The sequence below is a fragment of the Scophthalmus maximus genome, chromosome 14, assembly GCF_022379125.1.
Source record: "Scophthalmus maximus strain ysfricsl-2021 chromosome 14, ASM2237912v1, whole genome shotgun sequence".
Classification (NCBI taxonomy): Eukaryota; Metazoa; Chordata; class Actinopteri; order Pleuronectiformes; family Scophthalmidae; genus Scophthalmus; species Scophthalmus maximus.
The window spans coordinates 10,495,130-10,556,688 of NC_061528.1; the positions used below are offsets into that span (position 1 = coordinate 10,495,130).

Consider the following 61,559-nt stretch of genomic DNA (forward strand, 5'->3'; position numbering starts at 1 on the left):
GTGTTGTATAACACTAAACGAAATATTCAAAGTTCAATACTATTAATCAGGATGCAAAATAATTGTTTCCAAAGTTTGTTTTAATGTGACTGATGTTAGTCACCGTACCATTTTAAGTCAGTCCACTGTTCTGATGCATATTTTAAAAAATGAATCTAGCAGCACATCAGATTAACGTCATGCCGTCACTTTTATTCACCCTGACTCCACGTGTATAGTTAAAAACAAAAAAAGTATCTGTTTGAAGTATTTATTTTTTTACTGAATATGATCCATACAGTGTAGCTGTTGTTGTTTAACAATGAAAATCTGAAGTGTAGCTTATTTATCAGAGACCTAAAAATACAACCACAGAAACCCAGAATACTGTGTTTTGCTCTAACACCGAGTGAAACAAAAATATAAGATCAACCGATCTTCCAGTTTGCAGCACGTTATTTGCAAATGAACGCAGAACTCAAGAGAAGAGCTAAATGTGTTGGAAAAACCCAATTAAACACAACAACATGCATATTTGACCTTCAGCTGTGATGAATTGAATGACTAAACATTAAAAATATTTCATGTAACATTACGGTAGATGCAAAGGAATGAAATGAAATTTGAAACACAAGGACTCACCAGCAGAAACTTCCAACAAATTTTAAAATAAGCTACTTGTGTAACAAGTTTCCTTTTCTGCCAGAGTATCAAACTGTAAACTAATAGAAATGTACAATAAAAAAAGAACTGAAGTTGTTCAGTTCAAACCTGAAATTAATTTCATAAAATCATCACAAACAATGTGGGTTTCAGGTGGAGGGATTGTCTGCTGAACAATGACTTATCTTATACAGCTGATAGCTTTTCACAGATATAGTTGTGTGCGAGAAAAATACCAACACATGGATGGATTTTCACCAATATTATATATAGCAATATGAATATTAGGTCATGAAAAATATGGACCGAAAAACACATTTTCCAAGATACCTCCCCAAATAATTGAGACAATATATAAAGCTTATGTTGATCAAAAAATGATTCCCCATCATATGATAAGTGACGTCATGAAGAAGTCGCAAAGACGTCAGAAAATTAAATCATGATATATTTTAAAAATGCATCAGTGCAAAGAACAACAGACACAATCCATCTTAAACTCTTTTTGATCATATGGTAGGGATGACATCATCATGACATCACACCGAGAAGTAGTGCATTAACTGTTGCAACAAATAACATTAGAGATTAGAGATGATCTACAGTTTATCTGGATTAACCAATCGGTGATGTCATGATGATGTCATTATGCAAATGCTTCTGATTGGATTACATGCAGTGTGTCCGCAGCGTTCGGTGTCCTGCTCAGAACAAGTCTCGGAAACAATTCCTAACTAACCAATTTTAAGGGCTTGCTTAAAACCAATTTTAAGCAAAAAAAAGTTTGCTTACTATTTCATATGTTTATAATATAGCAATCAATCAAGACTTTTTTTTACAAACTAAAATATCCATATCTGTATTGACCTCACAAATCCAGTATTGGTTGGTGTTTTTAATTTCAGTGCCTTTTTAGAAACTTGGTGCTGTTTATTTCCAGTTATAACCATTATAGGTGAAAACCAGGAAGAGTTTAAATTGACATAATCCATAATCTCCATGGCAAAAACTTGTTCTTTATGAAATACATGGCACTAAGTCTATTGACGCTCTGTACAAAAACTGATAAACTACCTTAACACACACGCAAACCCCTCATTTACCTCCTCTCTCGCATACTTCGTCCACGAGACCGTTTGTCGTTTGAAGTTAGAAACTACGAAACGTCGTCATATCCTTGGGCTCTTTGCTCGGAACGCACCAGTCGTCGGCCTCGTGCATCGTCTTGTAGTGTTTCCACGCTTTCTTGTTGTACACGGGGAGCCGCTCGATGGACTCTGTGGACAGTGCCTGACAGAAAGAATTTCGAGAAAGTTCAAACATTTGCACCCAGTCCGCGTTCCTTTGTGAGACACGGGTCAAAGAAACAAACAAACTCAGAATTACCCGAATATAGATCACAGCATCGGTCCCATAACCCTCCAGAGAGTAGAGCTTCAGGTCCCCTTGAAAGTAGCGCGCGTACAGTCGAGAGATGGGTAGGCCGTAACCGTAACCAGCCTAGACATACACACAACACAGGGTTTATGACTCAACACAACGCAGACACAAGAACCACAATCTAAATCGATCGATCGATGGATCATCCACATCAAGAACACTGACCAGAGGAGCAGCGTGTGACCCGTCGAGGCTGGGCCGAGGAGCGGTGGAGTACGTGTAGGTGAACAGCCTGTCAATCTTCCGCAGCGGCACGCCTCCACCGCGATCGCTCACCTGAAGAAGAACACGTGGCTCATATCCGACAATCTACAGAATAGATTTTCATATCCATACCTGCAGTTCGAACGGGCAAGGAGTGAGAGAGAGAGTGGGAGTGAATCAGAGATGAATCCTGCAGATTTACCTTGACGGTCAGATCCTCAGACCCCAGAGCGACCTGTGCGTGGACAGGAGGATACTCCATCGAATCACCATATAACTCCATGGTGGCCCGCATGGCGTTCTGCAACAAGGACAGCACAGCAGAGAGTTCCAAAATATCACCTTCTTTCATTTGATGTGACCAAAGTACAGGATTAATCTTTTAAAATAAAGAAATCTTTTAAATGAATCTGATGCTCAGTAATAATTTCATGAGGGGAAGCGTCCAAAAAGCAAATCTCACCTTAAAGAGTTCAAACACCATGTGATACAGATGAGATGGAACGTAGACCACGGTGGTGGGATTTCCCTGCTCTTTGACTGTCAGGACAAACCGATCAGAAAGGTTCAATTAATCTTCATCAGACAATGGTTTCATGACACTATTTATATTTATCTATGTGAAATGCAATTTTAATTCAGATAACAGCTAAAACATCAAATGTGACCCATACGCTGATGTGTATGCTTGTAACGTACATAATTAAATGTGCCTGTGTGACTGTATTTAGCTTTTCTGTCTGATATCCAAACAACTCACGGTTGAATTCCTCCAGCTTCAGCTCAGGGGAGTTCATGTAATAGCGGTCACAAAGGTTTCGTGCATTTTCGTAGGCATCTATGAAGAAAGACAAAGTTTGTTTTCAGGGAAGAACAGGAAAGGACACTCATTTTCGATCACATCCCATTGAATCGCCATCACGGTCAGTTGCTCCTCACACATTTGTGATCTTAAAAAGAAGTTCTCACCTTTGATCACCTCACTGACACGACAGTTTGGATCAATACTGCCAATCTGTTTGGGATGTGCCGGGTTCACCCTCACCTTCCCACCGAAGAGGAGCGCTGGGAGGAAAAACGCACAGGCAGCGCAACATGCAAAAGAGTTCCTCTTAATGTTAATTATTCCAAATTAAATTTTGTATTTCAACAAAGCACATGGTAATGTGAGTTTACGTTGTTTATCTTTTGTCTTTCACACTATTTAAAATAAAATATTAGTGGCAATCTGTCTGCTGTAAAACATCAATTTTGAAACATGCTACACTATATATAAATACTACACATAATATAGTTTCACAGTGTAACCACAACCCTGTCCGTCTTGTTTCTGGATGACTTACTTTGCAGGGTCATGTGATTTTCTGTAGATTTTCTACTAAGTCTACACAGAAATGGTTCTGCTGTTGAGGGGCACGTACAACAACCATAGCATATTGATAACAAGGGATATTATTCATGACTAACAGAAGACTTAACATTTCTAAGAGGAAGAGAGAATGTGCTCACTGTGCTGGTTGAGCAGCATCCTGATGGATATCCGGCTCATGTAGAAACGATCCAGGAAGTACTGGACATTCTGGCTGACGACTGGGTCGGTGCCGTACGTCTCTTTGTACTCCACGACTCCCTGAGCCATGGTGGGAATCACATCGTTGTGTCGATTTCTGACTTTTATCACAGCGTCTGTGAAACTAAATGAAGACGCGACAATTACAACAAGGAATAGATGAAATTCCACTGAATAAAACATCATAAATAAAAAAACAAAACTGCCCGTTTTACTTCACTTACTCGTATGTGACTTTCTCATCATCTGCATTTTTGTCTTTGAACTCCAGAATCTCCTGAAGACTTTGCATGTACCTGAGTAGGAAAAACATGTATCACTGTTTATTTGCAGCCAGTGGTATGACTGTAGTTTGAGAGATGACATGGGTAAAAGCCACATACCAGCTCTGGACCAAGCTGACTGATGGAGTCCTCAGCAAGTTGTCCGGCAATAAGTTGATCTCTTTCATGATGTTTGCCAACCGCACCGGCAACTCCTGCCTGAGGAAGGCGAATGACGTTTTCTCACACGCATTTTCTGAACCTGGTGGGTGAAAATCAGAAAATATCAGAATGCTCTTGTATTATTATTGTTATTAATATATATACAATATAGGAGGCAAAGTTGTCACAAATGGTTTGTTATCGATGGTGGTGTGTTTTGTGTCTGTGCTGCCTCTAGAAAAAGGCGATTTGAACCATGAAAATTTTTAAAAATTAAATAAAACAAACATATTCGGTATTTATTTTAAAATTATTTAAAACTTTTTTTTACATTAATGAAAGTATTTTTTGCAGCAATTTAGAAGACATTTTTCTCTGATTATTTCCACACGCAAAAATGTTATAACAATCAATTTTCCAGTAACTGTACCACATCATGATATAAGGTGAGTAATGTGATATACAATTTGTGCACCATGATAAAGAATTGGATCCATTTCCTTCAACCTTTCATGTTAGAATACAAACCTGGCCAAAATGAAAACTGTCCAAGATCCTTCAACGTGACTAAAATGAAACCTCGATTATCCAAATAGCTGCCAATTCATTGTTATGTTGACTAACTAATCAATTAATAAACGCATTTGTTGCAGCTCAACTCTAAAGCAGGATGTCAGGTGAAGTGGATCTTGACCTTGTGTGTGCTTCCATGTTCAAATGGTCCAGTAAGTGTTCGTCACACTTACTGGATTCATTCAGCCCTGTCTTTCACAGGCAAACAATCTTGAATCTTTTTTAAACAAGTCAAAACCATAACACCTGTATTGAAGTTGTAGTTCTAGCTGACTGTACACCAGGGGTCCCCAACCTGGGATTCTGCACCAGACAAGGGGTCAACAGTCATGCTGGCTAACTCCCTTGTCTGATATCTTTGCACTCTCGTTATGAAAGACATGATAGTTTCCTCTAAAGAAAAATATATTATTAATATTTAAAGGCTCATAACTCCATAACTCATGCATATACAACCACTGCCTCACAAAAAGACAACATTGTGTGCAGGGCTGATGTACAGCATATATGGGTGACAGTGACTGTACATGTTGTGTGTGTGTGTGTGTGTGTGTGTGTGTGTGTGTGTGTCTCACCAAAATCCAGAAATTGCTTCATTGAGAGGGGGGAAGGTGAAAATTTTGAGTAATAGTCAATGTCCTTTCCTATGGACACGCTGCTCCTCAGAAACCTCAGAATCCTCATGGCGCCGGCAACTGCGCTCTCGCTCACACGTTGTTGTTGTTGTTGTTGTTGTTGTTGTTGTTGATTATTAGCTTAGCTAATAAAAATGATCTGACAGTTACAGCTGGTAAATCAGTGTCGACATTAGCTCAGTCGGCTAACTCCAGCCGGCCCGCAGGCGCACTCGTTAGGATCGTCCCGTCTTCAGGCGGTTTGGGGAAACGTGTGCATCCATAATCGCCGCTAACGTAAAACGCATTTCGTAAATTGTCCCGCCAAGTCAAACGTGTTGCTCAAACCTTGAAGGCAGGAATGTCAACGTGACTGGACATTTGGGTGCAGACCATAGACGCGCTTCAGTGATGCAGCCAGCTCATCCAGAGCGTCACAACAGTGTCAAGATAGTTCACTGCCTGGTGTGTTTCAGGAAACGAGCTTTATTTACCATGACGTACTTTCGTTGTGTTTGTTGTAATTGTTTAAAAACGTAGAACATTTAGGATATATTTAAATCTTATCCTCAGTATCGTCTTTTTTCATTAGTACAGATTTTTTTTTCCGTGTTGATCTTTTTTTATTAGTCGCGGTAATGGCGCGTTTTAAAATATGTTTGTACCTGTATAAAACAGCATAAAATGCGCTCGAGTTACTTACAGTGAATTATTGTCCTATACTGTGTACTCTTTGTAAAGCTTGGCTAAAGATCCCTGAGTCGTGTTTGTCAGGCGGCAGAAAGCTGTACAAATCCAACGTGAGTTTGGTTCCAGACAGGGCCGTGATTGGACACTGAATCTGTCAATCTTCTGAAAATAGGCGGGGATTGTGCGCCGACAGTCAGAACTCGGGGCAGACAAAACATCAGCTGCGGTCCTAACCAGCGTCATTTCCTGTAGTCGTCCACAGACATGCCTGCGTGAAAGAGCGCCGAGAGCTGTGAGCCACGTTTTTTTGTGAAAGATGTGCTTTTAGTTTTTGGGCCCGTCTCGGTCAAGGTAACGCCAACAAAGGTTCGATTCATTTTAATAACTGCTTACGTCTTCAAAGTCATCGTTGGAGGAAGGTTTCCTCGGTAACTTGAGCGGAACAGGCTCGTAGTTGCGGCCCGCCAAAAGCCGCAAAGGTTCAGCGAGGAAGTGACCATTTTGTACCATATCTGATTTCCTTAACGTTATTTTTTTGGGAAGAGAATGAGTGGCGGGTTTAACTTCGGGCAGCCCTCTTCGGGCTTCTCGTTCGGAGCTCAGAAGCCCGCAGCCCCCGCCACCGCCACGGGCTTCGGAATGACAGGCTCCACACCTGCAGCCCCCGGGGATGGCTTCAGCTTCGGCACCCCCAACCCGGCCAGCACCGCCAACACCGGCGGTTTTAGTTTTGGCACCCCAGCGAAGAGCACTCCAGCCGGTGGAGGATTTCCTTTTGGGACCCCGACCCCCAACACGTTTCTCGGTACGACTCCTCAACCCACATTAGCGGCACCGGCAGGGATGACTTTGGGCTCTACGGCAGCTCCAGCTCCGGGGTCAGGGTTCACACTGGGCGGCGGGATGTCCGCACAGACCACCGCTGCCGCGCCTGCAGGAGGCGGCTTCTCCTTTGGGACTGCTCCTCAGCATCAGCCCCAACTTGCTGCACCAGCAGCAGCAGTCGCACCACCACCGGCGGCAGCAGCAGCGGCGGCCGCGGCAGCAGCGGCAGCAACGACTGCAGCTGGTGGCCTCTCGTTCGGAGGGTTCAGCTTTGGGGCTACTAAGGTCCAGGCGACCACAGCTGCAGCCCCCACTGCCCCAGCAGCAGGAGGAGGCTTCGGCTTTGGCACCAGTGCCCCTTCCAACCTCACCCTGGGCACCCAGCCCCAGCCGGTCTCCGCTGCCGCAGCCCCGACCGGTCAGGGCGGAGGATTTGCCTTTGGGATTAAACCTTCATCAACCCCAGCTCCCCCTGCATCGACCCAGCCAGCCCCTGCTCCCGCCACAGTTCCAGCTCCAGCTCTCGGTCCCTCTCTCTTTGCATTACCCATCACTACAGCTGCTCTTGCTCCAGCCACTGCAACAGGCACAGGATTTACTTTGGGTGCAGCTCCAACTTCGATAGCAAGCATTGCTCCTGCAACAACCACAGCAGCCAGTGGAGGTCTGTCCTTCATGCTCAAACCTCTGGGGGCAGCTACCGCCACCTCCGTCCCTGCGCCTGCCTCTACTGCCACGACTGCAGCTGCCACGGCAGGTGTTGCATCAGGCTTTACACTGGGACTCAAATCTGCATCCATCGCAGGTACCACAGCAACTGCCACAGCCGCGACAATCACTACAACCACAGCTCCACCGGTGATGACCTACGCCCAGCTGGAGGGTCTCATCAACAAGTGGAGTCTGGAGCTCGAGGACCAAGAGCGACACTTCTTGCAGCAGGCCACCCAGGTGAACGCCTGGGACCGCATGCTGGTGGAGAACGGGGAGAAGATCACGTCCCTGCACAAGGAGATGGAGAAGGTGAAGCTGGACCAGAGGAGGCTGAACCAGGAGCTGGATTTCATCCTGTCCCAACAGAAGGAGCTGGAGGACTTACTGTGCCCACTCGAGGAGTCCGTGAAAGAGCAGAGTGGAACCATCTACATGCAGAACGCCGACGAGGAGCGTGAAAGAACGTACAAGCTTGCGGAGAACGTGGATGCACAGCTGAAGAGGATGTCGCAGGACTTGAAGGAGATCATCGAGCACCTCAACACGTCCAGTGGCCCAGCAGACACCAGTGATCCAGTAAGATGAGATATCAGGTTTCGGCCCGACACATTGTGATGCTTTGGCGTGGTTGCATGATGATGATTTAACATCTACCTTCCTTTTTCTTTTCTTAGCTTCAGCAGATCTGTAAAATCCTCAACGCCCACATGGATTCTCTTCAGTGGATCGACCAGAATTCAGTCCTCCTGCAGAGACGAGTGGAGGAAGTGTCCAAACTGTGTGACAACCAGCGCAAGGATCAGGAGAAAACCTTTCGTTTAACGTTTGACTGATCTGAAATAAACATACAGGCCTGTATAGTGACATAGTGATAATTTTTCACTAGTTTTTTCTGTGTCAAAGTGTTTTGCTTTCATGACTGTTAAACTGCTTTCCCCCTCTTGTGGGTTACATAAAGATATTACATATTTTCAAGATATTTTCAATGCAATAGCTTTTATATAGAATAGTGGAAGTGATAATTTCTTCCCGTGTAAATGCTTTGTGTGTTCTTAAAAGAATGATTAAATAAACCTTTGGATTATAGCTTTGTTTGATTGGTTTGTAAAACAGGAATAAAATAGAAACACTACTGTCATTTGTGTGGCACAGAGGGAGACCTTTGTGCACTCAGGTAATGTACCTGCAAGATTTAAATTATAAAACAAGCTATTTGTAAATAATGACTCTGGGTATAGGAAATGTGATGAAAATGTTTCACTATTTTCAGATAATGTACAAACCAATGGGTCGGTTTAAAAAACGAAAGAAATGAATTTAAATGATAATGAGTTTATATCAGGTATATTTATAGTAAGGAACTTCAACAGTAGCAATCAGATTTAAGCATTTTATTATACTTGGCAATTCAACAAATAAGACAAGTATCAATTGAATTAAATCTATACAGATAAATTGCTTTGCACCAGCTTCCCTTTGGATTCCTTATATACAACAACAACATCATACTTCAGTGATAACCTACAGCACAGTGGATGCTACCTGAAAGCCACAGTGGTGAGAAGAGGTGATGAACACATTTGAAAGAGAAACCTCCACTTGCATTTAGAGCCAGTTGTGGCCATTTGTACACTATGAATCACTGACATGATAATGTACCTAGATGTCTTTCCAAAGAGGATTGAAGGACATTTTTTGGAAACTGAAACTAGCTGATAAAAGGCAAACTTAAAAAAAAAGTGTACTTATTTACATTCATATTACACTGAGCTAGCTGTACCTTCCTTGCATAGACATTGAAGACAGTACAACTTCTTTTAAAACAGTAAACTTTGCCCTTTGTTGTTCTACTCCAGGGCCGACATAAGACTACAAAAACTCTTTGGCTGCATAATTCTTTTTTTATCAAAAAATAAATATACAGTGTTTGTGTGTGTGTGTAAGTATTTAAATATATACAAAACTTACAGTACGAAAAAAGCTCATCATCAATACAGTGTAAAAATTCAAAGACGTCAAACCAACTAGGTTAAATCACTGAGCATCATGTTCAAAATGGAAAGAAAAAGTTCAGTGTATTTGTGCCATGACACTATTTAAGAAAAACAGCTTATTCCCATCTGCCAAAATCATTTAAACAGAAACAATGATTCATGAGTAGCTTTCATTGTCGATCCAAGTCGTCATCCACTGCTTTTTATCAAAAGCATCAAGCCTGACTTTTCCATCTTTATACTCAGGAGCTTCCCTCCTGATCCGCACTGCGTGGTAACGCGGGACGCTGCTGTCTTGTTTGGAGCGTTGGAAGAATCCACACTGAGAGGGGGAAGATTTCAAATACACAATGTTTCAAAAATAGTACATTATCCAAAAAAACGGATTCATATAATAAATATTTATGACCATTGTAAACAACAGTGCAGGAATGTTAAGCATGCGATTGCAAATTTCAGTAGGTCATTTCAAGCAGCAAAAGCGAAGTCAGCAAAAAGCACCTGCAAAGCACTGTTACAAAAAGTAGAAAATACTAAGCTTGCTGGTAAGAAAATACGTTATTTTTTTAGGCGAAATTCAGAGACACATATTGTACAAATAAGAGAATATTTGTGATGAATTATACTTTTCTAATTTGGAATATATTCAACATTTGTTCATGTTATAGTTGAGCCTAAACGTGTTTGTGTGATGGCAATGTTCCAAAATAACCAGCTTCCTTTTGTCTTAGTACAATATGCGTCTGATTGAATTTTTTCTGCATGAAATCAGCTGATTTGGCTGGAAAGTGCGTTCGTTAGTGGCGGCAGTAATCACACTCCATGCTGACAGCTTGTTTTTACCCCTGTTCACAGGATAAATCAGGCCTCAGCAGTGAGTTTGTCTTTGTCAGAGGGTTGAACATGGATCTCTGCCTTGTGATATGCAGCATCATATTGGTCTTTTGTTGCTCTCCTGAAGAAACCACACTGAGGGGGGAGTAAGGGTTATGACTGGTTAAGAGCGACAAGGTGAATCAGTGATAATAGTCCTGAGCTAATATGAGTTCTTTCAGCAAAACAACAGATATAATACATTTTGTTCAGGAAACCACTTCATCTGGACTGCACAACAACCAGCTGTTTCTGGCTTGTTTGCTTCTCATCAATAGAACATTCTGACTGATTCCTTTTTAAAACCTGAAATCTAAATTAATTCCAGAACCATTCTTTATATCAGCCTCAGACACATTCCCTGAGTATCTCAGAGATGATTCTCACAGATGTACACACGTGATCTTTTACATAGTTTAATATACGTATAATAGTCACTTCACTAGTAAGTATATGCCTATCTTAGTTCATGTGGTCATTTCAAGTTTTGCCATTTATTTATTTATTTAAAATTCACCACTCCAAATAAAAATTTCTAATGTCTCTCTCTCTCTCTCTCTCTCCCTCCCTCTCTCTCTCTCTCATTCTCTCTCTCTCTCTCTCTCTATCTCTCTCTCTCTCTCTCTTATATATAGACCATATATAATATAACACAGAATATAACCTGTCCAAACAGAGGTCTGATTGATTGATTACTTTTCTATAGTCCTATCGTTCCCTTACTCTTCTAACCAATCTAATTATTTTAAACTAATCTTTACTTGACTTTTCAGGAAATACCCTGTTGAATTTAGACAACTTGAAGATACAGTAGTTGTTGTTGTTTAAGGAATTCAGTGGTATTTAAAAATGATTAATATAAACTGATAAATGCTTTAAACATTTTCACAAGGTTTTAAAAAATAAATAAGAGAAATGTATATATGTGTTTATATATATGTGTGTATATATAAATACATATATATGTGTGTACATATATGTAAATACATACATATATGTATGTTTATGTATAAATATATATACACATATATTTATATATATATTTATACACAAACATACATATATGTATGTGTATTTATGTACACATTTTACAAAGTGACCGGAAGGTGGCAGTAATGCGCCAAGTTGTTTGTCAACTGCTGAACAGTTCAATAGAAGAAGAACACAAACAAATTGACAACATGAAGTCGCCGGTGTGTGGCGGTGTGTCTGAATTCTTTTTAAAAAGTTGTTAGATAATAACCACAAAAAGTAAACTTCACGAGTGTAAACTTCACAAACAGTCGTTTGCATCACACAGTTCAACGACCGACATGACGTCATCTGAAAGCGGTAAGCTAACGTGTGTTCGGATGCTGCACGTTAAATGACTTGACTGTACCACAAGAAGCGCCATATTTCATCAAGTAAACTATAGTAAATGCGGCAAAAAGCAATAAATATGCTGCAAAACGGGATTTTGATGTTTATTCATATTGTATGTAGATTAATAAGGCTAACGAATAAAGTGCACTTGGTTCATTGTGGCCTATTTACTCAACGTGCCATTCCTCCACTCCGAATTCGTAAAAAAAAAAAGTCTGTGGCTTCTTCACTTATTATTTCTGTAATGTTGTGTATGTATATAAAAAAGCACCATGCCAGGAAAATCTATATATGCCTATGTCTTAATATTATTTACTCTGTCCCCTAATGGCTCAACCGTCTCTACTTGTATATGTTATTATATTATTTCAACAGTTCAGTCCTGTTTGTTTTGTTTTTATGTTCAACGATTTCAGTTCTGTTACTTGCTGTGAGTGACTGATGGTTAAATATTCCCTCTGAAAACATCTTTTCAGGAAACTTTTCTTGAATTGTAGACAAACAGCGCAGAGCTTGTCACTGTGTCTTCCGACATAGTTGGTTTAAAAACAAGAAAACAGAGTAAATGCAGACAGATTTCTTCGCACCACGGTTCTCCTTACAGTATCTCGTGACTACAGCCCCTTGTAACCAGCAAAATGAAAAATAGGCAGGGAAAGTGAAACAAAACTCTATTTTCAAGTTACTTTTTAACAGCAAAAGTTTATTTTACTGTTGAAGTTAATGTTCTATCGCTCATTTGAATCCTTTATATCCTATTTTAGCAAACATTAATACGAAGACTCACCTTCCAGAGCAGAAACACCAGCAAAGCCAGAATCATGATGCCGGCGAGAACAGCCACCAGTATGATCCACCAGGGAACTCCGCCATACTGCGCTACGGCACTCTCCGGGGAGACTGCTACAGTCACCTGCGATAACACGTCAACGTGATGCAAACCAAGCGATCGAGTGAGTCAAGATCAAGGTAGAACACAGTTTATAATTAAGTGTAGCTGTTTAGTTGCTTACATCAATGTCGGTAGTTTTCAGGATCATGTTTTCGGTCTGAGAGTGCAGCACGAGCGAGGCCTTCACAACTATATGCAAGGTCGAAACGGAGGCATAATCCTGCGTAAAAAGAGAAGCACCTGCTCAGGGAAAGCTGTCATAGCAAATCACCAAACGCTGATGAGACGCATTAAAATACAACATGTCACCTCAATGAAGGTTGAGTTCCACAGACGAGACCTCAGCTCAATTGTTGTACCGTCCAGGCCCTGCAGGGGGCACTTGAGCACCACACATGCGATCTCCCTCTCACACGTCTAGAAAAGAAAAAGCCGATTACACTTCAAATCTACACCTTCCTAAAAGAACGTGAACACACCCATACACGCACTCACCAACACTTTATTTTTGTCTGACAGAGAAGACCTTTTTCCTCCAGATTTTCTTTCTTTTCTCTCAATTTCTCGTTTTGTCCGGGACACAGCGGACTCCTGAAAGCACATTTATTCTCATCGATACAAGGCAGATTGAAGCAGGGAAGGATGACTGTAATGACTAACCTCTGGCCAATAAAATAAATTAAAAAGTCCTACCTGGATGTGTTTTAGAGAGTTGATCTCCGACTCAGGAGAGCAGCGGATGTCCTCCTGTCCTTTAGCGGTGATCCTCACCAGGTACAAGAGCCATTTCCCATCTTTGTTCAATTTTGGCCACTGGATGTGTAGTGAGGCTTTAATAGAAGGCTTCAAAGACTTCCACAAGTTGTTTATCTGCAGGAATAATTAATACAGTAGCTTTCATATTTTTCATACATACACGTTTCTGTCGACATGCTTTAATAATAATATGCAGACACAGGTGAGAAGGATAAACTTACTCTGAACGTGTAGTTAATCAAGCTTCCGATCTCTTCCTCCTTTTTCATGGCACTTTCTCCTTTCACAACACCTCCAAAGGAAACCTGATTAGGACTGGCCTCCCTGAGGAAAACAAGCAAATATTATTTATCTCACACACTGTCAAGAGGTGCTGTGTATTTTACTGCGACAGTAGTTTCACACAACACGATTTACATCAACCCACTTACCCACTGACTGACAGCGGCAATTCAATCACTACTTGAGCCTTTATTTTAACAGTGGCTATATTTTTTTGCACACTGGTCCTGAAAGAAAAAAAACACAATAGTATAGTGCAAGGCATTGATATGTAGAATGAGCAACTTACACAGCATCTGCACCAGAAGTACTTACGTGTGGAGCTGCAGGTCAATGTCGATCTCTGTCGTGTCGAGACTCATGCCCACAGTGCTCAGGATGATGTAAAATGTAGTCTTTGGAAAAAAGAAAACACCTTTCACATTTGAACGACAAAATGTCAAAGTAAGGATTTGCAGGTGAACATGACAAGTCTGTACCTCCGAGTCTCTCTTAAAAGGATTTCCCAGCTCGCAGTCGGCTTGAGAGCCGTTCTGATTGGCAGTACAGATGATCGGCTGGAAAGGACAAATTGTGAAATATGAGCATCTGGATGGTTAACATTAAACCACAACTTTTTCACTGGGTATGGCAATGGTTTTCTGTTGGCTGATTTGTCTCCACAGCTGTTTTCTTTGAAATTTTGTACAAAAGAGGAAGAGTCCAATGACTTTGGTGACGACCTGACTTTTCATCTAGTGCCACAAATAGGTCACAAATAGTTCATTCATCCAGCCCAGTAGTCGTGGACACGTGAAAACAGAAGACTAAATTATTGTAGCTCAGATGTTGATCCTAACATGCACTGTACTGAGCCACAGCTGTACACATGTTAACATTGTAATAACGGAAATATTATGTAGCATAAATAAAGCTGCTATTAAACCTCATTACTGTCTAGCACCAGCCAACTCTGTCTGTAGCACCGAGTACTGAAAACAGTCAAAGCATTCGTACTTATGTCATCTCATCAGATCATTTGCGATTTGAACACAAACATGTTAAATCTTAGACTATGTCATTAAAGCACAGTTCCGGTACAGCAGCAATATTTGAAGTTTAACTTCTTGATGCTGGTAGTCAGTACATTCTGTCGCCTCACCACTGTTTGATTTGAGCGGACTCCAGAATACGACAGTGTATCTGGGAAAGTCCCCACCAGCTTTGCCTCATAAGCGTCGTCTCCATTCATGTTGTTCACCGTCACCTGCAGAGCCAAGTCCTTCCTCTCGTAGTTCAAATGAAACACAGGGATGTTGTTCCTGCTGCAGATCCGAAAACATGAAAACTCACGTCAGGCTTGTGGTATGTTTTCACACATCACAATTGGCTTAGCAAGTTTTTAACCTGTAATTTAGAAGATCTGACAGCAGAACTTACATGATTAGTAGGTCGTGCATGTTGTTTTGTTTGTAGTATAGTTTGTACTCCATCTTCAGGTTACTGCGACAAACATGATCACTTCCACATCCTTCTTTTACAAAGTTGACCTGTAACAACGGCAGTTGTCATAAACAAATTTTTCTCCACTTCAAACATTTTGACGTCAACTAAATAATTAATGTTGCAGTTTGCATGTTTACCTCAATGGTTTCTTTGCTCAGTTGAGAGGAGTCTAATATTGGCATAAGCTGAGGGAGGCCGTTCCTTGACTTCTGTCGCTTTGTGCCCAAAATTTCTGCAGACACCTCGATAGGAATACTACGCATCTTGTCCTTGATATTGTCCTGTGGAAATCAGAAACCACTGCTGTAGTATGATTTTATTCAATAATAATGGGTTTTTATAACAACTTTGATTGCACAGTATTTTTAAATCAAACTCAATATACTTTTCTGAAGGTCTATCCTTTGCTGAAGGCATTTTTGAAATACAGTTTGTGATGTAATACATTAAGTAGCTGATTATTTCTCAATTAATTGATTCGTAATTTGGCCTGTAAATGTCAGGAAATATTGCAAGATCACATTTTTTCATCTCATTAAATCAGACCAACTGTCCAAAACTGAAAAGAAACCAGAACCAGATCACGTCTGGCATCTTTACTTGAAATATAGCCCAATTAATTTTCTTTAGAGGACCAAATGTTTTAATAAACCCTAATTGCTTGTAAGATGTGATTTTGCAACTCCAAAATATTTTGCGCGCACCTCTTGGTTGAGTCTGATTATACCTTTCAGTACCTTCCTCCAAAAAGCACAGACTAACTCAAGTTGTTCCTCACAGTTCTTCGTCAAGTGGATGATAAACCTGCCAATGCGGTTCACCTCCTTGATCGATATGTTTTACCTTAAGGTTGGCTTTTATCTTGATGCACATTTCCTGGTTTTGGCCCCGCAGGTCTATGGTGCCGTTAAAGTGGTAGTCCGTGTCGGCGCGAGATTTGTTCATGAACGTCACTCTGGAGGGCAGCCCCTGTTTCCTGCGATCTCCGTCTGCCTCCACAGAATAGCTGATGGCTGCAGTGTAGAGGAAAAGCACGTGTAAGAAACAATAGCTGAACAATTGTGTCAGGATAATAAATCTCTTTTTTTTTACTCACTTAGTCTTGGGCTATAAGATGCAGGGTTTGCAATATAGGAGAAACATGCGTCCACGGTGAAGCTATGGATAAGAAATAGATTTTTTTTTTTTTAAATCAATTTTAACAGAGGAAGTTTTGACCGTCTATTTAATTACAAGCAGTGTAAAGTACCTACCAAATGCTGTTACCACAGGCTTTGACTGTGAGGTCAATTTCCTGCGGAGATATTTTGACATCTCTCCTGAGGCTAATGACCGGCCGTGCCCTGAAAGAACGGTTGTTAAATGAAGTTGTGATGGAAATCAGTAGGGTTTCATTTTACTTATAATGGGTTGGGAAATAAGTACCTGTAAATTAGAGCTGTGTCAGACAGAGAGCCCACAGCCAAGTCGGGATAAGAATTACTGTCCAGGTCCATGTTCCCTGCAAGGGAATAACCAAATAACCGGAGCTCGTGGTCTTTTCCTGAAAGGATCTGTAGAGGAGAGAAAGAAGAAGAAAAAATTAACAAGGAATTTAAAAAAAAAAATTCAGGGAAACTTGGGCAGCAAATTTGAAAAATACCACAACAATGACATTTTGTGTTCTTTAGTAGCCAGCGCTATGTATTAATATGTTTTACTATTAAAGACATATTTTACTGATGCTCAAGGGTAAAAGCTCTTTTGCTAGAGAAAAATGACCAGACAGATCAATGACAATCTAAAAGGATTCATGCTAAGCTTAAAGAGGCAGACCTGTGCAGGGCTGGTGTTGATTCCTTGTGCAGAGCCATGGTAAATGTAGACTTTTCCTGCCCCGCCGTCGTCATAAGGAGCACCGACGGCAATATCTGAATCGGAAAGTAATCGTTTGCTGTAACATGACAGCAGCTGATAGAACAAAAATGAGCCACAACATGAAATCTAAATTACCTTCATATGAGTCTTGATTGATGTCTCCAATGTTCTCCACTGCCAGCCCAAACATGGAGTCTTTGGTTCCATTCAGGCGGATGGGAGTGATCTTATCCCACCTCCCTGCCTTGTTGATGTAAACGTAAACAGCCCCTCCTACATCCCCGTCCTTCATGTAGAACTGAGGGGCTCCTACGACTATGTCCTGCCATCTAGATCAAAGAAGGGAGGTAAAATTTATCAGTATCATACAGAATGTAAGTCAACATCTCACAGCTATACAGATCAAATGCTTCCTTTTTCCTAATTTTTTGACTTGTATGAACTTGTCCGCCAGTAAAAGATTAAATCATACATATACTAAGGCTGAATAAAGAGCGAGAGAAATGTTTACCCACCCATCACCATTCAGGTCAACGACAGCCACGTCGTATCCAAAGGAGGATGCCAGACCTGGTCCGTGCAGCGCATGCTCCACAGAGAGTCTGGCAGAGGCTTCCCTCTCTTTCTTCAACAGGACCACAGCTCCGTTGTGATTGGCTCTGGGTGCTCCAGCTACCACCGTCAGGCCACGACTCCTGGTAATGCTGTGTCCCGAATCAAGGGAGAATCCTAAAGTGAGAGTTGTTGTAGGACATAAAATAAAAAACGTATGTCATACTGAAAAACACACCTGTTTTCTCCCTAATTTTGAATATCAACTTCCCCTGATGGACAGACGAATCTTTTCATTGCCACCAAAACATAAACTGATTAGATTTCTGTCATCTGGTAACTCTTCATATACGGCCTATGGTAACTATACTGTACTGGGGAAGCCGATAACAAAAGGAGTTCAATTTAATTTAGAAAGAAAGAAGAAAGAAAGAAAAAAAAAAACACAACCTGCATGTTGCTCATCCATTTAAAAGCAAATTTTAAAAAATGCGAGACAAGTCTCCTTTTAAATGTCCTTTTTTTTAAAGAATAACTCTTCACAACGTAAATCTTCATTACGGTTGCTTTTCTTTATTGTTCCCAAATGAAAAAGGTATTTTTCACAGCAGACTTTTGGATTTGTCATAGCAGGAAAACACAGGTGCAACTAATAACATTATTTATTAGCTTAAACAGCTATTGATTGGGTTTTTAGTTACACCTGTGCCTGACGAGTCAAAAAGTCTGATGTGAAAAAGTTCTCAACTTGGTTTAGTTTTATTCTCCTTCGGTGACATTTAGCAATGGCACCCTACTGTTGTTCTGCAGCGTCTCATGGGACCTGTCCCACAATTAGGGAAACACTGGCTTCATCCATACTCCAGAAACAACCTCCCTCCACACCAGCATTTTGGTTTTGTTTCAGTATTAATCCCCGCCCGTACTAACACACCTAAAAACGTATATGTCACGTGACGTGCACTAAGCATGTGACGACGGGAGGCAGGTTGTCTACTCAGCATTTGGTAACTTAGTTACAGAAGATACTAGGCACGAGAAAACAACAATGGTGAAATGTAAGAGCAGGGATTTCTTCTCTTGTAGCGACGATGAGGTGGAAGTGTTACGGGCCGTATGTGTTAGCAACACTTTGCCCTCACCACTGGTAGTCGAGTCGTGATTAACTTCTCTGTTATAGGTGCTTGAAAACTGTGGCCTAAACTTAGCAGCAGCGATGCGTTTTAAAACAAAAACGTAGTTATGTGGATGTCGCCCCTGATTCACTGGAACACACAACGAGCGACTAGTAACCAATATTATGAATTTGTTGAATTGAAAAGCTGCAAAAGGGGGGAGAGTCCACACACTAAAACATAGCTCATAAAAAAGCAAGAGGATACAAGTGGCACACAAAAATGGCTTTATCAGTTTTGTGGGCAGGTACTCACCGAGGTAACTGTTGGCTGGTACAGGCACCAGTTCGGGGTTCAAGAGATGCTCATCTCCAACTTCATACGGGCCGTCATCATACACCCCCATCTCTAGCAGTGTGTTGTTTTTTTGCTCCACTCGCACTATGCCTGCAGAGGACGTTAGTGAGCAACGCAGAAGATGTTATCAGGTGTAAACACCTTTTCTTTTTATCAAGACAAGATTAAATCATACAACTTGTTTTAACAGACTGTGTAACCTGATTCTCTCAGTAAACGCTGCAAAGCACTGTGCAGTTCAGTTTGGTTAATGACCTTTCCAGTTGTACGCTCCCGGTGCTCCAAACACTACGTAATGGTAGTCCTTGGTGAAAGTGGCAGCCAAGCCCTGCTGACACGACCCAAACATCTCATGGCCTCTGGCTCTGCCCTCACAGAAGTTCCAGCTACCTCCGTCCTCATCGGAGGACGTGTCGATGGTCAGGTCCTGACTCAGGACATAGCAGCGCCCAGTGATGTCCCGGGACTCCTGAGGGGTGTTCACAAACAAGCGCCTCTGATAGCGGTGAGCACACGTCTGAAATTGCAAAGCGCAGCTGTGTTTTAGTTCAGACGACAGATAAGATGACAGCACAGCTCAAGGTCTCGGGGAACGATGGTTCAGGCGCTGCAGTTTGACTCACCACAATCTTCCCCCCAGGTCCCTGGCTCTGAACCGTCACCCCCATCCACTGATTCTCCTTGTTCTCGACACGTATGTCCTCTTTCAAGATGTAGCAACATAAGACAATGATGTGAAAACTGATATACACACTGAGGCACCAGTACAAATGCGTGTTTTTCTTTTGCGTCTTGGACTTTGTTGTGTTACATTTTACAACTTAAAACTAAACTGTTATCTAAGCTGTTTTCAGAGATGAACGCAAGAAGGAGAATTTCCGGAAAATTCAGGCGAGGGTTGGCGCCTGGGTAGAGCGCTCACATGCTCGCCATGAATCTTACAGAGATTTTGCAGCCGTATTCTCACATGGGCTCTGTCTGACATTTTCCAAAAAGTTCCGTAAAAATGTCAGGACCTCAGTGCACGCTAAAGGCAGATCTAGATTAGATGGATAGATGGATTTCTTACCTTCATTATCAAATTCAATGCGTTCACAATCATTAGACTGGGAGATTTCACATTTATAAAGCCCTCCGGTGATGTTGGCTGTCTGTTTTCCTAAAGCTCTGGCTCTGGGAGCCCCGATCAACAGCCTGAAGAAAAAAGACAGAAAATATGCTTTTCAGGATTAGTATTGACATTTGGTTTTTGTTGCAGTCACCTGTCATCAGTCTGACCAGCTACAGCTTCTACATTTTAAAAAGGAGCCTTCAACAAGCTCCAGGGCAGCCGCTTGTTGAATTTAGTACAAGCATGTGAAAAGATCTACAGCGAGAGTGACAGTGAAAGCATTGCAACAGGAAGAATACAAGTTTTACTGTTGCAAGAGAGAAATAAGAGCACGTCATCTGGCTGCCTTCATGCAATTCAAATATTGTGGCTACTGTTGCCGAGGTTCTACTTGTTCTTTTCTTCGACTGAATGTCAAATGAAAACAAGGTCTAGAAATGTGCCCCCTCTCTAAATGGGAAAAGATTTTACTAATTTACAATGAAGCTGTGTGGCAAAAGTCTCATTGCTAACAATTTTCATTATCTGCAAGACTTGTGAACAATGGGGGCATCCTGTTGGCCAAATGTTTAAGACGTGTACCATATACTACAACATCCTTGTTTCATTTCCTGCTGGGGGCCATTAGTTTGATGCCATACCCACCACTTCCTCCCCATGTTTCCTGCCTGTATCTACACTGGCGCTATAGATATAGTGATATAGATGGCTGACAAATTGGAAAGAAAAATCAGTGAAGGATCTGTTGAATCAATACAAAAAAGTGCTTCAATCTATGGTTGAGAGACTCTTGTACTCAGTAAAAGGTTGGCTTAGATCTCAATTATAAGTTATGACAATTAAATATGGGGGGCAACATGTGCAACAACTTTCCTGGCAATCCATCCAATAGTTTTCAAGACATTTGATGTAAAGCCACAAATGTCGACCTCGTGGTGGCGCTACAGCAAAGGAGAGATTACCAAGTTTATTTAAATGAATCTACTTGAAACCATGAATGTCACAATTCCATGACAATCCGTCCTATAGTGATTAAGATTCATGCCTGAAGTGGTGGACTGATCGACAGACTAACAAAGAGACAGATTGACTGAGATTGAAAATGACATTTATAAAAGTAATAGTAGGACAATTTCTATGAAGTTTTAAAAGGATTAAGTTTCAGCCAGATTTACTTTGATTTAGGTTGAGCCTATGAAAAGCAGTCAGTGTTCAATCAGTCTCTCAAAGAGCTTCTGTATTTTGTGATAAGAAATAGAAAATAGAAAACTGCCGTACACGACAGTGGACTACTGTCAGGACATTCTTCAGAGGGCAAAGGAGCACTGAAGCAGACAATCTAATCTGGAGCGTGTTCAGTAATGTATTTGTTCGGCCCAATTTTCGCAAACTGACCACGGCTTTTCACAAAAACCCACATTCTCAGGGCATGAATAGAGGATGTGTTTCAAGGGTCACTGATGTCAGCAGCTACTGAGATGACACTTATTTTTAAAAGTTTGTTAACCTTTGTTTTTCACATTCATTTCAAGATTAGATATATAAAACAAATCTCTCAGATTAGCTTTTGTCACAAAATTTGGCCCTGGAGTAAAATATCTGCAAGATGCCTTAGATCTACAGGTTAAGGAAATACAAAAAATAGTCATTTTGTCAACTGCTATTTTAATTCACTTTTGTGAACAGTATTAATATCACTGCTGCAGACTCACTGGAGATGGAAGTTGGAGAGAAAACCATGAACTACTAGCATCATGTCTGTCAAGGATAATGTGAGTTTAGTCTGTAGCAGATTATGCATTCGAGACTGGTGACATTGTATATATTCATAATCGCATGCCTTTTCACATCACTTATAATTCGCCTATTGGAACAAGTGGAATATTGTAATTGAGGAAATTAATTGAGCTGTACTGATAAAAATGTGCTGTGCTTTCTGAGTTATTCACTGTTCTTGACACCTCTGAAATGTGGTGACTTGCTGACGACTGCGTTTGAGACCTTTTACACACTCAGACTCCGCTAAGCTATAGAAGACTTGGGCATATTTCCTGTCAGTGGTGGTGATAGCCTCAGTTCATCCTGTACAGAAGTCATATTGAGAAAAAAAGATCCAGAAGCTTATTTCCTTCAAATGTGTTACAATTAAAAGTAAAGTTTATTACAAGTTAGTTCCTGGTTGAGTAGTTAAGCTCTGAATTGACACAGTCAGTCTCATCAGGAATTAGTTCATAGTCCAATGATGCGCAGTTACAGGGATAATGGAGACATACAGTATTTACTATTCAAACCTCATAAATTTTTGAAACTGTGGATGGATTTCAGACAGAATAAAAACTAATAGATGGTTTGTAACTTTCACTCACTTTAACTTACCAGGAGAAACTAGTTATAAAGCTAATTTTATAGATCCATGAGTTAGTTGAAAACAGACTTTTCAATATTTTCAGCTGTTTTGAATAAAATAAACAGTGACAGATAAGATTCAGGTCACAGCAACCCTACAAAGGTTCATTTCACAAAGCAAACCACACTATAGTAGGAAATGACCAGCCTGCTTGCTGTGTAGGAAATTTGTCAAAGGACTAAGAGGAAATCCTCTCCACACTTTTCTCCTCCCAATGACTCTGCAGTTCCTTCTGTCGCCCACCTTTTAATCTATGACACGGCACAGTGGCTCGTTATTTGCTAAACAAGGACTCTCCAGAGGAGGTCTGACGTAAGAGCGAGGACAAAACTGCAAACCCACTCCCCAAACAAAGCCCAGTGAAATGCAAATACAAACAACAGCCTTTACAGAAGTTGGCTCCAGTTTGACATTTCAGCTTCAAGGTGGTTGAGCCCAACATGCGAGAAGAGTCGAGTCAAAAAACCTGTATAAGTGTGTATTAGAAATACCTTTAAATATAATGCAACACAACAATACCATATCTACAGCCTCAAAGTGTTGAGAGTTGAACGCATTAAAGTGAATTTCATTTGGTTGATATTGATGCGTTCACCACTCTATTCCTACACACAGTTCAAAATATGAGAGAGAACAAAGAAGTTGTGATATATGTTGACACAAAGAATGTAGTAATACATACATGGGGCTGTATATTAAAGATTTATTCACTGCCCTCTGTGCTTTTAAGGACAGAGGGCCCTATCTTACACCCAGTGCCAAGCAGTGCCAAGTGTTATATTCAGACTGACGGCGTTATCATTTACTAAATGTGCCTAAATGTGTCTTTGCAGCACTGTGATAGTCGGTCAACTCAAATCCATGAGGGGACACGCAGGAAAACATCCCATATCTGAAAGGCTTGTTACACAGGTAAAGACAACACACCTCCAACTTAACAGCAGAGCTACTCAGGAAAGTGACAGTTGTAGAATTTAGCAAGTAGCTGAAGGGCAACACTGACATTGACGTGCTACACACCAGTGCAGTGGACACATGAACTAGATTTTCTAAAAGGCTAGATTTTAGGTTTTTTTTAAGAAGTTTAGCAAATAATAAATTTTTTGCTTGAAAGATGGTATAACGTGTAACTTCTATTAAAACCAAAAAAACATGAAGCGAAATGCAGGTCCACTCGATAATTCAGGGCAGAGATATTTGCTCACCATGGATGTTTCAGTACTAACAAAAGAATCCTGACTCAAGGTCCACTTACTAGCTTATCTGAGGTAATTTTGGAAATCGATAGTTGGTTATTAAACCTTCCACTGTTAAATCTGTCTGTTTATTGGAGTTTTTATTTTTTTTAATTTTCGAATGTAAATATCGTATTGCCTCCAAAATCCAGGATCAGCCAGGCTACAGTGTGAAACCACATCCCATCATGCCTTTCACTGTAGTGTAAATGTGAATACGTAGTGAATGGTGTGGCTTTACACAGTGATCTCACTGGTCTTTGTTAACAGATGTGCTGCAGTGCTCCACAGCTGTGCACTCAGAGCCACATGAACTGGTGCAGCTGTTCTAACTGTTTCAGTTTACACACACACACACACACACACACACACACACACACACACAAACACACACAAACACACACACACACACACACACACACACACACACACACACACACACACACACAGATTGGTTTGGTGCTGACCTGTGATTGGCTTAGCACACATCAGAGGAGAAACCAAGATCAACTAAAAAAAACAAATACTTGGAAAAAGTCCTCTGTGTTCACTGCATTTTATGAACCCATTTCTAAGCTACACGATCCATATCAAACTTGCCAAAGTTGAGAATAAAGTTTGACTGATGACTCGCTGATGCGTTTCCTCTCTCAGGTTACATGTGCACAGATGGCCACGCATGTCCCGTCAAATGGCCTTTTTCTCTGGTTTCATTGAGAGGACGTTATATCCACATCATTAACTCAACACATTATTCATGGGAGAGGCATCCAGTTGCTTCTCTGCAAGATGCCACATTATGTTCAGTCTCCTGTTCAAACCTGGATCTCTGTGCTTCTTCCACGCACCAGAAAACCAATATGAGACGTAAGGCATAATGACACCATGAACAATGTGAGAATCCAAGCTGTGCCTTTCACCCGTGAGAATGGTTGCACAAATAGTTTCATGCATTATAAATAAAACAACCTTTTCAATTGCAGCAAAGAGGGGATGAAAGGCCAGTTCAAGTTTGACATTAAATTCATTTTAATCAATCTAGTAGTCACGTGATGCTCGCCAAATTTTGTTTAGAAAGGAGTTTGAGAACAAAAGTTGCTCTTTTCGTATACAATTTATAATAATCAGATTAATGTAAGCAGTTATGCCAGTGGAATTTCACAGCTGCTCGTGATCATGATCAAACACATTTGTAAGAGAACAAGAGAGACGGATGTGGAGTCTGTGATTCATTGCTGACTCGTGTTTTCATGAGTGGTCAGTGTGCCTCACCACTTTAAATTAGGCAGGGCTGTTCATTACCTTATTCTATGTGCTCTACTGAGCTTTCACTTGACTCGTCTGGCTGATTATCCCAGGGTCACGAGGATTTGGAGCAGACATCATGGCCCGGCCGGGGGAGCTGCTGTTTAATTCTTACTTTCCTCTTAATTGTTGTAATAAAAATATTTCGTAGACCTAATGATTGAGAAAATAATTGTCCTGCTATACATTTTCCCCACATCCTTTTTTTAAAAATGTTTTTAATTCGATCGGCCCCTCTATTGTAGCCATGATAGTTTGAAAGCTGTCACCAAGCAGCGTCTAGTTTTTTTATAATCCAAATTCAGACTACACGACTTTCACAGTCATCAGATCACTGTGCAGTTCACACTACACGACTTGTTGTCTTGTGATCGGGAGTCTTGTTGTGAGTTCATACTACACAACTGTCTGGTGAGAGGGGGGTCACACACACTACACAGTCCTTCACCACGAGAAACCCCCAACTACTCTGTAGTCCCGTGGTTGATTGACTGATTGATTGGCTGCTGTCGTTGATTCTTCGAGATATTTTTTCTACTAGAAATTCGACGGTGGAGGCGACGTGTTGGCGAGCCGCTCCAATCGTGCAATTGAAGAGTTCACAGATAGCGATTATTGACTTCCGATGGAACGGAAACTGATTTGGCTACAATCTGGTTTTACACACTTGAGGAGAATGTGTGTAGCATCTTTGAAGAAAACTGGGGCGAGCTCCCGCAAAGCTCGGCATGTAAAGGAGGCCAATCTTCACTTTCATCTTACTTTTATCGGCTGAAAAACAAACTATCAGGCCAGTGTCACATTTCGAACCCACCCTGTTTGCACAAGAAATATTACTTTCAGTTTCGTGACTCACGCTCTCTTTACACTTGTCAATGCTGACAAATATTAAGGTGGTTAACCCTTGATTTTATGTGATCAACAAAATAAAAATTAAAAAAAGATGAAAGACATCTTCCAAATTTTTGTAGCTGTTACATTCCATTTCTCCCTGAGCTGCCTTTCCACAGTAGACCAAACAGCAGTTAGATAAAAATTCCACAAGTTAAGGCTAATCTGTGTGATCTTTGGGAAATAAGCCTTGTTATCAGGGCTCCTAATTCCTGCTTCTCAACGTGCTGCTGCAGGGACCTGTGGCTACTCACCAGTGTCTAACAGGAGCTTACAGGCAGCCCTACCCTGTGTGCAGGCTTTGACACGCCACCCCCTCTCCTCACTTTCACCCCCCTTGCTCTTTGTGTGGCAGGATGATCAGGCTCACCACACAGACATTTTTTTTCCGCAACCTCGGGGCTAGCCAAAGGATACGGGTTACAGTAGTGTGTGCATGGTATAGCTTCAGCTGGCATTCTTGAAATACTGTTTACTTTTATTCTGGCGCGAGCTCAGAACCTCTCTGACCTAACCTTATTTGTGCACATGTCTGAAATTACAGAATCATGTGACAGCTGACCACTGGGCGCATCAGTCAACTAGTCATTTACATTCATTCAAAACAAGTATAAATATTCGTCCTTTTTTTTGTTTTCAACTCATGCTCAGTGCTGCTTACATATAAACGTTTACAGGTTAAACCACTGAGTGAAAAAGCACCTGCTATGTCATCAAAAGAACTGTTAATAGAGCTGCCCAGCGATTGATGAAAGAAACTGCTGATATTAACAAAAATAAATCCAAATACGGCGGAACTGAACCCGAAAAATCCAATTTTTTCTTTTAGAAAAAACTGTGAATACCACATAGTTAATATTAACCGCTTAACTAGTGCTACTGGTAACAATTATGTTCACCATACGTTAATCAATCAATTAGTTTAGTCAATTAAATATTGAAAGATTGTGCAATGTGGAATCTACCTGTTTTAATTTACAAAAAGCCCCAAAATGTTGTATTTGAAAAGTTATAAATTGGGAAAAGTAGCAGGTCGTCACATTTGCACTTTGACTTCAATCTGAGAATCTGTGACATTTTCAGCAAATGATTTTTAACATAAATCAACAGTTAGAAAAGCTTAAAAAACCGAGCAGTAAATCGAGTAAGAGTTGCAGCCTGAGACTATTATCTCCTGCCTCGGTTTGACCTGACAGACGCATTTGCATGACAGTTATGACCATTGTTGATTCACTTGTTGTTCTTGGGCTTCTCCCCATTTCATATTCAAAGCATCAGGGGGGGGACAGTAAAGAAATCTATTGAAGATAAAGTACAAAAAGTCTCATCATCTGACAAGAAACACTTTGGAGGATTGTCAGAGTAACTTTTATACGTTGCTGGAAAAATCGGTTTATTCGTCTTAGGTGGAATCCTCATGTTGGATAAATGTCCCCTGCACAGGATGAGTCGGATGAAACTTTAGTCGGAGAGAAATCATGTCGTCAGGTGTCTCTGTTAACTGAGCTGCACTTTAATTCAGCAGTCACACTAAAGTGGAGAGCAGCAGAGAGGAAGGCTCCATCACTTACATTCTTTTATCCGGGTTGAGTTGCCGGTGCATGGCGAGAGAGAAGCCGAACAGACTGCCCGGCTCTCCGCCTTTCCTGATGACATGGCCGGTGTCCAGGTTGAAGGCGAGCACCACGCTCGGCTCCAGGAGGTGAAACATTAGTAAAAGTGCAGCTCGCGGCGGAGAGCGTCTCCCCTGCAGCAGCAGCAGCAGCAGCAGCAGCATTGCGACGCGGTCCAGATGAACCCAGTTAGTCCGAAGTTGAGAGCCGCAGACCCCGCTGCTCTGCACCGCTCAGCCGGTGGCGTTGGACTGAAGCGGCCGCGGTCTCTTACCTCCCCCGGCTCTCCCCAGCCGCTCCACAGCGCCCCCTCCGCCCGCCGGTACGAACTGCACCGAGACAAAAATCCCAATGTAGCATTTACAAGAAATAGTTTACATACTTGATAAGGTTGTCAACAATGTACCATCTAAATTTAATGTCTGCCTCAGCTCAGGATACCTTTAAAATTTGACTCTTGTAGAGAAATTAGTGTCGATCTTGCATTTGGATTCTTGATAGTGGTTTACTGCTGCGGTTCTCCTGCAGTGAATGTAATTCAGTAAAATCAGTTCTATGTTAATCTAGAACAATGCCTCACAGCAAAGCTAGATGTCCCAGTGGTTCTTCCTCAACATTCCTCCATGTTGAAAATACTAACTACTAGGCCAAAACAAAATCACCTGACAACCATACATCACCCAGTCTTATCAGTCCTTTCTTCGCTCTCACTCGATGAAGTTGGCTCAGGAGTGAACTTTTATCGCTGGTAAGGTCAAATATTGCGAACCTTGAAAAATGGTGTCAGAGACTGAAAAGCCATGGGACAGCTGGTTTGGTAAAATCAACTTTCAATTAGGTTCCCATAATCTTTTAGAAGATTTCTTCTTCACATTTAAAAAGACAAAACACAAACAATAATGCCACTATTGGACTAAACTAAGATGTGTTGAAATATATATTTTAATCTTACGTGTATCTTACTCAGTTGTACAAATACCATATTCTAATTTTCCCATTGGTTAATTTGTAGATGAGTAAGAACAAGAAAATAAATGGAACATCCAAGTACATATTAGTGAAGGTTTTTAGGCTATTTTAGTTGGGTGCAAGGCAGATAAACATGAAGTCAGGTGTCAGTCAGCTGGACAAACACTGTTAACCTCCCAAATTCAGACGGGCAAGAAGACCAGCTCCTGTAGGTCACTAGAAGGCTGTGAGGTCTTTAAAATAACTGCAATTTCAGTCTTTATTTGTCTGATTTAACAACAAACAAACAAACAAATATATATATATATACACACACACACACACACACTGTATATTCTGGGTTCGGGGTTGATCATCTTTCCATAGAAATATTTAATCAAATATTAATGTTTGCTCACATTAGTAACACCTGCTGAGGACCAGGTTCATAAATAAATAATCACTGTACAGGAAAGATTGTGTGTTCATTAAATGCAGGATGTCCCAACACCGATTTTAAATCAAAACTTTAGTTATCATTCCACTTTTGATAATGTTCTTGTTTGAACGATTAAGCTCTCTTGAGAAATTAGGACTTTTTGTGATCCTCCAGGTTTAAGAAATTCACAAACAGCTGACTAAACTACTTAAAGAGGTTTCCACCGACCGGATGCAGTGATGGGAGCCGCGAGTGTGTGTCATCTTCCAAACCTGCAAGAAACATTCATGTTCATTGTATCACATCGTGGCTGCTGGTGTTTGATGTTGGTGTGTAGTTTGAGCCAGCATGGGCCACTATCGCACATCAGAATACAGCACAATGTGGGCATTGTTGAAGTTAGAAAGCCCTCTGTGTGCGTGTGTGTGTGTGTGTGTGTGTGTGTGTGTGTGTGTGTGTGTGTGTGTGTGTGTGTGTGTGTGTGTGTGTGTGTGTGTGTGTGTGTGTGTGTGTGTGTGTGTGTGTGTGTGTGTGTGTGTGTGTGTGTGTGTGTGTGTGTGTGTGTGTGTGTCGGCAGGGACTGGTGGGGATGGGATGGTGGTGGTGGGGGTGTCCTTACCACATTCCTAATTGCAGCAAATGACTTGGGAGGTTCTAGTGTAAGATATGTGAATGGAATCTCTGTTGCTGTGGGTTCGGTAACAGATGCATCACGAGCCTCCTCACTGATGTCAACCAGATTCTCCAGTGGAAAACGGTCAGTGCTAGTTAGTCCAGACTGAATGGACACCAATCTGTTGGACACCAATGTGTTCGTTCTGACCTCATTTGAAAAAGTGAGACACATACAGTCAGGCTCTGGAAGCCTACATGTAATGCTGGTACTTACCCAAATAGAATCAGCAGTTTTATAACGGTTAAATAACATGTTATGACCTGTTGAAATTGTATCCTGCAATCTTATTCAATATTAATTTGACACTAATTACTATGGCACATATACCCTAAGATAATAAGCAGCACATCTATATGTTTTACAGAAACAGAGAAAAAACACCTATGTAATTTCATCAGCGTGTGCTTGCAAAACTGTAAATCGGCTCTGTGAGACTTTTGTCAAGTTAGAGCGATGCTGCGACACGGAGCAGGTCTCGGATAAATCAGTTCATGCTAAATAATGGAAAGAGGTTAAGTCGCTTGCTTGTGTGCGCGTCCTTGTGAGTGAAAAGGTGTGTGACTGCCTTTACCCAAGCTCAATCAGCCACGTAAACAGCACTTTCATGTCCACTTCTGCCCTGGGCGGCCACGTAACATGAGCTGAGAGAGGAGGTGAACCTGCCCGGCCTCGTATTGTCTCGGGTCAGTGGGAACGGGGAAACTGGAGAGACGTTGCAGGTCGAACAGGTGGACCCCTGCAGGTGACGAGGCCTTTCTCCACAGATTAGCTGCACTTTTGTGCGAACACTGACTTGAGAAAAGGTCTGTTTGGCCCCCCAGTAAAATCAGCGGTGAGGATATTAAGTTTCACTTGTGGGTAGGGAATTTGAGCCTGTTTCAAATGCTACCTTCACTGGACTGGTTTGATCATTGGAAGAAGTCAATGCGTTAACTCTCTTAATCTGAGAATTCAACATGATTCTGAAGTTTAAGAAATGTGGAAATAACCACCTTACCACCTACGCCACATTTGTAAAGAGGTTCTTCTAATCATTGTTTTATAGTTGCAAATAAACATAATTGCAGGTATCTCCACACTACCCAAGTTAAATCTTTTCATTTCATACTGTTGGTGTCCATGCAGGTTTGGTCAGAGAGGCATATGTCCCGTGTATGTGTTGAATCACGGATCATGGTTTTGGGAGGTCTGAAACTCAAAGCCTGTTCGGACAGAAGGGCCAGCTCCTTAAATTTCACAGTCACCATAACAGAGACTGGTGGCGGAAACCAAACCCAAGAGTTATTAGAGAGGCGAGGAAACATGTCCAAAATGCGCAGTTGGCATAAGCAATTTGCTAATGTGCCAGGGCATGAAACCATAATGATGACAACAATGCAGTGCAAGCAGTGGATGCTGTTTACTTTAAAAATAAGACTTTTTTTAACACCTCAATGTAGGTCCAATCAGATTTCTAATGGCATTTATAAAAGATTGTAACATTGATTACATTTCAGGCTGATGGATTTTTGTCTGTTTTGAAATCTAGACAACTCACGCCATTCTTGAGAGAGATGCTGAGAGCAGTAGCACAAGTGTTTTGACATGAGCGTCCTGTGCTGTGTTGTTTTGTGTCCTCTGGTTTATGTGTATGTCTTGCTGCAAAACAAATTTCCCCCGACAAATAAAATTACATGTCGTCAGTTGAAGTTGATGGTCGGATTTCACCAATTTGCCACCTTCACGCAGAACTTGTTGAAGCTGGACAGTGAGCCACAAGGGAAGCGCTGTCAGAGGAAACCAAACCCACAAGTTATCAGAGAGGCAATGAAGCGTGCTCAAAATGTACATGTGGCGAAGCTAAATGAGCATGAGTGCGAGTGTTAAAACATTAAAAACAAGTCTTCTAATTTTATTGCCCAGAAAATAAGCCATATTGATGACCACAGATCAAATGTCGTTATCAGTCTAACTGATAACTAAAGAGATGTATGATTTATATATTGGTAAATTTTGGACTTGTGAACCTAAAGCACCATGGTAAAACTAAAATGAATGTCTGTCATCTTATCTGATCATCTTCTCAAGCTCTCACTGTTTTCACATTGAGGTGCATGGATGCTGAGTGGCTGGATAGGCTGTGTCTGCATCAGTGGCCGTGTTTAGCACGGCGTTAAATCATACTGTGTGAAAGCGGTGAGCAGCTGATCCCGGTCCTGTTGTGACAGTGGCGTGGCCCTTTGTAGAGAGACCATCCGCAGTAAATCTGCTCCACTCCCCTCGCACAAAGGACCTCATCCATTTATGGGTCCTGGGTGGGGGGTGTGCCGCTGAATCAACAATGAAGGGAGCGGGGACCTCGCAGACCCCTCTGAATTCTTTCTCAGGCGGGCCGTGCAGATGACACAGGGAATTCTGGGGATTCCTTTATTGGGCCTGCAAAGTGCAAAATCATTTTTGTTTTAGTAGAAAAAAAGGCCTATGGGACCTGTTATCATATCATGGCATTTATGTTATACAGTAGAACAGGATTTTAAATTAAAATGGGACTTTCGGATTTTCATGAAGAACCACGTATCATTTTAGGTTTCAAATTATTTAGTTATTGGTTTAATGTTTTTTTTTTTTTATGAGCAGATGAAGCTTTAGAACTTTCTCAACTCATTAGCCAATGCAATGCTCCAACTGAAAACATAAAAATCACCCAGTACGGTGATCTTTAACACAGATCGGGCCCATTGTGGAGCATCAAACATTAACCTTACATCTGTTACGAGCACCAAACTGAAAACTTCCTTCCAATTGTTATTGTCTAGCAGCACTCGCCATTAAAGCCTTTGTTGATAAAAATAACTTCTCATCAGGGGAAAAGCCGCCGTGACTAATTCTTAGGAAACACATGCTCAATCATGAACACCCGGCTGAAGGTTTCCAACTTCAACTCCAGCTCGTGTCCGGAGCCCGGCTCAACCTTTCCAAGTGAGAGGTCAAGAAACAGTTAGTAGATCATTTCCATGTTTTGCAAGAAGTGCACGAGGTGAATGTATACAGACACTGCAGAAGTTTTTATTTACGGACTCTGTGTCAAACAAGGGAAGAGCGAATAAACCACCCACCGGTACATTGGTTTGCTCTAAAAACCTTTTCAACTTTTAAGCCAAAAGCTGAAAAACTTCATGTGATTTGACTAAAAGGGTGAGTTGCCAAGGTGATGAATGCTCCAATAGACCCAGCAGGAAATCAGGGAAGAGAATCCACCGACAGCCTAATCACTCTACTGAGCCAGAAACCTGCCTGCGCTAAACACAGCACGACCATTACTGCACCTGTTGACCCACAGTACAGTACATAATAAAAAAACATCTCACATCTGCTCTATACCCAGGTTAAAACATTGACATATTATTTCTAAAGGTATATTTAAAAATTTTATGTTTATTAAAAAAAAATGGTAGGCCTTGAGTTGTATGAAATTCAAACAACTTAAGTTGTACTTAAGATATCCTTGAATATAATGATATCAAATTTATGAACATATGATATTTGAAATTTGGGACCAGTGTACTCCTTCCATCTGGCCACACATGCAGAACAGGAGCGAACAAGAATAGGATTTGCATTAAATCTTTGAGGACTGTGAATTTGTAGTGTATGCACTGTGACAAAGTCTGTCAATTTTCCTGCAGAGAACATCAAAACATCATAATCATTATCATGTTTCTGCACATACACTATAATTGACATCATTTCTTGTTAATTTAGGATTTCAGACTATGTCCTGAAACTAATTGCAGCGAGTTGCTTCATAGATAGGTTAATATTCGGTGTAACATCTGTTCCACCGTCTGCCTGTCTTCTTTTACTGCCAGTTGCCATAAGTTTTGTACTGAGTCATTGCCAGCATAAACAGACAGTAGACACACTGTGGTCATGGAGTGCAAGGTTGATTTCTTCTACTCTATTGAGCCCTGACTTTGATTTAATGATTCTCAACTCTCACCTCATGGTGTTTCATCGGAAAGATGTTGGCTGTTGTTTGTCTTTTGAGATTCTGCAACAAAAAGAAAAATATATAAACAAGATAACGGCAGGTAAGAGATCAATACTGCCACAAAGGGTTGTCAGGGTTGTCATTTTTCATTGTAACTTCCTGTTTTGTGCACTTTGCATTCGTCAAGACAAAATGTCAATATCAGTCGGTATAGTGACATTTTGTGAGCATGTTTTCTCCTCGCAACCTTTCTTATGGCAGCGGTGTATAGGCTGTAATTAAGTGTTGCTTGAAATAGGGAACAGTATAATTATACAGACCATATATACTGTACATAACAAGAGAAGTCTCTAATCTCAGGTGTTGTTTACTTTCTTCTTTCTTTGGTCTGTTTGCAAACTTCTCATTGAATATGTGAACATAACACTATGTTGTTATAACTCACTGTGAATTTTCTTAATGAAAACACAAAATAATATTCTTTTTGTTTAGATTACAAAAGACGAACAAGAAAATACGTTATTACGTTAACCCTGAGGCCAACGGTTAATCTTTTAAAAGGTTATGGAAATTTCATTACATGAGGGATTAACATTTTGAATTCTGTGCTCAATCCAAAACTGATTATGTGCAAGTGTCAGTTTTACATCTTCTTTAATAATGCGAGGCAACTTCCATGGCATTCATGAAAAGTTAAATAATGGGTGGTTGTTTAAATAGCATAAAAACAATTTAACAATTAACAATTTAAATAGCATAAAAACAAAGAGAAATAATTATATTAACGACAGGGCATTTTAGCTTTGTCCTTGTTTGTGTGTTTTTTTTCTCACAGCAAACAAAGATGAGACGATAGGAACTGAAAGGATAGATATTGAATATGTACACATGATTCAGGCTAAGTTGCTGTGTACATGGTCATTTGGAATGCATGATAAAGGCTCCTTACATCTGTGTCCTGTCATTTGGCATCATTTCCATGTCTCTGAGCACTGATGATTATGAAACCAGCTGCTCTTACACTGCAACAGAGTGTAAAAACATTAACATTAAAAATTAAAACTATAATCAACTAACTGGACATGACCGCCATGACAACAGGAAACCTTGAGCATAACGCAGCAAGAAAATTAGCCTACAGTAATACTGTCTGTGTTGTTATGAGAGCCTTGGCACATCGGTTGATGTTCATCATATGACGTGAATTCCTCTCTGACCAATATCAAAAAATATTCTTCTGATATTCTTATTCTTCACCAGCCGTCAAACAGCCACATGAACTGAACCTCGGACGACAAGAATCCTGATTAGAGAAGATAATTACTTGCATGACTTCCATTGTTAACTTCGACTACGTGACTCCGGCAGCAGAATTTCTGCCGGGCATCTGAATGCAGAGACAATGCTCCACTAATGAGCAGTGACATAAAGACCCGACGGCCCATGGTGGGAGAGGATTGCTCGCTTTTCAGAAAAACAATGGGCAGTCAGTACTGTACTGGTTCTAGGGGCCCTGCTGTGCAGCAGCCAGAGAAAACTCATCATGCCTGACAAAACAAGCAAAATATAAAAAGTGACTAATCGTGGAACATGACATGGATCACATTGCATGACAAGGATGGTCCACTAATGGACACTAAATAGTTGTATCATGGCAGTTGTAAGATTACAACTTGTTAGTAAAGCTTAGGTCACGATAGCTCCGCTGCTTTGTTTCTGACCACAACATTCAGTCTGCCTCTTGGGAGAGTCCCAGCTTGTTGTAGCTAACTCACTTAAGTTCCCCAATGAGAGAGATTCCATCAACTTGTTTGTGTATTTGCTTGAAAGGAGTAAGGTCCCATTGTATTGAATGTGAGTGTAGTTATATACAAATTTAATAAGAGATGTGGTACTTCTAGCCACCAAGATGGGGGTTTTACATTACCTGGTACAACAGCCTGTCAACACATAGCAAGACGATTATTTGTCGAAGCTTTGGGAAGGTTCTAATATAGAATTTTATTCTGGGTGTCGATTTAGGACTAGTGATTTCTGTAGATGTAAGTGTGTTGTTTTGTAGAAAGTGAGAATGAGAGATCAGCATCATTCATCTTCAAGATTCAGCTGACAGACTGAAAATCAATTATATAGTATATATTAATGACATTGCTGAGGTGCCAAGTGGTGCTCTGTGGCATTACAATAAACTGAGTACGTCTGTGCCGTGTTAATAAAAGGAACTATGCTGCCACCTTGTGGTGATGGACGCACGAACCCCAGCATCTCTGACAAAACGTGAAACGACCAACACTTTGCAGTTGCGGTGATAAAACACACTTCTGTTAAACCTCTCCACGTGGTGATTCGAAGGAAGCTATTTGCCACAACGGTTCGTCCTACCTGCTCTTATGCACCGATTGCAGAAAAAAATTAAATACAGTGAAAAGTGTGAAATAAAGGTCTGCAAGTCCGATTCCCAACACCTGGAGGCGCTGTAGCCTTCTCATCGAGTCACCTAACGCAACCTCCAGTCTCATCCCCAGGGTTTGACTCTGCATCCACACCCTTGGATCCTCACTAACCGAACTCCCTGTGCGGTTCTGCCTCGTTCTGTTCGCGTCACACAATTTTTCTGACTTTTTGAGACTAATTCTGAATCAGATGTAGCTTCACGAAGGCCTTGTGGTTCCACGCACTTTAAAACTGATATAAATTTGCCACGCTGACAAGCGTAAAATTCAAAAGGAAAAATGGCAGCCACAAAACCACAGAGCCATTGAAAACTAATTTGCTGATGTGTATTACATATGTCCACATGCTGAAGTCATATTTGATCGGGTATGCATGATTGCGCAGAGGGATGAATTACTCCGCGTGTGTCACTGGATCGAGGTCGGACCTGTTGGGCCTGCAGGTCTTTGGTCACGGTGCCTTCTTCTCTGATTCTTTGGAGACGCTCAGATGGAAACTCTCTGCAGGCAGGCAGGCAGACCTGGACAAATAATGGAGGGTGGACGCGGTGGGGAGTAGTCAGTGGTGCGGCCCCTGCCCATTGGTTGCCTCAGACACAGTAGCTCTCTCCCTCTCACTCGCTCATAAATGCGCTCCCACCGCCGACTGGAGCAGATAATCACAGGCCACTGACAGAGGGACACACCTTCCGCTGATTCTTTCTTTTTTTGTTGTTGCCACAGTTTACAAGGGAATGCGCTTTGATTCAAGAAGAGCGGTCCTCAGTCCACGATTCGAGTCGTGTTTTAACTTGCACTTCTGCAATCATTGTTTTTTTTTGTTTTTGTTGTAGTGTGTTGTTGGGCGCTTAGGGTTTTACAGAGACTGCTCCACTTCAACCACGAAAAATGACCGGGGTTTTTGAGAGCTTAAATACCGATATGCATTCGAACCAGATTACCTCAAGCAATTACCACAGTTTGCACAAATCGCAGGAGTCCCCGACTCTGCCGGTATCCACGGCGACGGACAGCAGCTACTACAACAGCCAGCAGCCCGGCCACTGCGCGGGCTCTCCCTTTGGCCAACTCGGCTCCTACCAGTACCACGGCGGCGCCGCGAGCACCGTGCCGTACAACGCCAAATCCTACGACCTTGGTTTCAACTCATCCTACGGTGCATACAGCTCCTATGGCCCCAGCTCGTCTCCTACTCCAGCCGACACAGGTGAGGAAGCTCTCAGATTGATTTTAATGCATCATGCATGCTTTTTGTTTGAGACCAAATTTCTTAAATTGGCTCATGGCATGGAATTTCTGCGGAGCAAGTTGCGAATTACTGCAGGATGAAATCAAAAATGTTTTAAAATAGGAATAATGAATGTTCAGTTAATTTACATGAATTCTATAATTTGATCTCTACACAATAATATTAAATGTTGTTACAATAAATTAGTATAGTAGTTGTGGACTTGAAAATGCATAACTGTCTCTGTCTGTGACACTGACATGTTTCATGCATAACATCGATTCCATTTGAATGTTCCTTCAGAGAAAGAAGAGAGTGAGCCGGAGATCCGGATGGTTAATGGAAAACCAAAGAAGGTCAGGAAACCGCGGACCATCTATTCCAGCTTCCAACTGGCTGCACTTCAACGGAGGTTTCAAAAGACGCAGTATTTGGCTTTACCCGAACGGGCCGAGCTGGCCGCCTCGCTGGGCCTTACGCAAACACAGGTGATGTACATTTGAGACGCGGGGTCATACTCTGTCAAATGTTCATTTTATGTCTGATATGAAACTGCATCAAAACTGTTAAAATGTGAATTTGAATGGGCAAATTATCGGTTATCATTTTTATGCTGATATCTCTTTCCTTTTTCAGGTCAAAATCTGGTTCCAAAACCGTCGCTCCAAGTTCAAGAAGTTGTGGAAGAGTGGAGAACTGCCCCCTGAGCTCGTCGCTTCCAGTGAATCCCCCCCTTGCACGTCTCCGCCAACTACTGCCTGGGACTTTCCACAGACTCAAAGAATGAACAGTGTCAACTCCAGTTTACCTCAGAGCAGCAGCCCTCCCAGCACGAGTGCGTCCTCGTCGTTTTTGGCAAACTACTCCTGGTACTCAACCACGAACTCTACGACGCATCTGCAGCCTCCCCTGGTCCAGCACATGCACCACAACTCCGCCATAAGCGCTGGGACGATATTCTGAAATTTAAAAAAAAAACAAAAAGAAACATCTGGTTTAAATCGGATAATACTGGTGAAAAAAAGACTAAATGCCAATACCTTCATTTTACAGATCTAGCGTGTGCGCAATGCGAACTTTACGCATCTAGGAATGGAGCCATGCAGGCAGGTTCGTGGACCTTGCCAGTTTTCGCGCTGGCAAACGGTAGACCGAGATTTCTACAGTTATTTTTGTATTTATTTATTATGTGTATGTCGAGGGATGAATGAACCACTATTACCCAAAGCAATCACAGCCAGGGCGCCAAGCCCACTTTTACGCGGACGTCACTTTTTCGCCATTCCTGCAAAAATAAAACCTGAATCGCAGGACAACCTGTCACAGATGTAGCACAAGTGAACTGTATCGTGCCTTTTTCAACATGACCTCATTTTGTTGTGAGACAAAAAAAAAAGCACAGCTTACCTTGTATCCATTCCTCGTGTCATTAGTTGATTTGAATATATTTAAGTGTAAGTGTATGAATCCACGTATGTAAATAATTTACGACAGCTTTTTTTTTTATGACACTGATTTTTTTTTTAAAAGGCTATTGGTGCAAATCCATTCATCACCGTAAGCTACTGATTGTCCCACCCTCTTGAGTTACCTGTACCACACTTAAATGTATTTTTGTCTTATTTATTTTAGCAGTGTTCCATATATGACCAGAAGTTATTTAAATAAAAAAAATGTTTTCTGTGCATATACATCTCATGAATCCTTCTTTTGAATTACAAAATGTTTTCTGTGCACGTGCATTAATGGCATTGTATGACTGAGGAGGATTTGCTTTCATATCTCCTCTGCACTTGTCCCAATAACAAATATAGGCCTATGGCTGCAGGGACTATTTTTTTATTATTATACCCTTTTTACTCAGCAATTTATGCATGTGATTTTTTTAAAGCATAAATGCAATGCTTGATGAGTGCTGCATGATTTGATGGCATCAAATGGCTCATTGAAGTCATATTGGTGTCACTTTAATATTACAAATTTTACAAATTTAACCAGTTAAATGAAACTCCTCCATCTTTTAATGGCTAGCAAAAACAAACATGCTGCAGGTATTTAGCACATCATAATTTACACGTATTTTAGGTGGTGGTTTACAGAAGATCGTTGAAATAGCAAATAACAAAATCAATAGCCTATAGCATGTTAAGCTAGCTGTCTTTTGAGTTGCTTAGCAACCACCGAGAACTAGCTTGCAAGCGAAGTTAGCCACGACTCTAAGCTAGGCGTAAAAAAAAAGAAGGTTTACACCGATTAAAGGCCATTTTTTTAAGTAATAATTTGTTGTTTGTAATTACACGAGTGTGTTCGGACAAGCATAAGATAATCCATCAACTGTCTGGGGTTACATTTGGGGTTATTAGCCGAGCCGAGCCGAGCCGAGGCTAACAGGCGGGCAGAGGCCCAGGGGAAGATGAGGGTGGGCATGAACCAGCACAGGATCCTCAGACTCTCTGGAGTCAGGGAGTCGCTTTCCAGACGTTCTATGAAGTCAGCCTAACACGAGAGCAGGGGAGAGGGGGAACTTGGTCCAACACGGCCCGCAGCTACACCACAGCATCATGGAAACATGTCTCACGTCTCTCACGTCGAGTCTCTGATCCGCGAAGACGAGCACGTTGACCTACATTACTATTTATGTGGCTCCGAGGGCCCGAGGGCTACATGGAAAAACGCAGGCGCACGTCCAGAAAAAAAAAAGTAATAAAGTAATTTAGTGCAGCCAGGAAAACCAAATGTATTTTAATTGAGCAGTTATTTAATACGTTGGTGGATAGAGACAGATAGAGAGATACAGATCTCATTCATGATCGTGTCTGTCAGTCTTCTTCCCTTCAAACCACCACGGGCCATGAAGTGGGATCGTTTCCTTGTACACAATTAGGACCGTAACTTCTCAGCGGTTGCTGTATCTCCATGATGGAGCCTCCTCCCCGGGGCTGACAGCGTCACATCCTTGGCATGCAGCAGCTCTGTGCCCTGCCCCGACACGACATGTGCACAGGCCTATACTCCGTTTGAATGGACCTCTATATATTGTCTCTAACGTTATTGCACAGAGAGTGCGAATGCACGATGGCGGGCCTGCACGATCACTGCACCACAGACTGAAATGATGACACGATTTGAGCTGGTTTTCTCCATTAGACCATTCACTACCATGCATGTACCTTGTGCACTAGTTGTGAAGCAATCAGAACGGATAGTTCAGTAAAATATTGTTGAATCGATATCCACCTTTAGGACAATGACTACAAGTGCATGTCTTGTTGTTTGCTGTTGCCCCACGTGACTTGAGTCACCATGGATCTGCTGCTGTGCATGGTTTTTATACTTTTTGCATTTTATAGGCGCAACTTGTAAATGCCATACCCCTCCTAATTTATCCCCGGATCAGTAATTTCATCCACATTTGCTCCGGTTTGAGCATTCTGGCTTTCAAATCTGAAAGCCTGCAATTACTATATAATTCTTCGCAATTTGAGATGGCCTAATATGGGATGCGATTGCTTTTTTTTCTTCTTTTTTTTTTTTTACACAAGACAATTTCCCGCAATTCCGTGCGTCAACATTGTCAAAGTTGTATGTACATAATAAATGGGAATATCAATGCATAGTTTTTAGCCTCACATCTTGACTCGACGATAATTATATCCGTGTGGGAGCCTACGCGGAATTAGCCTGAATTGCATGGTAACTGCTGCTTTAAATTTTAAAAAATTACTCATAATTTCCCCCCAAAGATTACCAAGATCTCGAGTGCACAATGTCATCAGCGTAATGAGGAGTAAACATTTATGCTAATAATCTACATTTTTGCCCCCCCATCGGCTATAAAGAGGGGGAAATAAAGCAGACATTTTCAGTCATTTTCTGAACTCGGCTGCTATAAGCTTAGACCGACACATGGGACACATTTGGCTGGATCTGGGCGCTGCTCGCGTGTCTGTGCTGCAGGATGCTGCGGCTCATCCGCCTCCACGCGGGGAGCTGCTGCTGCGTGGCCTCTTCAACATCCCAGGCTGAAGGGTGAGCATTTAAACGCTTATCTCTTACATATTTTATAACTGGAAGTGGCGTGACGCCTGAATGCATATGGGAGTCGGGTGTTAGGAGAAAAAAAACAACAACAAAAAAAACTGGAAACGCGGATTCTCCTCGCCATAGCATGTGTTTACTTTTTCTTTTTCCTCATTCTTATTCAGATCGGTGAATGTTGCTGATTATTCGATGATCTGAAACCATTTCACATGCTAGTTTATTAGTAGTGAAACCTACTTTCTGCAGCATAACTGTTAAGGGAAAGGGAAAAGTCTGCAGTGTATGTAACGTGCAACCAAGGAGCTTCTCTTCTCAGAAAGCAGGTCACACACCGAGAGGAGATGTATAAGGAAGGAGACACACACACACACACACACACAAGTTGTTCTTTAATTCGGTCGCTGCTTTCATTCCTCCTGCTTTGTGCCTTGCTAATTCTGAAGCCTCTTCGCATTGATAACTCGGTGATGTACACCTGCAAGCAATTTGCCAGCCTTGTAGGCTAAGTCTCGGGGAACAGTGACGAAATGGCAGCTCACCTATTTCGCTATATTTTTTTTCCTTTTTCTTTTTTTAACGGCAGCAGCACATTTCTTTCAGAGCACTATCTCCTTTGTCAACGCGAGCAAAAGAAGGAAAAAAAGGATCCGCCATGCGAAAAAAAAAATTGCTCATAATTACCTCAGAGATAGGAAACTGCATTAGAATAAATAAGGGCGAAATTACTGTAATTATGCTGGGTTTGATGGGCTCAGCTCGTATAATCAAGAGGAGAATACAGCGAAATAACACTGACCCTCTTGGATGTGCAGCTGCGCCTTTCTAGGGCTAGGTAGGCATATTTATGTTCGCTGCAGCAGCTACAGCACAATTCATATTCTTTTTTTCTTTTTTTCTTCTATTTAATGCTGTCGAGATATAGACACGGGCCTATTGTAGATGTGAGCTTGTCCACAAAGTACTGTCGCCTATATGTTGTGCGTTTTGTGTTAGAATAACAAAGGAGAGTGTAGGTTGATGTAAGAGCAAAGCTTTTTACTTTTACTTTAGTGCTGTTACATATTGTAATAATCATGATGATAATACATCCTGAGATTATAGATTTACTCCTTAAAACATGTCTACGAAATGAAACATGGAACAAATACAAAATAAAAGAATGTGAGGTGATGGTGTAGCTGTTACAAGAGCGTTAAAGAACTGCATCAGATGTGTCAATAGAAATGCAAAACATTTATACATTCATGTAGATCTGGCAGCAGGAGGAGCCGCGCGTTTGCAATTGATTATTCTTCGTTTCTCAGTCAAACTGTAAAATGTCAGGGGAAAAAATGTAGTTTGTATCGTGACTATTTTTTTTTTATTTATAATTTCAGTCCTAATTTTTATTTTATTTTATATTTTGTCATTATTTATAATTTGATATAAGTATTTTTGAAAGTGTTGTTTGAATCGACTGGTGATTGTATTTTTGTAGGTATTGTCTTAGGATAAAATAATAAAATTGTCTTAGAATCAAATAATACAATTGTCTTAGAATAAAATAATACAATTGTCTTACAATAAAATAAATTAAAACATTGTGGTTATCATTAGAACAATATTTTCTTAAAATGAATATCTAACCAAACAGTTTTAACAAATGAAAAGGCTCATTGCTAAACGACTAATAAAGTGTGTCCCAAACCAGAAGGCCTTTGAACTTTTCACTTTCACTGATCTCCATCCGATCCGCCCCGTGGCCCGCGTGCTCATCCAGTCTTTTTTTTTTTTTTTTTTTTGCAGCACCTGCCTCTTGCGCAATTATTCACTTAACACACTCAATTGATCTCTCCACATTCACTGCGGACAAAAAAAAATCGGGTTTGTCAAAGACAAATAGCGGGAAGATTATCTCGTTGGCTGGAGGGAAAGTTGAAAAGAAGTAAGAGACCTTTTTTTCAAATGGATCCAGGTCTCCCGCACCGCACCGCCAGGTTACATCACAACAACACGAGTGGGATATATAGGCCAGATAGGATCGATACACTGTGGCTTCTAATCAAAGAAACCTTCATTCAAACTTATAATGTTTCAACTGTATCTGGACCACATGTTGGGATATTTACGTGTAGATTGCTTGGAGTTGATTTTTTTGCAACTTTAGATTTCTATAATTCTTATAGGTCACTCCAGAGGTTTGACAACATCTGCAACCAGTAACCAGCAGCAGCGGCAACAGCAGCACAACCCCTTGTAGGCTAAGTGCTAAACATAACCATAAATCTAAACGACACACACACACACACACACACACACGCTGCCTGCAACAAAACGACCAACATGATACTGCTTTGTGTCAGCTCGCATTAGACCCGCACCACGCTGGTGGACTGAATCAGACACCTTTCATGGGCATAATTTAAATCATTATTTTACTGCTTTTGAAACTTTTGCACATTCTGTACACAATCTTCGGAAACAGATCAATAAATTAAAGTGATCAATACAAAACTAAATATTTTCTATTTTAGACAAAAAAAAACACATCTCGACAAATACAGAAAGCCTAAAACCCTGTTTCACAGCGTATCCAGTATACAGCACAAAAAGAAAAAAATCTGAGAAATTATGTACAAAATACAGTGACACATGAGCCGCTCAACCCCTCGGGATATTTTTTTTTTTCTAAAGCAGCAAATCGTCAGGCCGTTTTCATTTTTTCACATAACATCGGGGCATAGGAAAGCTCTGCTTGCATTAGTGCAGCATTAACAACACACTGTTGTTATTTCAAACACACTCACTGGATGAACACAGACTGACATGAATAAGAAAAGAAAAACTAGCCTGAATAATTTAACTTAAATAACAAACACATATAAACAACATAGTAGCAAGTTGAGGCTTTGAACGACGAAGCTCTGTGACTGAATGCGCTCCTGTAGCGCGATGGTCGGATGGTTGGATTAATAAATTGTTATTACACTTCTATATGGCCTAATTCACCCTTAACTTTGTGGGTGCATATTGATTTTGAGGTCCCAATGGGCCCAAAGTGTGGCGTATAAACAAACACGCGGTTTCATATTAACATGCTCAACAATAGAATAACTCACACAGATATGATAAAAAAACAAAAACAAAGGTGATAAACAGCAGCCCCCCCCCAAAAAAAATCCATTTGTCTACGATTTCCGCTGACTGTCAGGGCCTTGTTGCCCCCTGGGCGCATTTGGGTGCCTATTCAGTCTCTCAGCTCCTTTCTTCTCCTTCTTCTTCGTCCTCACTGCTTGCCGTCATCCGGTATGAGGAGGCCACGGTGTCAGTCGGCGGCATGCGGCAGCGAATTCCGGGGTTCGGTGTTGCGCATTATCAGTCACCCCCGTCCCCGTCCCCTTCCTGACACACGAGCCTCGAGCAGAGTAGAGGGCTGAGGTCCGTGTTCACATGAGCTGTGACTGTTGCATAGACTCTTGGTGTGTGGTTGGATACCATGAGGTGTAGCTGGGAATGTAAGATCCGGTAGTGCCCACCGACGTCTTCACGGTGGTCGGCGAGCTCCACACCGGTGCCACCGAGGGAGAGCCGCTCGAAAGTCCACGGCCAGTGGCCAATGCGTTGGCGTCGATCGTGCCGCCGCCCTGCTTCATCAGTTTCTTGAATTTGGACCGCTTGTTCTGAAACCAGATCTTCACCTGGGGAGATACAGGGAGTGGAGACGAGCAGGGTTAGATGCTTGGATATAAGTTAAAGAATAGACAGAAGAGGCGGTTTTAAAAAAAAGAATTACGCATGGGTTTACGCACGCAATCAAAGTCAAGTTCGAGAAATACATATATACAAATTATCCGTAGCTTTAAAATGATAATAATATGGCTGTGAATGTTGTGGGAAAAGGTGTGTGTTCCAGCTGAGTGAAGCTCCTTGTGGACTTGCCTGTGTCTGGGTGAGACCCAGCGACGCCGCGAGCTCAGCTCTCTCCGGTAGCGCCAAGTATTGAGTCTGTTGAAATCTCCTGTTCAGAGCTTGAAGTTGTAAACTGGAATAGATAGTCCTTGGTTTTCTAATCTTTTTCCCCTTCCCGTTGAACCGAACTTCTCCGCCTTCGACCACCGTGTTTTTCTCCGTTTCTGGCGCTGAGGGGAGAAGAAGAAGGGAAGAAGAGAGAGGAGGGAAAATATTTGAGGAGGCAGTTGTAGCCAACGGTGTTGCGCAGCAATGAATACTCCGGCGCTGTACTTTAGGTATAATTACCCTTAATTGCATACATTGTTTATAGCGTTACGCAATAAATAATTACCGAGCCTAATTCCGTCGTCTAGGTCGATTCCGTGGGGACTGTGTCGAAGAGACGGCCGTGCCGTGCGCGTAAAGTTCAATATTTGACATGCATAGACGCAGCTGCCGCACAACTTACCCGTGTCCTCTAACCGTGTCTGCGCGAGCGCCGAGCTGTTTTGGTAGGGCTGCACTGTGCTCAGATATGGACTGGTGGAATGGCTGCCGACGGAGTTCACGTATGGATAACCCAGCGATCTGGGGAACGAGGAGCCCGGACTGTAGCTGTCGTGCTGGGTATGACCTGCGGAATGTAAACAGTGCATGGGATAGTGTCCGTGCGACATGGAGGAAGGCGACATTTGTTGACTCGGGGGTCCGAACTCCATGAAAACGGCTTTTCCTGAGGAAGGGCTATTAAGACCTTCTGGAATTGTAGTCATTGTCATCTCTTCTGGCGGTTCCCCCTGTCTCGCTTTTGTTGTTTTCCTTCTGTGATCTCGGTGCAGGATGAGTCCCAATTTAAGCCGAACTGATTTTTTCTCTTTCCATTCATAAGAAAATGCAGTTTGTCCCTGTGAAAAGTCCTTGGTGTGATGCTGTGGACCAAGACAAACTCGCTCAAAGGTTTGAATCTCGGACTCATGAATATTCATCGAAGACGGTCGCTGATTGGTCCACTCCTTCCAAGAGGGAAGCCGATTGGCGACGCTGGGGCTGGGTCCGAAGAAGCTCATAAAGTCAAGGAAACGCACAAAACCTCTGATTTCCTCTGCCATGTCAAGATTCACTATTATTATTATTATATTATATTTATCATTATTATTTATTATTAAAAACGCAGACATTTACAAGACCTTTTGACGCAAAATAATATTATTGTATGTTATGAGGTGATAACATATTTTCTGATGCACGTTTTTCTCAGCACTGTACAAAAATTGCAATATTTAATCAAACGTGGTCATTTATTTAAACACGTCTCAAACAATATGGTAAAACCGGGTCTGTCATGTCGCGTTGAAAGCTGCCGTTTGTCATTTTTTCTCTCCTCTCGTCTAAACGTCATTTAATAAAGTTAAATAATATTTCCAGCCTCGTTAAAGCTGCCCTGCCTGCAGGCCATGCGGTTTGATTAATAAAGCTCTTCTGATTAAAGCTCCTTTACCTCTGTATCAGGAGGAAAAGGTGTATTAACATAACACTGGCGTTTAATTTTCATAAGTAGGTGTGTGATTAGTCATGTATTTAACACTTCCACAGAGGCCAGAGCTCTCGGCTCCACCTGGCAGCCGTGTGATGGTAAAACAGTTTGCTCTCATGTCAGATGTGGTTTACCGGTTCAGGTATAAATGTATATTCAACACCTTGGAAACATAGAAGCGCAGAAAGCCTTTAAAATATATATTTCAATTAACTGCTTGGCCATTAAGCCTTAATTTATCAACGTGTCATTAAATTAAAATGATCATAAACAGACTGTTTAAATATTTTAAGGCACCTAACTCCATATTAATAATGGATCATTTCATGACAAAATATGGTACCAACAAAAGCATGCCTGGACTGCACGTGGGCTTATATTTTCCTTATCACGTTCAAACGCCTCCGAGCAACTTTACGCACCTTCTTCTGTCTGCGATCATTTAATGGTCCCGGTTTTGTTAAACACTGGCACCTTTGATTAGCGTGGATCTAAGTGAGGGGGTGGGGGTGGGTAGGGGGGCCATGCCTCCCACATCCGAACAAGAATAATTACCCGTGGACATTTGATTTAATTGACCTGACGACTGACGGAACAGGAGACATTTTTCATGAGCTGCAATTCTTCAGACCCCCACAACCCCAAAAGCTCAGGCAGGATCACTGCTGCATGCGGCAGGTTAACCCAGACTATAAAACAATATCTTCATTTGAATCAGCAGCAAAAAAAACAAAAAAAACAATGTTTGTCCACTTACTTAAAAAAAAACTAAATTCATGTGATGGGATAGAAAAAAAGATAAATCCGCGCCATCCGGGGTCAGGGAGGCTCCACGGGTTGATGCGTTTGGCGGATGATCGTAGAAGAAGAAGAAGAAAGAGAAAGTGTCCAGCAGCTCCTCATATTATTAGGATTCATTCGCAGGCTGCTGCTGCTCCTCTTCTTCTGGTGAACGTGCCGAGCAGGAGCGCAGCCGTGCTGCTCCATCCGCGGTCCCCCCATCTCCACCTGAATCCCAAATAATTAAAGGCAGTTACATTCCGCCACTGCGATTATCAGTGTAATGACATAATTGATCCCAAAAGCAAGAAATAGCAAGTTGCAAAATGTGATATCCCCCCAAAAAACCGGGCTCTGACATCAGGGCGCGTGTGCCACGGTGTGCCAGGCGGCGGCGGATGCCTGGATTTAAAGATTTCTGTGAAATATTGGGCTTTAACGAAAGCTGGTCCCTTGTCCCCTTTGAAATGGGCCAATTTGAAGTGATTCCTCTGGAATTACTTTCGAAAAACGCTTCAAGATTTCCCCTATCAACAACGACAATGATAATGGTAGTACAACCAATAATTATCATCTTCCAGAACAGAGGACGGATTTTTATGGGTACTTGGTGGGTGCGACTGATAACTGTCATTATTTTTCCCACGATTATAGTATCTACAAACTGAAACGCGGCAGTGAGCAAAGCCATTTAGAGAGGAGAGGCAGGATTTGCAGGCAAATGTAAAATAACACCGCAAGAACACACCACTAATTAATTTGAGGCTTTTTGTTGAAGTAAATAATGTGTGGCTGCTATTTTCATAATTTTTATTGACACCTTTATTTTCTTCTTTTTTTTCAAAATCATTCATTTTAACAAAACTAAAGGATTAGATATTTATTTCAGGGTGTTTCTCAGGCCCCCGTGTCATTATAGAGGCTCGTGATGACATTTACCAGGAATGTGACAGGAGGCAGGAGGGCAGCGCACAGGGGCCACGGCAGGTCCGCGCTCCTGCAGCGGGGCTCGAACTGGCCACACACTAAAAGTATATTCCCCCGTGCACGGATGGACGGACGGATGGACGGAAGGATGGATGGATGGACGGATGGATGGATGGATGGATGGATGGACGGACGGATGGACGGAAGGATGGATGGATGGATGGATGGACGGATGGATGGACGGATGGATGGATGGACGGACGGACGGATGGACAGATGGATGGATGGATGGATGAATGGACGGATGGATGGATGGACGGATGGATGGATGGATGGATGGATGGAGCGCGGAGGCAGGTCTCATTAGGAGTGAGTAGCTCTGTGGCTGAGGGTGTTTTAACACCTGCTGCTCTTCACCTGAGGGTTAGTGCATGCAGAAGGGCGGGGTGGGGGGTTTGGGGGGGATTGAACGGGCCAAGATGTCACAGACTTTTTTTTCGGTCCGGTGACAGAAAGCCCCCCCCCCCAACCATGCCAACCCACATTTTAACTGCTCCCCAAATATGATCCGGACCGCGGTGCAGTGTGTATCCTGCACATTGTGTGAAGGCTCCCTGCACATACACGCTGCATGTGATTAATGATTAATTATTGTCATAATGAACTGTGAATTTTTTGTTTTGTTTTTTGGTCTTATTTCCCTTCCTCACGGAGAAGACGTGCTGCTATTTAAAACGAGCACTTGTAGCCTATATGTTATTCAGGCCTTTATGTAATTTCTGATGTTATTTGGCCATTTCAGGTGATTTTAATCAAAATACTCTAACTGGGAGAAAATATATATTTCCCCCCCTTTTTAAAAAAAAAAATTACATTTAAAGAAATTGTCTTTGATTCGCTGTCTAAATAAAACTACATAAACTAAATAAATGATTCCCCCCCCACTATGATTTTTTTAAAACATTAATATAGAAGCTCATCCTTTCTCATCTGCACCATTATGGGCACTATTAACACATCACCTCAGTGACTTCCAACAGAGGTGTCCCACTGAAGGTTGTGTCTCACGGTTTTAAAGGCACTGGATCAAACAAGTGAAATTGCCTTTTGTTCTGCTTCCTGTCTGGTTCTGCTGCTCGCTGCCATCCTGTAATTTGCAGCGTCAATGAACGCGAACTAGATTCACCACAATTAACTCGATTCAGCGTCTATTTTCGTGTGCAGCGTGGCATCAAAATGTGAATTGATTTTGTTTACCGAGTTATGTGTAAACAAAGTATGGACCATAATATCTGAGAAAGGAAATTGTTAGACTGGTTAATTGATTGCATTATCATAAGGGCCAGGGGAAGCGACAAGGAAAAACAGACAATTTGTGAAGTTGTTGGGTTTTTTTTTCCATTTGTTTCATAAAATACACAATAATGTTATGTATTTAAAAAAAAACTTATTGGCAAGTGTGTGTTTGTGTGATAATCAGATTTACAAGTAATAATTTCTATTTCTTCAGATTCCAATCATACATTTTTACTCAATTAAAAAGAAAATCTTTCTCAAGTGATTATTATTAATAAACCTCAATAAAAAGTAATAAAGTTGTTATTCATTTAAATAAAAGTCCAGTCAGTCAGTCAGTCAGTCAGTCAGTCAGTTTGGGAGTGATATCAGCTTGAAATGTTGTTTCAATTTTTTGTGTTGGGGGGACAGTCTTTCATTTAGGTAGATATATAATATACCATATCATTTAGGATCTCAGATTATGCTAATTCTACACAAAAAGTAGAATAAAGTCCTTGTTTCAACATCAAACAACATCTACAAAAATATGTAGAATGTTTTCTGTAACTATTGAATAATGAAATAATGAAAGGGTGTGGATTTATGCAGCAAAGTAATGTTTGTTTTGTTTGTTTTTAGACACCGGTGACCCTGCCAGGAAACTGCATCACATCCGTTGGAGATGAACTGATCAAACGGTCCTCGGACTTCAAACTGGACTTGTTGCTCTAAAGATTCTGTCTGCTTCTTTTTTTTATATCATTGTTTTTCTTCATGCAGAAGCAGAAGATTTATGAAAAATTAGCCCATGAAGTAACTCTGTGGTTCCCTGCACATGACATCTCTAACTGCAAAAAACTTCTGTGAATAGAAAGAAGGATAATTAACACGTGAGACTTAATGCTGGTCATTGCAGGGTGGAGAAGTCATATTTCAACTCCTTTCTTTCCTTCTTCCAGTGTTCAGAGCAGCTCTCTCCTCAGAAAGCTCGGGGTCACAGTGTGGAAAAGCCCCCAGCGAACTGGTAGAAATGCTGTCCCCATTACGGCAGCAGCAGGGGTCAGGCCATGGCAGCAAGCATCCAACCTTCCTGAAATTGGCTGCAAAATGACCAATTACCTGAGTGAAGGCTGGGGAGAAGGGACCTGGAAAAATATGGCTTTTACTTAATTCAGCTAAACTGTAAAAGAAACTAGTGTTACATCGAGGCTTCACACTTGCCACATGTTACAGAATCCCACCTGTTAAGTGAAGATCTGGCCGCGAAATCAGAAAATCACTCTGAAAGAAAATGAAAATTAAATAAACTGATGGTTTGGATGTGAGAGAGCTGGATTGTGGGAGTAAAAATCTTTGAACTGTTAGGCGGGGAATTATCTCACCGACACCAAAACAACGACTGATTACACATCTTTACATGTCGGACTAATTGAATTCATTTCCCTGCGAATGGAGAACATGCAAATTTGGAGAGCCGGACTGCTTGACGTTCAGCTGCCACTGCGCCTTTAGTCTGAAAACCCCTTTTTTTTAGTTTTTGTTAAGAGTTAAGTCTCCAACAAAGACAGGAAGGAGGTCAGCACTCAGCCAACACCTGAATGCGCCTCTCTTTATTGTGCTCCCCTTGATCCCCACAGTCTGTGCCTGTCATTAGTCTTAATGATGGAAAATTGTCATGTTGATACAAGTCTTGCTCTCCCCCTCTCTTCTTTGTATAAGTAGAAGGTGGAAGCTCAATTTGTAACAAAGTTCTTTGTGACTAAAAGCCGTGGACATTGCATTTGTGCCGGGGGAGAAAAAAAGGCTGTAGATGCTCTTTCCATAGCTGGGATAATTATTCCCACTGTGACCTTAATGATTCGCTCTGTTCATCCTGCATCTCATCCACGCGCCAGGCCCTCAGCGGAGCCCTGTGTCAGGGAATATGAAAAACCCATATAATGAAACCATTTTGGCTGATGGAAAAAAAGGGCTACTGAAGCTGCACTTGCTACAAAGACGGCTCAATTATATGAGTAATTGTGATAATTTTCCCTCCATTCACAGCTTTCTCTGAAAGGTAAAAAACACAGACGCTGAAAGGGAAATTACTTGGACAATATATAATCTGTGAAATGGTCACAACAGAAAAAAAAGAGGTGACTGTAAGAAAGTGCAGGACTATAAATAGGTATGTTAAGGCAGGGGCACACAGATACACCCTCAGAAGCTCACAGACATAAACAAACCAATGCATGCTCGTGTGGGGGAAAAAAAGAAACATGCAGCGAATGACCATTGTAAAAAAGAAAAGAAAAAAGATAAGAGTCGATCCACAGCTGCCAGAAAATTAAACCTCCTTCTCCTTCCTATTGACAAATTTCAGCTCCTGAAAATGCACCCCCATAGTTGGCTATCATTTGTTGTTCCCTGACAGGAAAAGGATAATTACCTCTCTCAGAGGCAGGAGGACTGACATGCCCTTTAGACTTTGCCATGAATGCAGAAGCTTGATAGAAAGCCCGAGGAATAATTTTGTTCTTTGCCTTTTTCCTTTATGTTCGAGAGCGTGTTTTGTTCCAAAGGAGTTGGAGTTGGTAGTATTGCAGAGTGCATTAAACCATGGATGTTCTGGTTCATACTGCAAATATGACATGCCCGTGTCTATCAGCTTCTCCATTCGAGGGAAAAAAACCTCTCAAATGCATTAAAATTTCAATTTCGTCTCGGTGGGCGACAGGCGAGATAGTGAGATATGCATTACTTTTTCCTTTCACAGTGGGTGTTGGATTAAACATTTCTTCCCTCTCTGTGAACAAAAAAGAGAAAGGAGCCGCTCTCTGTCAGGTGGGAACGAGGCTATAAATTCAAGTGTTGTGGGCACAGAAATTCATTGTATATGAGGAAGTGTCCATCATCTGCAAGGAAGCAAATGAACTCTTGTCCTGTAGGAGAGCTTCATGCTCTGTTTCCCAGTGTTTTAGGAATAATATCATTAAAACTTTCAGCACTGGTCTACAAATAGTTCCATACCACAACCGCTTCCCCCTAAAAAAGCGCTTTAGTGCACAAACATCCCACATGTATATGACCGCTGACCCTCAACGGCCACTGCAATCTGGCTTCTTCACCAGCCGAGCAACATTACAAAAATTCTTGTATCATACTCAATTGGTGAGTCTCTTGTCACACACCATGTATCAGTTTCACCCCCCTCCTCTCCCCCCAAAACTTCCATCCCATTGAGCAGCCTTGTGTGTTACAGGCCAAGAAAGCCAGAGACCCCCTGGTCCTACCTGATTGTTCCTCCTGTAACATGGAGAAGCAGCTTGGTCCCACCACCAGCCAACAGTGAGCAAGACACACACACACACACACACACACACACACACACACACACCCCACTGTGCACTTCCTGACAGCCTCCAGAAATGTTTTCAAGTTGTCACGGCCCTCCAGTAATGGTCCGGGAGCAGAAAAATACAACAAAACTATAATCATGTGATCACACATTGAGGATATGTATGGACTGTGAGACTGTTTGTGTTGCTTCTCGCAGGCTCTTTCATTTACTGTTTTCATTTAGTTTCCCATTGAAATCCGGCTCAATATTTTTTTTTGCTGTTTGGTCACTTTGACACAGAACCAAACAGGCTTTGCAAATCTCTTGTGTTTGAAGCTGCGGCTGTTGTGATATTTTTGAGCATGAAATCATTTTTAAACTTTTTTTTTCTTAGTGCTAAGGAACAGTATGACATTTTTTTTAGGGGGGGGGGGCCATGAACTTTTTCTTTTTACTGAAGGGAGTATGATTGGACTTTTAGGGGAGGGACTTTTCTCATCCCAGATTCATGATTCATTATATTTATTCAGAGAGGTACCTGGCTACAACTCAGTCTATTGTCATTTTAAATAACAGCGATAATTTAGAAGCTGAACATTACACAGATGTAAAGTTCAAGATGCAACAGTTCACTTTTTGCCATAAATTTGGCTTTAAATAAATTCACTTTTCTTGTGTGATTCGGTGTCGATTGGATAGGATGGGTTACTTTTATTGCAGTGTTACAGCAGCAACAGCACCGATCATCACATTAACGCACATCCCTTACACATACAGACACGAGGCAGGTGAAAGACACCGTATTTAATAGTTATCGATCCACTAACATACAACAGTTTAAATAGAACTACACCGTCTTTGCTTAATAATGTACTGTTTGTTTTTAATGGTTAAACTAATTTGACCAATAATCAATCAAGTATTATTTTGAGATATTAGAGAATGGATGTTGGAAAGTCAAGAAAAATAATTTATTTTTATTTTTTAAACACAAAGGAGGTTTTTTTCTTTAATGAAAAGTGGCACAGTGTCAGTTAATATTGTCTCTCGTGAAAACCTAAAAAGTGTAACTATGGTTATTTTTTCACAGACTGTATTTATGTGTACATGCTGCTCTGTGTGTGTTGTGTTGTCCTCATGTTAAACTGTGATTTTTGGTTATTTAAATACATGTTTTTTTACATTGGTTCTAATATTCTGCAATATCTGGCCTGATTAAAGCCAAAATGTGTAGTGGTCATGGCAAAAATATTTTTTTAATAAAGTAAGACCCTCCCCTTCGAACACCCTTGACATACAACGTCTTCCCCTCGATATCTCAAAAATATGACATCATTACAACTAACCATATCAATAATAATGAAAGGTGGACAAGGGATCTGAGATGGCGTTCTCTGATTTAAAACTATATGGAAAAATAATTTCCACGCAGCACAAACGTTATGAGTGGAATTATGGCGAACATAACAAAATGAAAGGCCCTATTTATCTGCTTTTCTAAGAGCTGCCACTGATACACTGGGACACATTTAACTTTACTGTTGTTCTGCTCTCTGTTCACAATGCAGAACAGAGTCAACGTCGAGTTCCGTCACCCATAACTAAAGTTACTTGCTTTTGCGTTAGTTGCTCATCCATCCTATAAGCTTCAAGTGGATTTTGATGCAGTCTGATCCCTGTGCATTTTTTAGAACAATATAAAATCTAGCTCTGTAAGAAAGTATTTTTCCTGCTCTACCGGAAAACCTCTCTTCAAAATCAGCAGAAATATATATATATATATATATATATATATATATATATATATATATATATTAACCCTTACAGTTACAGTGTGAAGACTCCTGATCACACACGTGATGCACAGATGCAGGTATAAATGTAGAGTCTACAGTGTTGCCCCTGGGAGCACAGACTACGCTGACCCTCAGACAGAGGTGGTCTGACTTTGTTCTTTACAGCCACCAGGCTGATATAAACCAGTCTGACCTACAGCTGTACCTCACAGATATTACTAGCCAGGGAAAGGGAGCCTCATGTTCCAATTACACTGCGGCACCGCTGCCTGAAGCTCAGCCATCTATGGAGAAAGCTAAGACATGGCTGTCACAGATTTTAATAAATGTAGGGAACACTGCATGGGAAAAGTGTTGCTGTCTCAATAGAGTGACACAGACAAGCCAAGGCTGTCAATGGAGCCCCTAATGACAGAGTAAGATAATGACAGGCCCCAGTTAGAATCAGCAGGAAGAGGAAGATCAATCTGCAGCCAGAGAGGGAGGGATGGAGGGAGGGGGACAAAACTGTGGCCTCTTTCTTTTCTATTTTCTCAGTTTTAGCTCATCTCATACATATATCTTTCGGCTGCAGCTGGCTCACATTGTGGCGGGGCAGCTCTGCATTAAGCGCACAGTGGATCAATAGCCATTACAACTCCCTCACAGCCTGACACATCACAGGGCCACAGTTGACATTTCACTCAGGGCCGCATTGATCCCCAGCACACTATATTCCAGCCCCCAGTTAGTAGCCAAGCCTGGGGTCTGGCTGGAATTGAAAAGCGAGGGAGGGGGGTGTGAAACGGCAGAGGGGTGGCTAACCAGCTGCCTGTGCTACAAGTAAACAGCACACCCCTTGATGCATTCCTCATTTTCAATCTACTGGTTTTCCTGCCACTACCAGCAATCCGAGAGGCCATATCAGAGTGTCAATCCTTGACCTATGCAAATTATTTATACACGCACAAGAACATTGTGTGTGTGTGTGTGTGTGTGTGTGTGTGTGTGTGTGTGTGTGTGTGTGTGTGTGTGTGTGTAGAAGCAGCCACACTGAAATCATTGTTGATAGCATCTTAAGCATTTTGCAGACCAGTGAAAGAGGCAGACTGGTAAAAGAAAAACAAAATCTAAAATAAGTACTAGGTGCAATTAAAAGGTGGGAGTTTCCACGAAAAAAATGCTCAAAAATAAACACGGAAAAATGGCAGACAACACAAAATTAGCCACAATTTGAGTTAATTTCTTTTTAATTGGCCTCCGAGACCTGAGATGTAATCTCTGTGGTCGGTCAGACTTTCAGCCAAAGCTGGTACAAAGTGCTGAATTCATCCTCCTACAGTCTCTGGGAAATGTGTATACGGTAAACTTATAAATTAGAGCTCCAAAATATGACAATGGTGCAGTCACATTTAAACCTACTACATTTGGATACAGTACTCTTAACGCAGTCCATTTATTTATCCTGGAATATATTGCAATGGTCACTTTTAGTTTGCAAGCCCTATAATTTTGTTTATTGTGTGTTTTTTATATCATAGTCGATGGCACAGTGACCACCTGTTTGAGAAGAAAACATTATCTCTATCTTTGTGGAAATGTCTCAGGACTTATCTTGCAGTGCACAGTCAGCTGTGTGTTGTCTGTGTGAGTTCTCGAAGCGTTTTAGTTTAAATGCAGAAAGAGAAAAAAGATTGTCTCCTAACCTCTCTGCCAGCGATCAGTGTTACGGTGTTTGATTTCTAAATTGCACATCATATTTGAAAAATAGGGGGGATTCCCAGATGAAATGACTACAAGAGATTAAATACCTGCCAGGTGTAGTGTGACCACATTGTTCCCTGCAAAGACTGATGGAGGGAAAATTCTGTGGAGGGAAAAGAAAAAGATAAAAGTGGATTTTTCTCTTTTTTTTTTTCTCCTTTTGAACAGCCTACTGGAAACATTTAATCTTTGAATAAATGCAAGTAGATTTTCCTTTTGCAGTCTCCACCATACATTTTATTGATGTGGGACCATGCACCTGTTCGAGAAACTGCATATTCAAACCTTGCACGCTGACAACATTAATCTAATGTTGAAATCCTTTCACATGTGTAATGTATGCACCACCTCCTCACATGTCTAAAATGATATGAATAAGTCACATCACAGGGATTAATATTGTGGATTTACCATGATAGCGATTTACACAGTTCTACATGGGAACAAAGGAATGCATCGGATTACAGACCTAATGTCATAATTGCATTCTTGCTCTGGGCAGAAATTTGATTTGATCAATTGTTACCACCTGACTCAAGGGTTGCAGCAACACGGGAGGCCACACACAGAGTGAGCATGTGAAATGTGATTTAATAAATATCACACAACACACACACACACACACACACACACACACACACACACACACACACACACACACACACACACACACACACACACACACACACACACACACACACACACACACACACACACACACACACACACACACACACACACACACACACACAACACACACACACACACACACCTTGAATATGTCTGGACACAGCACGGCAGAAAACGACCTGCAGCTGCCTCTGAATCAGATCCTCGTCTTTAATTTCTATGTCGTCGGCCCCTGGTCGGATACAATGCCTGTCGTCACATAGTCTGGGGTCATTATTGTACTGTGAGGAGGAGAAGAGGAAAAAAAGAAAGTGTACATGAAGATGAGAGCAGGTCTGTATAGTCACAATGCTCCCATTTAACATGACGGGTCTGGGGGGGTGGAGACTGGGACCGTGGTGCAGCGTCTTGCCCTCTCTGTCCAATTGTGCGACCCATGACGGCCCGGCGCAGAGACACCGGAGCCCTGCAGGCTGACAGAGGACTCTACCCATCAACACTCATATAATGCAGCTTTGGCACAGACTCACGAGTGAGACAAGGCTCTATCCCGAGAGATGCTGGCATGTCTCCAAGTGGCTTATGGATATATGCCAGGGCATGGGATAGATCTAATGTTTATGGTCTGCATATTGTTTGAATTGTTTGACTGTCACTCAGAATTAAAGAAAAAATGTAAACCACAACATTTCCCACGGACAGCACAAACTGTTGTTGTTATTTTGAGGGTGGAAAACTGCAATTTATATATCAATAATTCATTTGATTATCCAGTTTTCTGCTAGCTTTATACTTCAGATTACAATTTTTCACTCCAGAGTCACTTGTTCGACTGGTCAATCACTATGTTTTTTTTCTCACTCGCAGACTCAAAAAGTCAAATAGATGTTTTTCGAAGCTCCGTTTTATGATGATGTTTGTGTAAATTATTGAACCTCTGCTTTTATCAAATAACAATAACTTGAAATACCGTAATGCAGAAATAGCAATTCAGGGAGAGAAACTGAAACTCACTTTCCAGCCTGAGCCATGTCTCTTGGAAAAAAGAAGCTGTCAAGGCATCAATCATCCCAACTCAAAACAATGTTTACAGAGATGGAAACACACAATGCATTGATATACAGTAGCATTTGAGATATTGCAAGTGAGTTTTATATTAAGAGCTTAAGGAATGAATTTCACATTGAAGAAGACTCTTGAGAGTCGCCCTTTGGACGGCGAAGGCAGAACTCTGCCCTGGATTTGCTCAGAGGAAACACCTGCAGAGACCAACACATGCTGGTCAACAGGGAAATCACTGCTGTCTATTTATGTCTATGAACACTTGTAGCTCTGGATATTGTTTCAACGGTCCACTAGGGAAAACCTGAGGGGGAAAAAGCATGCAGTGTTAGCAGCACAGCTCCTTTTGCTGGAGGTTTGTGCAGTGCGAGAGAAGCTCAAGCCTGGGAGGAGCTTTGCTGTGTGCGGCAGCTCAGCTTCTCCCGGGTTTGTGTGAGAAAGTTTTCTCCCTCCATGCAGCCTGGTTAAATTAGCCCCAGAGCCAGAGTGTGGACAGCAGCTGGAGTGCAGGAGTCAGCTCTGCCAGTGGTGATAATCAGCAGGGAGGATGTGGAGAGAGAAAACCCTCAGGGAGGAGGGGGTTGGCAGAGAGAGGGGAGGCGGGTGGCTGTGATCTTACATACCCAATCAGAATCCAAGTGGAGCCGAGGCCTCATGTAGTGTAACAGCACACCATCGCGCCGCAGCACTCAACATCCTGGACACAGAGCAGGTCTCCTCCCTAACCGGCTGCTTAACCCTTCCCGTGTGCATGTGCGTGTGTGTGTGTGCATGTGCGTGTGTGTGTGTGTGTGTGTGTGTGTGTGTGTGTGTGTGTGTAGCTCCCCTGGCCCTCATTCGCTCATCACCACACTAATCAGCCTCAGAGACAGCAGCTGCAGGGAGCCCCACTCCTAACCTGGGCTGGAGAGGCTGTTATCCTCCTGCGAGGAGAGTGCAAATACAGAGCTTAGTGTTCTCAACAGGGACCAGCCGAGCATCCGCTTGTCTGACGCTGGCTTCTTCTTCTATTGTGCCACATCCAAGCGTCACGTCATCAAAAGTCAGCAGATAGTGAGATTGGTTACCAGAGAGCGGTGGATACTTAAAGAAAAGTTGCATTATTACAATATGAAAATACTTTGTTACAAGTAAAAGTATTGCAAGATTTTAAATCATTAAATAAAGAATGGAAGTGGAGAGAGCTAAATTTACTCTTTAAGCAGGGCGGAATATTTCAAAAAATATTATTATGTTTACTGGTTAGTTAGTTAGTTAGTTATCTCACATGGGATTACAAGAGACCACGGTATATCAAATAATCCGGTAACCTCTTTACAAATATAAATTCATCATAATTTCATGGTAATGTGAAAGAACAAATCTCATAAAAAAAATACAATTGTGCACCAAAAGCAAATTCAGATTATATCAACACTCTACTAGTTGAAATTAATTTAAGACTGGCACCTGACTGTTTTGGCATCTACTTCACCGTGAAGAAAAGAAAAAAATCAAACTATGCAGCTAAAACAAGAGCAAGCCAAGTGGCTGCCAGCTGGTGAGGAAGCCAAAGAGCTAGGTTAAAACTAAATGCAGATATTTCCCCTGCTCTTATCTATGAAGAAAACATATTGTTTTAATAAACCCGCTTCTTGGTTATCATCCAGCTATTCTACACAACTAAATAAGACAGTGGCTTATTAAAACAAGTTACAAAGGAGAAAAACTAATAAACTCACCCTAACAGTTACTAGTTTGTCAAAGTAGCGGTATCTGCCACCTCAACCTTTGAATCCAGTGAAGTTCCTGTTATTTAAGCATACTCAACCTATAATATAATGGAAGCACAGATGGATACACAACAAAACAGAGTTAAATTTAATTCATACAAACTATGTTTTAAAATTTAACATTAAAGCTCAAAGAAGACATTGTGTTGCTTGGTAGGTACGTACTGCATTTACCCTTTTTAAGTACTGAAGGCTCTATGGCAAATGTTTTTTCTATCTGTTTTCTAACCATCCTGTGACCTTTAACCCCCCTTTCTCAACTGCACTTTAGAAGTTCATTATTAGGTTATAATATGCACTGATGCATTTATGTGTAAAACATCTTTTTAATGTCATATTTTTATCATGTGAGGCTAATTGTCCTTAGCCTATTTATTTTAATACTGCTCATGTATGTTGTAATTTGGTTAATCATACTCTATGATTTGTGACGTGTCACATCTAAATTGACATAAGGTGCATCAAAACGCTGTCCGATAATGTGGTGGACAACATTTTCCCTGTGAAATGTAATGGAGTACGTATAGAACTGGGCTTTAAATGGAAGTATCTCCAGAATTGTATTTATTATCTGTGCCTTTATCGCAGAGCTTGAGTGGCCACGGGTCAACGGTAAATTAGTGGGTGTTTAAATATAGACCCTAATGAATGTTAAGGGGAAATAATAATGTACTGTACTCCCTGCCAGTTCGTACAGTGTCAGCAATCAGTGGAATACGCACATTAAATCAGACGGCCGGTCAGAGCAGCTCAGAGGTTGCACGCGACCAGCGGTTCATCAGCGTGTGCGTGACACATGGACATGATGGAGGGTGCCGAGGAACGTCCGGACAGGTAGGGTCAGAGCCAGGTCTGATTACACAGCTGCTGATCCTCCACCTCGCAAACCCAGAGATAAACCAGCACCCCAGCCCTTAGTCGGGTCCTTGAATCCATCCACCCACTGTCCAACTGGTAAAACAGACCCAGGCCTCGGATACTGCAACACACAGTGCACAAAGTTTTACACACAAAGCTAATTTGAGGTTGGTTTTCTGTGGAACAGTTCTTATATGTGTCACTGTGTAAAGGCAACAAACTTGTTGAATTACTCACAGTCAACATCTCCCCATAACGTCTCGTCCAAGAAACATCTCTACCAAAGAAATGAGTAATCCTGGAAGAGCCAACGTGATCTCCGAGGCCCGGCCCGACGTGACATGAGGCAACGATTTCATGTTGTCTGTCAAATATATGGGAAAGA

General features: G+C 41.5%; 5 protein-coding genes and 2 long non-coding RNA genes across 10 annotated transcripts; 3 read left to right on the forward strand and 4 right to left on the reverse strand.

Moving 5' to 3' along the window:
- Positions 1–236: 236 nt before the first annotated feature.
- pdk1 (pyruvate dehydrogenase kinase, isozyme 1) lies at positions 237–6,243 on the reverse strand. Its single transcript, XM_035604685.2, has 11 exons — positions 5,430–6,243; positions 4,240–4,381; positions 4,081–4,152; positions 3,796–3,980; positions 3,256–3,351; positions 3,047–3,124; positions 2,750–2,826; positions 2,489–2,587; positions 2,248–2,358; positions 2,029–2,142; positions 237–1,932 (listed from the first exon to the last, which is right to left on the reverse strand). The coding sequence occupies exons 1-11, from the start codon at positions 5,536–5,538 to the stop codon at positions 1,792–1,794; spliced, it is 1,224 nt and encodes a 407-aa protein (XP_035460578.2). The 5' UTR covers positions 5,539–6,243; the 3' UTR covers positions 237–1,791.
- A 150-nt stretch (positions 6,244–6,393) lies between these two features.
- Positions 6,394–8,783, forward strand: nup62l (nucleoporin 62 like). The gene is made up of 2 exons (XM_035604684.2): positions 6,394–8,273; positions 8,372–8,783. Exons 1-2 carry the CDS (start codon positions 6,705–6,707, stop codon positions 8,528–8,530), a joined length of 1,728 nt encoding a protein of 575 aa, XP_035460577.2. The 5' UTR covers positions 6,394–6,704; the 3' UTR covers positions 8,531–8,783.
- Positions 8,784–9,073: 290 nt separating this feature from the next.
- itga6a (integrin, alpha 6a) lies at positions 9,074–28,047 on the reverse strand. 2 transcript variants are annotated; one of them, XM_035604683.2, is made up of 26 exons: positions 27,746–28,047; positions 20,295–20,419; positions 19,849–19,928; positions 19,481–19,742; positions 19,184–19,315; positions 17,717–17,930; positions 17,337–17,530; positions 17,160–17,254; positions 16,770–16,897; positions 16,598–16,687; positions 16,441–16,502; positions 16,188–16,357; positions 15,482–15,625; positions 15,279–15,388; positions 15,001–15,163; positions 14,339–14,416; positions 14,175–14,254; positions 14,009–14,086; positions 13,799–13,901; positions 13,515–13,691; positions 13,317–13,412; positions 13,131–13,238; positions 12,943–13,041; positions 12,717–12,842; positions 10,535–10,660; positions 9,875–10,013 (listed from the first exon to the last, which is right to left on the reverse strand). In XM_035604683.2, the coding sequence occupies exons 1-25, from the start codon at positions 27,949–27,951 to the stop codon at positions 10,553–10,555; spliced, it is 3,228 nt and encodes a 1,075-aa protein (XP_035460576.2). In that variant the 5' UTR covers positions 27,952–28,047; the 3' UTR covers positions 9,875–10,013; positions 10,535–10,552. The 2 variants fall into 2 exon arrangements, with proteins under 2 accessions (XP_035460574.2, XP_035460576.2); XM_035604681.2 differs by lacking the exon at positions 10,535–10,660 and having other exon boundaries at positions 9,074–10,013.
- dlx2a (distal-less homeobox 2a) lies at positions 11,740–39,188 on the forward strand. 3 transcript variants are annotated; one of them, XM_035604687.2, is made up of 6 exons: positions 11,740–11,896; positions 12,694–12,898; positions 23,577–23,655; positions 37,249–37,480; positions 37,805–37,989; positions 38,138–39,188. In XM_035604687.2, exons 2-6 carry the CDS (start codon positions 12,864–12,866, stop codon positions 38,462–38,464), a joined length of 858 nt encoding a protein of 285 aa, XP_035460580.1. In that variant the 5' UTR covers positions 11,740–11,896; positions 12,694–12,863; the 3' UTR covers positions 38,465–39,188. The 3 variants fall into 3 exon arrangements, with proteins under 3 accessions (XP_035460580.1, XP_035460582.1, XP_035460581.1); XM_035604689.2 differs by having other exon boundaries at positions 11,741–11,896; positions 12,694–12,882; XM_035604688.2 differs by lacking the exons at positions 11,740–11,896; positions 12,694–12,898; positions 23,577–23,655 and having other exon boundaries at positions 36,582–37,480.
- Positions 30,993–38,447, reverse strand: LOC118283046. Its single transcript, XR_004784419.1, has 3 exons — positions 38,310–38,447; positions 33,830–33,880; positions 30,993–32,265 (listed from the first exon to the last, which is right to left on the reverse strand). It is a non-coding gene; the product is annotated as an uncharacterized LOC118283046 (long non-coding RNA).
- Positions 39,189–41,269: 2,081 nt separating the features above from the next.
- LOC118283045 lies at positions 41,270–54,551 on the forward strand. The gene is made up of 2 exons (XR_004784418.2): positions 41,270–41,530; positions 50,631–54,551. It is a non-coding gene; the product is annotated as an uncharacterized LOC118283045 (long non-coding RNA).
- Positions 43,939–46,661, reverse strand: dlx1a (distal-less homeobox 1a). The gene is made up of 3 exons (XM_035604686.2): positions 45,942–46,661; positions 45,461–45,660; positions 43,939–45,219 (listed from the first exon to the last, which is right to left on the reverse strand). Exons 1-3 carry the CDS (start codon positions 46,648–46,650, stop codon positions 44,968–44,970), a joined length of 1,161 nt encoding a protein of 386 aa, XP_035460579.2. The 5' UTR covers positions 46,651–46,661; the 3' UTR covers positions 43,939–44,967.
- Positions 54,552–61,559: the final 7,008 nt, after the last annotated feature.

Bases quoted from the DNA above. Each gene is read 5' to 3' on its own strand.
- pdk1 (XM_035604685.2), bottom strand. From the start codon at position 5,538: ATGAGGATTCTGAGGTTTCTGAGGAGCAGCGTGTCCATAGGAAAGGAC. The intron at 3,352-3,795 runs GTGAGCACATTC...TTTTCCTCCCAG, and splicing joins GATGCTGCTCAACCAGCACA to CGCTCCTCTTCGGTGGGAAG. The intron at 2,588-2,749 runs GTGAGATTTGCT...TCCTTGTTGCAG, and splicing joins TGGTGTTTGAACTCTTTAAG to AACGCCATGCGGGCCACCAT.
- nup62l (XM_035604684.2), top strand. From the start codon at position 6,705: ATGAGTGGCGGGTTTAACTTCGGGCAGCCCTCTTCGGGCTTCTCGTTC. The intron at 8,274-8,371 runs GTAAGATGAGAT...TTCTTTTCTTAG, and splicing joins CAGCAGACACCAGTGATCCA to CTTCAGCAGATCTGTAAAAT.
- dlx2a (XM_035604687.2), top strand. From the start codon at position 12,864: ATGCAAACCAAGCGATCGAGTGAGTCAAGATCAAG. The intron at 37,481-37,804 runs GTGAGGAAGCTC...ATGTTCCTTCAG, and splicing joins TCCTACTCCAGCCGACACAG to AGAAAGAAGAGAGTGAGCCG. The intron at 37,990-38,137 runs GTGATGTACATT...TTCCTTTTTCAG, and splicing joins TGGGCCTTACGCAAACACAG to GTCAAAATCTGGTTCCAAAA.
- itga6a (XM_035604681.2), bottom strand. From the start codon at position 27,951: ATGCTGCTGCTGCTGCTGCTGCTGCTGCAGGGGAGACGCTCTCCGCCG. The intron at 15,626-16,187 runs GTAAAACATATC...TGATTTCCACAG, and splicing joins AGATAAAAGCCAACCTTAAG to GACAATATCAAGGACAAGAT. The intron at 12,843-12,942 runs GTAAGCAACTAA...GTGTTATCGCAG, and splicing joins TGAAAACTACCGACATTGAT to GTGACTGTAGCAGTCTCCCC.
- dlx1a (XM_035604686.2), bottom strand. From the start codon at position 46,650: ATGTCTGCGTTTTTAATAATAAATAATAATGATAAATATAATATAATA. The intron at 45,661-45,941 runs GTAAGTTGTGCG...TTCTCCCCTCAG, and splicing joins GACACGGTTAGAGGACACGG to CGCCAGAAACGGAGAAAAAC. The intron at 45,220-45,460 runs GCAAGTCCACAA...GTATCTCCCCAG, and splicing joins TGGGTCTCACCCAGACACAG to GTGAAGATCTGGTTTCAGAA.